General features: G+C 42.7%; 3 protein-coding genes across 9 annotated transcripts in view; all 3 read right to left on the reverse strand.

The window, feature by feature from the left end:
• Positions 1–25,537: 25,537 nt before the first annotated feature.
• morf4l1 (mortality factor 4 like 1) lies at positions 25,538–34,708 on the reverse strand. Its single transcript, XM_080736031.1, has 12 exons — positions 34,591–34,708; positions 32,916–32,962; positions 32,274–32,341; positions 32,070–32,156; positions 30,611–30,688; positions 30,466–30,491; positions 29,936–30,027; positions 29,534–29,635; positions 29,342–29,430; positions 28,673–28,845; positions 26,271–26,355; positions 25,538–26,179 (listed from the first exon to the last, which is right to left on the reverse strand). Exons 1-12 carry the CDS (start codon positions 34,628–34,630, stop codon positions 26,095–26,097), a joined length of 972 nt encoding a protein of 323 aa, XP_080592157.1. The 5' UTR covers positions 34,631–34,708; the 3' UTR covers positions 25,538–26,094.
• Positions 34,709–38,111: 3,403 nt separating this feature from the next.
• pias1b (protein inhibitor of activated STAT, 1b) lies at positions 38,112–53,769 on the reverse strand. 7 transcript variants are annotated; one of them, XM_080736029.1, is made up of 15 exons: positions 53,734–53,769; positions 51,093–51,525; positions 50,717–50,801; positions 50,545–50,592; positions 47,684–47,774; positions 47,459–47,593; positions 47,203–47,308; positions 46,472–46,545; positions 44,163–44,323; positions 43,657–43,787; positions 43,388–43,565; positions 42,786–42,925; positions 42,624–42,661; positions 42,286–42,330; positions 38,112–40,121 (listed from the first exon to the last, which is right to left on the reverse strand). In XM_080736029.1, exons 1-15 carry the CDS (start codon positions 53,755–53,757, stop codon positions 39,774–39,776), a joined length of 2,037 nt encoding a protein of 678 aa, XP_080592155.1. In that variant the 5' UTR covers positions 53,758–53,769; the 3' UTR covers positions 38,112–39,773. The 7 variants fall into 7 exon arrangements, with proteins under 7 accessions (XP_080592155.1, XP_080592154.1, XP_080592151.1 ...); XM_080736028.1 differs by having other exon boundaries at positions 42,786–42,949; positions 53,734–53,760; XM_080736025.1 differs by lacking the exon at positions 53,734–53,769 and adding an exon at positions 53,351–53,389.
• A 13,608-nt stretch (positions 53,770–67,377) lies between these two features.
• The window catches only part of skor1b (SKI family transcriptional corepressor 1b), a gene marked incomplete at both ends in the record, with an annotated part of 6,411 nt that continues 1,699 nt past the window's right edge, over positions 67,378–72,089 (reverse strand). The window contains 7 exons of the mRNA XM_080736904.1: positions 67,378–67,514; positions 68,621–68,695; positions 70,560–70,634; positions 71,404–71,463; positions 71,571–71,672; positions 71,766–71,859; positions 72,058–72,089. The exon at positions 72,058–72,089 is cut by the window's right edge and continues 1,699 nt beyond it. Of these exons, the coding sequence (XP_080593030.1) occupies positions 67,378–67,514; positions 68,621–68,695; positions 70,560–70,634; positions 71,404–71,463; positions 71,571–71,672; positions 71,766–71,859; positions 72,058–72,089 (575 nt within the window). The remainder of the gene's footprint in view (positions 67,515–68,620; positions 68,696–70,559; positions 70,635–71,403; positions 71,464–71,570; positions 71,673–71,765; positions 71,860–72,057) is intronic.

Raw genomic sequence — 72,089 nt, forward strand, 5'->3', positions numbered from 1 at the left:
AATGCCTAAAATGTATAAATTGTTTACAAACAAGCTGCTGTAGCAGGCAAGCTTCGAGTGGCTGCATTTCTTTTGCCTTTGCGTGCTTTGCTCCCGGGTACAGCTGACCACTTTGAAGCGTTGAGCACCAGGGCTCACGCTGGCACTCGCTGCTAAATCGAGGTATTCGTATCTAGAGCCAACCTTCAGGAGGTACAAACACCTCTGTAATCCCCCTCTGAGTAACCATAAACACATCTTGTTTGTTGCAAGAAATAGTCCACTCAATGTGGTTTGTTTGACCCAAAAGAAATTGCAATAGTAATCATTTAGGGTTTTTTATGATCCTTTGGGTCATCCAAAAAACATATTAAAATTATATATTTTGTGGATCAAATTCAGGGGATTCAAGTTTGGGTCTCATTCACTTATGAAAATAAATCTTGTTTAAGTAGAATGTGTGCATGCAATGGATTCAGAATCATGAAAAACCCCTAGTTAGACCCCTCACATGCTACTTAAAGAAGATTTTTTTGCCCCCCTGAATTTACCTTGATCCACTAAATATATACCGGTAATTCACAACTTTTAATATATGATGCAGGAGGATATTTTTACCAATAAAAACTATGTCACATTACTATTAAATTTTCTTTTGGGTTGCGCCTTTTTTCTTTTGCTTAGATGGCCTAAAATGGCAAAACCTCTTTACCTCTGTGACAAATGTGCCACAGCGCATCAGAGATTGATTGATTGATTGGAGACACTATTAGCAGGTAATTCAGATGCTCAAGTGATAGAGTGAGCTGCAACGTTGCTAGGCAGAAGAACACAGGTCCAGTGGGCATCTGTTGGGGGCACCTCAACAATAAATTGGCAGTTTTTTCCCCAAATAGTTGGAAGTAATGTAAAGTATACATGAGTTTAACATGCACGCACGGTAGATCATCAGACCTAAATTTACCCATCAACTTCTTGTTTATTCCCAAAATGACTGGCCATTAACGGTTTTGTAGCAATAGCATTTGTAGAAATATTGGGCCTTCAATATAAGTAACAATTTTTCAACCACTGCAGATGTGCTATATTGTATTAACATACTCTACCATAGAGAAGATTCGTTAAAATAACAATTTATTCATTCAAATACATCCTGGATTTCAGCCATAAAGTTGCCCTGCAGACATGTTTTAAAATAGCCTACTGAGAAATTCTGGATCCATGAATATTCAAACATCTCAGCCCTCGGGCTTCGCCCCCGCCCACCACCACTGCCAAAAGCAAAGTGATTTCAGTTTTTATTCACAGGATTGGTGACTGTGATCATACAACCAGCTCAGATTTTGTGAAGTATCCACAAGTTTCCGCGGGAGTTTACTGGAGACTATCGGGACCAAACTTCCGGGTTTAACTGCAGACATACAAGCTCACGTCGCGTCGCAGATGCAACCCGTTGTGAGCTTGTAAATCGGCGCCGGAAGCTCGGTACAGACGTCTGCGCAATGCACTATAGGGCGTTGGAAACTCGTGGATAGAGAAGGAGGAGGGGCAGGGGCGTCAATTAGGTATGGCAGGGGTATGCAGCTGCCATACCCTGGGCCCAGGGGGGAAAATAAAAGTTACTTTTAAATATAAATCCATGAATGTCTCTTTTTCTATCTGTGCTGGTTATTATGTTGTTAAATTACAGTAAAATAACTACAAATGCAAAATTTAACAAAATGGTCACTTTAACAAGGTATTATAATTATATTCTCCACACTTGTATTCTCCCCATCTTGACAAGAATGTATATTCCCAGGTTCCGCAGGTCAGTTGCACAGGTGCAATTCATTATTGTTAATTGTGGCACGTTTACTAACATGCCAAGTTGAGCTGCCCTTGAACAACCGTTCCAGGCTGCCATATCCAGCCCAAGAAACCGTAGAAACCTGTGTAAAAAAACTGTCAAAACTCGTTTTTTTCAGACATTGTGAAAATAGCCGATCTACATGTAGATCTGCTATTTTCACAATAGAATCGTGTTATCCAAAATGTAATGCCTCTTTTCCATGAGGACTCCCATCTTTGCCATACCCTAGCTTTTGCTGAACTGACGCCACTGAGGAGGGGAGGAGGGGAGGGGGCGTTATACTGTCAGGCTAACCGGATTGAACGACCTGCAAGTGCTAACTAGTCGCTGGACAATCTTGCCAAAACAAACTATGTCTAAAAATACAACTGTTCAAAAGTCATCTAGTCAGAAAGCCTCCCCCCCTACTCCTGGAATGGATCCATCCATCTGTTCCCTCACAGCAGCAAGAACACCCTCCCTGAGAGCCCTCTACCTGGGAGTCTCAGCAGACCCCGATTATGATCACTGAAATAAAATCATAGCCGTGAAGCCTCAACAAACTCCTCGCTCGAATTGCTTGCCGGTGCAACAGATGAACAAAGGGCTTGAACAGAACCCCAATGTGTCATGCACTCTAGTAGATGTGCCATGGCGATGCTTACTATCCTTTGAACCAATAGAACTAGAACAACTAAATACAATATAGTGCATGGGTCTTCAACAGGGGGTCCGGGACCCCTAGGGGGTCCTCAGTGTTACTACAGGGGGTCCTTCAAATCTTTGAGTGATAGAACGTTTTTTTCTCCTTATTTATATTAACCACTTGAACCCTAGTGTCCATATTCTGAGAACTTTAGCCACAAATAGCAGATCTACAAGCTCGGCTATTTTCGGCAAAGAGCTTTGGTATAGAGGGGAAAAAGAGCAGACTAAGTACAGAGTGAAAGGTCAAGTGTTGACGGTTCAAGTGGTTAAATATCTGAAAACACAAATTGACATACACTGACGATTGTGCTGTCAAACAATGAAACTATATGGAATCTATGATAAGGTTGTAAGGTTGTGGGGGTCCCTGCTTCATCTCTCTCTCAACTAAGGGGTCCTTGGCCTGAAAACGTTGAAGACCCCTGATATAGTGTGTATAGAATATTATTAATTGGATTTTATTTGACATGTTTGAAAAAACCTGTCTTATAATATTAATAATACAGTATATATATATATATATATATACAACATCACGCCGCTTGGCACCGTTTCTCCAGCGTTGCTCATAGAGCTGTTTCTTCTGGGCAGAGGACCAACACTATCTATGGGCAAAGGGGGTAACATTTAAAGGTATGGCATAATTAGATGGACAAGTTTAACTTATATAGGCCTAATCTAAAATGAACATAAAATATGCATAGCTTTCAAGCTCAAGCAGATATACTCGAGGTCCACACGGATGCGCACCACTCGCTGCATTTAAAATGGCCTAATTGTGCTGAGGATGAATTTACGGAGCCTGAACACCAAGATCAATTTATAATAGTCACACTTGGTATTTATTACAAAATAGAAGAAAATGTTATATTAAAAATTCAGATTGCAATCATCTGTTTGAATTGGCATAATGTTCTTGCAGTTCCCACTGCAATACAGTTCATTTACATTGATTCGATTCAATTTGAGTCCGTTCAGTTCAGTCACAACCTAGAAATGTGTGACCCTCGGAGCACAGATCTCCGCAAGGCCAGGTAATAGAAGTCAATCTTAGCCAGTCAGGATGAAATATGAAAAATCGGACAGGTGCGTCTTGACGATATTACTATAGATGTAATAATGTAAAAATATGTAGATTTGTTGTGCAAGAATTGGCCTCCTGGTGGAGATTAGCTCTACATAGACGGATGGACTGACGGACCGATAGGAACAGAATCGAACCCAGCCAGTGACTATGGGTGAAGCAATTCCACCAAGTTACAGCGATCGGGTAGGTCCTACCCAGTAGGGAAACGCCACACGCTTCAGAAACCCGCCTACCAGTTACATCATCGGTAGGCGGGTCTTTAAAGATTTGTGTTAATTCTTTGGTACCATGATTATAATGAGCATTAATGAGGACCAATCATATGAAGATACGTTGAAAATGGATGAAGTGGTCCTTTAAAGTTCTTGAGCAAATGCCGTTTGTCTGATTTTGAATAGATGAGTTTCCATCAGTCATCTTGTTTTAGGCAACATGATTTTGAAGTTGGATTTGATTAACTATCATCGTATAACAATCTGTTCATTGCTTGTTTACAGTATGCTATCTGCTTAAAAGGCCAAATAAAACAAGCAGTGGTAACACAGCTGCACAACTAGGGCCCATTTGGACAGACGTGGAGGGGGGGGGGGTTGACTGGATGGAGCAGTGGTGCAGACAGGACCTCATGCAGTTCAGGGCAGACTCTCCTCGATTACATTCAGATCAAAACAAAACCAGTACTCGCAGGGGAGGATCCGGTTTCAGCCAAGTTAAAGTGCCGTCACAAGGACGATAAGCCCTATGTGTAAATCGAGTAAAGGCCCCAACATGCTCTGAAGCCTCCACAATTTCTCACTGTCCCGCAGCGTAAGACACCCATGTGCATGAAAAAAAAAGAGACACACAACACCGCATTGAAAACAGATGGTCAAAGCAACTCCCTTTTTTGGACTGCACACTGTTATTGGAAAGAATGTCAGTAAGGATTACCAAATGTGGCCGCCTTTCAGGAAAACAAATGGACACAGATGTAGTTTTCCATTTTACAGGCTGTTTATGTCTCGCAAATTCCTCCTCCAGAAGAGCGGGGGTATGTTCTTTCATGTTTTAATGGCTCGGAGTGACCGCAGCCCTTTGTGGCCAATGCATTTTCCAATACTAATGACATGCAGTCACACACTGCTCTGGCATCAGTGTGCTACTAAGGCCCTGCGCCCACTATGTAATTAGTCTACCACTAACTCCTACTCTGGGGAAACATTCACAACCACATTAAACCTTGACGGTTTTTCACCTCACAGAGCCCAAAGCAGATGGCCGTGCTCAAGAGGAATCATATAGAGGCTACAAATGGCTTTCGTCAGTCGGTTAAACTGATAATATTTGCTGCCTAATGGGAGGGGACGTTCAATGATCCCTGCAGGAGCTTGGCTCCGCTTCCCCTGGTCAATCGAAAAAGAAGCAGGAAGGCCAACAAGGATTAGATAACAACCTTTTCTCTTTTGGCGATACATCCCCACAGTAACGCAATCACTCCCTGGAGAGTCTGCAATCTGCTGCTGTAAAAAAAACAAAAAACACCAGAGGGGCCCGCTGTAGTCGGTGACAATCCTGAAGAATCAATCTTCCACGGCACCTAACAGAAATGCCTCCCTCGTCATCACACACCCTACAATTCTGTTGGACTAAAAAACGGCAATGGCAATGCCAGACTGATCCTTATCTGATGTGTGCAATGCTGCCATCGAGTGGGCACAAAATGGCATTACATCCATCATATTATAAATATACATAATACAGCTTTTACTGTTCTCTTTTGGAAGAGAGACATTTATACATGAAGAAAAACACATAGAAATGATGGAGATCACAGCAGTCTGTCTGTGATCGTCCTTGTGTCACAGACAGTGAACTCAGAACAATGGGGCACTCTCTGATCCCTTTGTCAAACGTCTGTTCCAGATCTGTCTCAAGTGTTCCTTTTAGATTTCCAGATCAGAAGGGGACACATCAAGAGAAAACCTGTTGAAGCAATCAATCAGACCTGAACCAGCCTCATTAGCCATGGCTAAATCGGTGTACGTGTCTTGTGCAGACGACAGTCTCTGTGTCACAGAGGTTACATGAAAGCCTTCCCAGTGAGAAAGAGTTCTGAGAGGGGGCCATTTCTGTGACCCGGCTTTGAACAAAGTGTTAATCCAGAAGAGGTGGGCTCACTCTTGTAAAGCAGGATGTGATCGGTGGGGGGGCTGGGGTAGCTTGCTGAACGAATCTCCAGAGAAGACTTGAGAAGGCTGTTGCATGTCATTCTTTCTGGTGTCATCATCCCAGTGCTGAGATCTTAAAAGCACAATAACCTGAGGCAAGTCACAGAATGGACATACGGTTCTGGTTACTGCTCTGGAAATGAGATTAAAGGATGTTCTTCTTCAAACATACTGAATTGTACTTGCCATAACTACTGAAAATGGTTGACACTGATGAAACCACAAATGATTAAGTAAGAAAGTAAGTTGCTCTCTCATTTTTCATGCACTCTTTCACAACAATGGTAAAAAAAAAAAAAAAAAAAGTGAGCGGTGGTGCGTGTGTGTGTGTGTGTGTGTGTGTGTGTGTGTGTGCGTGGCCATGTATGTGTGTAGCAGTCCAATTCAGGGTCATGCGTGTGTGGCACGACTTGGTCACCAGCGGTATTGCAGCTCATGCTCAGGCTACATACACGTACGCATAGTAACACACGCGCTCACGCTAAGGAGACGGTGTACCACCGCTCAAAAAGAAGAAAGAAAGAAAGGAAAAATCACATCCAATGTGAAGTGAGCGGTTGTCGTGCTTGCATAACATCTTCAGACTAGGATTGAAGTCTAGGATGTACAGGCTATGCTACACACACGTTTTGCTATGGCAAAACGCTGAGGAAAAAGGCTACAGACATACAACATATGACATCACTAGACAAACATGATGCTACGCACACACATTTTACTATGGCAAAACGCTGAGGAAAAAGGCTACGGACACACGCACAGCTACGGACACACACACATTTTGCTATGGCAAAACGCTGAGGAAAAAGGCTACAGACATACAACATATGACATCACTAGACAAACATGATGCTACGCACACACATTTTACTATGGCAAAACGCTGAGGAAAAAGGCTACGGACACACGCACAGCCACTTATAGGAGCGGTTTGCACGGCTCAAAAAAGCATTTGGGACCCTTCAACTCAACAGATGTAGACAGAGGTGACAGGAGGAAGGTTTTGCAGCCACTCTTCAGTTGCATATTAAGTTTCTTTCTTCTATAAAGTGGCCCAGGCTCAGCACTTGATTTCCATCAGGGGAATGACACATGGCCACCACGCCAGTAGACTGTGCTTTGGGTGAATCAAACCCACTCCAACCAGGAGAGGAGGAAAACAGAGAAATCATCCAGGACAATATAAGTCTCACAGGTGTCTATGTAATCCCTGTGCTTGGCCACGTCCAGCACATTGCTGGAAATAAATCGTATTAGCTGCATTAATAAAGACTTTGAGGGGACTGCATTGCCAGGCCACATTCCTCTTAAAAGTGTTTTAAAGCATTTAAATTAAGACCACATGTCCTCTTCATATGTAAGCAATATTTCATGAGTCAGTATGAATTACACTTGCACAACTGAATAGGACATTTACACTTAATAAACAGTTAGTGGGAGGGGGAGGGTAAACACTCAGGTACAAAACCAAAGACAGCTCTGCTCTGGAATGTCTAGGTTTTCAGGCAAAAACTAAATCTGTCATGGTGTGTTAATACTATTACCATTGTTAACACATTACCAGTATGTGAATTTTCTTTCATGAGAAAACATACAACGCATGACTTAATCGCATGACACTGATCTGAGTGAGACATTTTTCACTGGCATGGTCGTGAGCTGTGAAATCGAGGTACTAAATGCTGTTAAACAAGATTACCTGAAGCACTGCAGATAAACTCTATTCACAGTGAAATAAGAGACTGGTGCAAAAGCTAATATGATCAGCATGTCTGACATCAAAGCAATGAAGGATAAGCAAAGAATACAGAGAAACACTCTTGCGCTGAAAGAATCTTCAGTTTAGGCACATGCAAGCTAAAAGTAACTGTGAATGGAAAAATCACACCCGTGTGAACTGAGCGGTGGTTTACCCACCTCATAGATCATGTGTACCAATTTTTGTGACATTTGAAGAAAATATGTAGGAAAAGGAGCAAAAAGTGTGTTTTGGAGAAAATTCAAGATGGCGGAAAATCTATCCTGGCGCAAATGGGCGTGGCCTATATGGGGAGATGCGTCTTGACCCAAGGAATCCAGGGAAAAAGGAATTTTGTAATATGTAATTATTTTTCGATTCATTCTTAAAATCATTATGAATCTCCTCTCCGAGGTTTGAAACTGTAGCTCCTATGGTTTACGAGAGAAAAATACTTGAAAGTGATTTCTTGCATTGTCCCATTATAAGTCAATGGGGACAATTAAGCGTCGTTTTTTGCCGATTACGTCGGCATGGTAAGGCGGATCGGAACGAAAGGTAATAGAACACCATTCCCGGCCGAGCCGCACATTTTGATGTATATATTGCGCGAGTGGCGTAAATGGTGCGGCACTAGTTACGCGCCGAAGTTTAGGCTACATACAGACAGACAGACACGGACGGAGACCCACACACACGGCCACGTATAGGAGCGTTGTGACCACCGCTCAAAAAGTGCACCACCTACTGTTCTGTCATCAAGATTCAAGACATAGCAGAGGGTTTATTTGTCACACACACAGGTACAACAGTGAAATGTTGAAATAGCATGCTCGGTAAGAGATTAATGATAATAATGTCCATTATTATCATTAATATCTTGTTATATTGTAATTGTTATTGTTATTACAAAATAATAATACAATAAATAAAGCAAGGGCATCCTGAATTACGTAAATCCTGTGAAGATTTGTGAATTGTGAAAAGGGTGTAATTCATTCACATACAGAATACAGCCAAGAGTTCACGCACCAGAGACCATCTAAAGACAGAGCTGGAAAGGATTGACAACACTTGCTGGGTGTGGTTAAAAAAAAGAAAAAAAAAGATTGAGGAACCAACAGATTGGCTATCTAATATGTGTCTGAAAGAATTGAACGAGAAAATCTAACTTGAACACTACCAAATACCCAAGCGTGAAGAAATCACCATTGAGATGATCATGATGGGTGCCAGATACTTCACAAAGAAGAAATTAGATTAAAGAAGCACATAGAACTGCACCTTGAATACACCCTTTGGGTGACAGACCATCGTCCACTGGTCCCCATCATCAAAAAATAACTTGAATACATTGTCGCCAAGGATTTAGAGATTTTAGACCCTCATCTATCTATAAATGCGACAAATCTCTGTCTGTCTGTCTGTTTGTTTGTTTGTAATCCGCGTATCTCGAGAACCGTTCGTCCCACCGGCTTCAGATTCGGCACGCGCGTTCCCCGCTGCGGCGCGGAGTGCAGTGCCGGGCCTCGGCCCGACTCGGCATGCGGTTTTCCCGAAGCGGCGCGAAACGTTCGGAATCTCCTTACGCGGAGCTGATTGTTAACATCAGGCTGTTCCTGAGGAAATCGGCACAATCGCTGACTCATTGTGACATCACTTCATAAAAGGCTCTGACATCACGTACGCCAGGAGTCAACCAAAAATCTCTGTGAATGTGTATGTATGTGAATCTCGAGAACCGTTCTTCCCACCGGCACGCGCGTTCTCCAGATATGGGCATAAAATGAATCCCCGAATGCGGCGCTGATGTCTGACATCAGAGTTTTCCGCAACCGGTACTGTGTGTGCAGAGATCTCCATATATTGGGGTTTGCATTAAAGGGTGGGGACAAAGGCTAACAGAAGGCAAACAGATGGTCAAAACGGGTCCTATGACAACATGACAACAGGTATATTGGGGTTTGCATTAAAGGGTGGGGACAAAGGCTAACAGAAGGCAAACAGATGGTCAAAACGGGTCCTATGACAACAGGTATATTGGGGTTTGCGTTAAAGGGTGGGGACAAAGGCTAACAGATGGTCAAAACGGGTCCTATGACAACAGGTATATTGGGGTTTGCATTAAAGGGTGGGGCAGGCATAAAATGGACGCAAATAGACAGATATCTCCATATATGGGCATATGGGCATAAAATGGACCCAGAACTATATCTGCAGTGATCTCCATATATGGACATAAAATGGACGCCGACAGACAGACAGATACAGATATCTCCATATATGGGCATAAATGGACACAGGCAAACAGATGGTCAAAACGGGTCCTATGACAACAGGTATAATGGGGTTTGCATTAAAGGGCGGGGCATTCATTCTCTATTTACATCGTTCCCGAGTTGGCCAGGTCGCCGACTAGACGCTGGGCCGCCCTTCGGGCGGCCCAGCTTCTAGTCTATCTATAAATGCGACAAATCTCTGTCTGTTTGTTTGTTTGTAATCCGCGTATCTCGAGAACCGTTCGTCCCACCGGCTTCAGATTCGGCATGCGCGTTCCCCGCTGCGGCGCGGAGTGCAGTGCCGGGCCTCGGCCCGACTCGGCATGCGGTTTTCCCGAAGCGGCGCGAAACGTTCGGAATCTCCTTACGCGGAGCTGATTGTTAACATCAGGCTGTTCCTGAGGAAATCGGCACAATCGCTGACTCATTGTGACATCACTTCATAAAAGGCTCTGACATCACGTACGCCAGGAGTCAACAAAAAATCTCTGTGAATGTGTATGTATGTATGTGAATCTCGAGAACCGTTCTTCCCACCGGCACGCGCGTTCTCCAGATATGGGCATAAAATGAATCCCCGAATGCGGAGCTGATGTCTGACATCAGAGTTTTCCGCAACCGGTACTGTGTGTGCAGAGATCTCCATATATTGGGGTTTGCATTAAAGGGTGGGGACAAAGGCTAACAGAAGGCAAACAGATGGTCAAAACGGGTCCTATGACAACAGGTATATTGGGGTTTGCATTAAAGGGTGGGGACAAAGGCTAACAGAAGGCAAACAGATGGTCAAAACGGGTCCTATGACAACATGACAACAGGTATATTGGGGTTTGCATTAAAGGGTGGGGACAAAGGCTAACAGAAGGCAAACAGATGGTCAAAACGGGTCCTATGACAACAGGTATATTGGGGTTTGCATTAAAGGGTGGGGACAAAGGCTAACAGATGGTCAAAACGGGTCCTATGACAACAGGTATATTGGGGTTTGCATTAAAGGGTGGGGCAGGCATAAAATGGACGCAAATAGACAGATATCTCCATATATGGGCATATGGGCATAAAATGGACCCAGAACTATATCTGCAGTGATCTCCATATATGGACATAAAATGGACGCCGACAGACAGACAGATACAGATATCTCCATATATGGGCATAAATGGACACAGGCAAACAGATGGTCAAAACGGGTCCTATGACAACAGGTATAATGGGGTTTGCATTAAAGGGCGGGGCATTCATTCTCTATTTACATCGTTCCCGAGTTGGCCAGGTCGCCGACTAGACGCTGGGCCGCCCTTCGGGCGGCCCAGCTTCTAGTCTATCTATAAATGCGACAAATCTCTGTCTGTTTGTTTGTTTGTAATCCGCGTATCTCGAGAACCGTTCGTCCCACCGGCTTCAGATTCGGCATGCGCGTTCCCCGCTGCGGCGCGGAGTGCAGTGCCGGGCCTCGGCCCGACTCGGCATGCGGTTTTCCCGAAGCGGCGCGAAACGTTCGGAATCTCCTTACGCGGAGCTGATTGTTAACATCAGGCTGTTCCTGAGGAAATCGGCACAATCGCTGACTCATTGTGACATCACTTCATAAAAGGCTCTGACATCACGTACGCCAGGAGTCAACAAAAAATCTCTGTGAATGTGTATGTATGTATGTGAATCTCGAGAACCGTTCTTCCCACCGGCACGCGCGTTCTCCAGATATGGGCATAAAATGAATCCCCGAATGCGGAGCTGATGTCTGACATCAGAGTTTTCCGCAACCGGTACTGTGTGTGCAGAGATCTCCATATATTGGGGTTTGCATTAAAGGGTGGGGACAAAGGCTAACAGAAGGCAAACAGATGGTCAAAACGGGTCCTATGACAACAGGTATATTGGGGTTTGCATTAAAGGGTGGGGACAAAGGCTAACAGAAGGCAAACAGATGGTCAAAACGGGTCCTATGACAACAGGTATATTGGGGTTTGCATTAAAGGGTGGGGACAAAGGCTAACAGATGGTCAAAACGGGTCCTATGACAACAGGTATATTGGGGTTTGCATTAAAGGGTGGGGCAGGCATAAAATGGACGCAAATAGACAGATATCTCCATATATGGGCATATGGGCATAAAATGGACCCAGAACTATATCTGCAGTGATCTCCATATATGGACATAAAATGGACGCCGACAGACAGACAGATACAGATATCTCCATATATGGGCATAAATGGACACAGGCAAACAGATGGTCAAAACAGGTCCTATGACAACAGGTATAATGGGGTTTGCATTAAAGGGCGGGGCATTCATTCTCTATTTACATCGTTCCCGAGTTGGCCAGGTCGCCGACTAGACGCTGGGCCGCAGACACAAATCTTTGAGAAAATACAAAATCAATGGCCTGCAGGTTATTATTGGACTGTTACAGAAACAAAAAAGATATATAAATAGTAATTCCGTAAGACAGGGGTCTTCAACAGGGGGTCCGGGACCCCTAGGGCGTCCTCCAAATATTTGTGTGATAAGAACTTTTTTTTTCCTACACTACCATTTGAACCCTAGTATCCCTATTATGTGTGGAACATTAGCCAATAATAACTAGTAAGACACCTGAGGGTGGAATGCGACCTCAGGGTGACATGCGACCTCGCCCTAAAGGGCGAGGTCGCGCCAATTCTTGACTATCTGGCCAACCACAGCGTTTCTCTGACGATTCTAGTTGTTATCATTCTGGGGGGAGTTTGTTCATGTTTTTGTGAGGGTATCAACCCTAGGAGACACGGGGAGAACATGCAAACTCCACACAGAAAGGCCCTATCGCCAACCCCACCTAGGGTGTGAGTGATAGGGCCTAAACATGGAGATGTGGAGAACACTATATATGGAGATAGTCCAGTCCATCATGTCATATGGGACTACCGTCATAGACAGTAGCCATTGTTAGGCCGGAGTCAATGGCTGTCTGTCTGACTGTCTGTACAGGAAGTGATGTCACATGACATACTTTTTATGCCCATATATGAGTCATTCTGTACCACATCTCCATGTTTAGGCCAAACAGGTTCGCTCCATTTCTCCATGTATAGGTCCAAATGATCAACGTCGAGCTTGACAAGGAGGATACCGCACATTGTACCTCATCCACCATTTCTTCTCTCTCCTTTTGGTATCTTTATCCTCCTCCTCCTTTTTTTCTTTTTTATTCTTCTCTTTTTTTCACAGCCGCCCCCATATTTACTTTAGAAAATATATATTAAATTCTAAGAACGTTTCGAGTACCAGTTTGATACAAGAGCGAATAAGCGCTACACTTCTGGAATCCTGTGCGTCGACTTAAAGTCGGATCCAGGCCTAATAACTTTATCTAGCCGCCCCCGTTGCCACCTCCTTTTCTTTTCTGAGACACATTGTACCTCATCCACTCTTTCTTCTCTCTCCTTTTGGTATCTTTATCCTCCTCCTCCTTTTTTTGTCTTTCTTAGTCTTGTGTATCCTTCTCTTTTGGCTACTGTCTATGACGGTAGTCCCATATGACATGATGGACTGGACTATCTCCATATATAGTGTTATCCACATTTCGTGTAGCCGCCCCGTACAGGAAGTGATGTCACAACTCGCTGACATCACACTGACATTACAGGTGTACGGAAGGACACTCAAGCGACACGGTTCTTCAGAGTATATGCGACCTTCGGTCGCAAGATCTGCTATTCTTGGCAAAGACGTTTGGTGTAGAGGAAAAAAAGAGCAGTCATACTAAGTATTGAGTATTGACAAGTGGTTAAATGTCTAAAAATACACATTAGACCAACAACCTACACTGATGATAGTGCGGTCAAACAAGTCTACTCTGTCTAAGAAATCTATGAATATTTTTAATCTCCAACACAATTGTATAGACTATGTAGTGGGGGTCCCTGCTTTATCACTCTCTCAGCTAAGGGGTCTTTGGCCTGAAAACGTTGAAGACCCCCTGCCATAAGAATTAAGAGGGGATATGTTACAAACAAACCATGAAACCAAGGTGATCTCTCGGGTTGAGAAATTAAAAAGAAGGCTGAGAATCAGTCTTCCAGCCTGGAATCAACAAAAAGGAAACATTGAGACAATCAATAAGCAAATTTGCAAAACATGTCAGAAACACAGGAATAAGCAAACCAAAGAGCCTCTGCCAATAAGCTGATGCGCCAACAGCACCATGGCATAAAGTAGAAATGAACTTGTTTCAGTTCAAGCGTAAAGACTAGTATCTCATTGTCATGATCTACTTTTAAAACTTCTCTAAAATGGCATTACTGTAAAATACTATTCAAAGGAGCTGGTTGTCCAGGAGTTGCTACAACCAGTGGTGTCCGGTGAGAACTTAACCGAGATGTCAACCCTCATGCTTATGAGATATCTGGGTTGTAAGGCCAGATATCCCCACTCGTACGGAAGGCTATGGGCTCTCCCCCCATATTCAGCTCTCACGGTTCTCCCCGTGAGAGCTGAACTATAGGAGTCGTGACAGCTGGTGCTTCTGCTGACATCTAAACTCAGGGCGCGACAGCCACTCTTATATAGTGCCCATTTGTGTGTGACATCAGAACCCGTCATACTGATGTCAGCAGCTAGATGTCTTTGCCGGTTCCATATATGGGCTTTCTCCATATATGGAGTATATTTCATCCAGGTCCAAATATGGAGTTTGTAAGGTCAGACAGTGCTGCGTCGGGTATCTCCATATATGGGAATATCTCCAAAGGACATACCACGCAAGACAGGGCGCCATGTCGCCGGTACAAGTATGTACATCCAAATGGGGAACGCTGCTGACAGTGATTCAGATTGATACATTGCTCTACTCAGTTACAGAACATCGCTCCTTGAGTGTAGACTTAAGTACCATGCATAGTATACATAAGGATCTTAGGTCTATACTAGGACATGCAAGCATGGATGCGAGGTGCGGCCCCAACAGGAGCGGAATTGGAGCGGAGGGCGGGTCGGCCTGCGCATATACCTGCGGCCTAGCACCACAGTATTTAGTAGATCTGTTAGAACCGTATGTGCCTGCCCGCAGTTTGAGGTCCTCTGGTTTGGCTCTTCTGGAGGTTCCCAGCTCAAACCGGGTAACCAAGGGCGACAGGGCCTTTGCGGTCAGGGCCCCTACGCTCTGGAACAGCCTTCCAGTGGCCCTCGGATTTGCTAGCTCCATAACTGTTTTTAAATCTCAACTTAAGACCTATTTTTATAGAAAGGCCTTTTTAACCCCCTAACTGCTAAGTGCACCTTTTCTCACTGTTACCGTTGCTGTATGTTGTTTTTATACTTATTTTATTGTTACTGAAATTGTTATGATTATGATTCACTGTTGATGTTATTTTGTTGTTAAGCACTTTGTAACATTGTTTTAAAAGGTGCTATATAAATAAAGTTTTATTATTATTATTATTATTATTATTATACCGTACAGGAACTAAGCATGTCGACGCAATTACTGTGTATGCTCTCTCACCCGAAACATAGACATAGACAAACATTTATAGACAAAACATAAACATACGGAAGTATAAACGGCCCTTTAAACCTGCTGCGCTGCTGATGAATCAGAAGCTGCATACTACACTGCCAAGCTTCTCAAAGCAAAAGAAATCCAGTTTTTCTTTGTTATTCTTTGACAAAACAGAACTCGCGACACAGGAAAAACAAGATGGAGTTTGGAAATCACTTTGAAACATTAGGCTTCCAGCCTGCGATCTCAATTGCAAAACGTAAATAAATTAAGTAATGGCCATGCGCATAGATTAAGTTAGATGAACTAATTCTCAGCTATGGGACGAGTTTGACGAGTTAAGTTTTCTTTACACTGGCCTACTGGTCCAACCTATGTGCAGGTTGGTGCCTTGCATAGTTTCCTCCGCCATCGGTGTGTGAATGGTGAATGTAATTTACAATCTCTGCTGCGGCGTAGCCAGGATTTACCGCCTGGCACAATGTGGGTGGGCACAGATGTGAGCTTGTACATTGGCTATTTTAAAATAGCGACCAAATATTTACAGGGACATAATACAGTCATATGACATGGAAGTGGACTTCCCAAGCAATATGGAGATGTTTTAATTTTAAAAATCGCTTCATAATATTGACTAAACTATGATCAAATCAAACTGTGGTGTCTTTCTTTGCTTCCTAGATAGCCGCGCATCGTCGAGCCGCGCACCGCTCCGCAAATGTTTTAGTTATTTTTGGTTGGGCACAAAAACGAAATGGGTGGGCCTAGGCCTAGTCAGGCCCACTCGTGGCTACACCGCTGAATCTCTGTAATGCGCCCTAGATAAAGGCGCTATATAAATGCCCCATTTACCATTTATTTGCGACCATAGGCCGCAGTTAACTATGAAAACGGTTACATCTTTTCTGTCAGAGGGAGAGTGGGTGGGTGAGTCAGTGAGTAACGCCTCAACGTCTACAGTATAGCTGCTGACCTGTTGTGACATCACATTGTTGTGACATCAAATTGTTGACCCATATTTGGCAATGCCCATATATGGACGCTCCCAGATGATGCCGTTAGGGGAACCACTCAAACAGAATCCCTTTTTCTACTCCACTTCATCCATTGGGCGATGGCCTCGTGAAGCGTTTCATGCGGACCCAGAATTCCTAGTTGACTCTTACCATTGTCCCTGATCAGAGTTATAGAGCATCGCAGTAAGGTGCCGGAAGTAAACTGCCCATTCATTTACTACACCATAGGGGATTTCATTATCAGTCATGAAGTCATAACAATTCAATGTACACTTACCATTAGGATGCTGGTTGTAAAATGGTTGCTATGTGATCGAGAGAGTGTGGGAGATGGTGTAACATGAGAAGCCGGCTCCTAGGGGTCGCACAGTGGTCTTGCACTGCGACAAGATGGCACCGTATCGGGGGAATCAGCAGCCAGCCTTTCCAGTGACACCCACAAGTTAGGGAAAGTTAGCCTCTAGCTACATCAATCTGGGAACTAAATCTAAATGACTAGCTTTCTTCACAAATGTGTTCTACTAGGTGTCTACTATCACCTCTGAACTTTGTCAAACCCAACTCCCTTGACATACTTTGTGGGAGCCAATCAAAGTTGGGGGTATTCGGGATACCCAGGGCCTGGGATTAAAGGGGGAAAAATAATAAATGGCCAATATGAATGTATGAGGTGTGTAATTAGGGTATTGTTGGGCTGCTGAATCCATTCCAACTATTAGTTATCAGTAAAAATGACTCCTTGGCCATAAAAAATGCCTAATTGGCTAAGGCTTAGCCAATCATGTCATTCGAGTTCACCTGTGTCCTGTTAGTCCCTGTTTTAAACCCCGTTTGAGTGTTCCTTGTCAGATTGTATCATGTTATCCTGTGTGTCATGATGTGTGCTTACCCACCTAATCTTGAATAGTTTTCATGAATTCAAACCCTACTCCAATTTTTTTTTATTGCAAATATTTTATGTCTCATGGACAGACATAAGTAGCTGTGGCCTATGTTATGGCCAAGGAGTCATTTTTAACTGAAAACTAATGGTTGGAATGGATTCAGCAGCCCAGAAATACCCTAATTACACACCTCATATGTTCATATTGGCCATTTTTTATTTTTTCCCCTTTAATCCCAGGCACTCGGGATACCCAAAACTTTGATTGGCTCCCACAAAGTATGTCAAGGGAGTTGGGTTTGACAAAGTTCAGAGGTGATAGTAGACACCTAGTAGAACACATTTGTGAAGAAAGCTAGTCATTTAGATTTAGTTCCCAGATTGATGTAGCTAGAGGCTAACTTTTCTCATCACAGGGGAGGTATGCAGAGACGGCAGCCGATAGTTTCTCCTGGGGAAGTGGTAACTCTGCTTGGTTTGGTGGTCCCGGAATGTCACTCCCACACCTAGGGCTCCTGGTGAATCATGACCATGAAAGATTTATTCTGTGAAGGAAAAAAAAAAAAAACCGAATATCTAATTATATAATATACTATATATAATAAAAAGAAATTGCGTGCAGAGTTTCTGCTCTGGCATCCAGGGAGTGTGTATGCACAGTTTCGCAGCGGCCGGGCAAACGGTGACGGAGATTAGCTGCTTGCATACAGACGGATAGACGGACGGATGGACACGGTGCAAACATAAGTGGCGTTTCCATAAAGCCTCTTGATGTGCATTAAGGCTTTTGCTGTTAAATCTTTTTATGGAAACACTTCAAAATTCGAATAAACTTTAATCATCCGCAAACACTTTTATGCGCTTGGAGGAGGTGGATTTTGAGGCTTTATCGAAAAAACTAAATGCGCATTAGCGAATTGAAACGGGTCAGCCAATAAATGCGAATAAATTATGACGTTCTGGTCCATCGTCCTCCAAGTTAACACTTTCCCCTCCCGCTTAACGTCCATTGTATAGCGTTAGCCCACAAAACGGGTCCATATGGGTCTCAATCTCTCAAACAGAAACTCCCAGGAACTTGCATCTATCATCATGAGACTGCCACAGACACCTTATGTCTTTGTGCCCTTATAAAATAAAATATATCATATATAGGCCTACTGTATTTATTTATTTTTGAAAATTTTAGGGGCCCCATAATATATCTATTCGATGCCCCTTAATCACTCAAACAAACTTCCTGGGGGCCCCATGAGAGATTCTCAGTCACCAGTCCAGAACCGGACAGGTGTTTTCAATATATCCATCATGGTTAAAATGGAGTTTGAAGTTACAATGCAGCTGTATCATAGGATATGGGGCATGTCTGATAAAATTAATATCAAATATTTTAATACTGAATCATCAACTTAAAAACTGCTCTCAAACGCCTGAGTAGACACATGTTTGATAGTGAAATATTCCTTTAAAATGTTGACACTTTTGAAGAATATAGGCTACGTCATAATACTGTAGCGGCCCCTTTAAGAGTGGCCGGATGTCACGTGTTGTTGTTGTGGCTTTTCCCGGAACTTGGGGGGAAGTAGCGTCATTCCAGGGTGTTGTTGTGATATGGGATACAGTCTGTGCCACACTCTGCGAGGTTATATGTTTATTATTCATGCTGAACGAAGCCTTTAATAAACGTGACACTAAACTGTGGGACACGTCTCTGCCTCCGGTTCTTGGGATTGTTACACTGGTGTCAGAAGAAAAACAAACAAAGACTTTGTCGGTGAGGAGACGTGCCGTTGTGTGGTAGCTAGTTAGCTTCAGTGTGTTAGCTAGCTAGGCGAGCAGTATGGATGAGAAGAAGATAAAAGAAGAACAGCGGGACAGTGCGCGATACGGTATGTCGGAAGAAGTGAACGTGCCGCGGCTCGAGTTGACTCCAGGGCGGGTGGCCAACTACCCTGGCTTCCCCTCTCGTTTTCGCGGGTCGCCGCTCCGCGGGAACGGCGATGTGCGGCCGCCGGGTCCCGCCATTTTTACAGCGTCGGGCGGTTACCATGACGACGCCCATGCACCGCCGTCGGCTGGCTCTGTGAAGACACCCAAGTACACTGGTAACTCTGATTGGGAGGCTTTCCATGCTCAATTCGAACTGTTAGCAGATGCTAGAAGATGGACAATGAGTGACAAAGCTCTTCAGTTGGCTCTGTGTTTGGAGGGAGATGCCCTGTCTTGCCTCCTGCTTTTGGATGCTGATCAGCGGCGGTGCTACGACGCCCTGGTGGGGGCGCTGAAGAGGCGCTTTGGAACATGGTCCCAGCCAGCACTGGTGAAAAATGAACTGAGAGGGAAATGCAGGAAGCCTGGTGAGTCACTCCGGGGGCTGGCAAATGACATTGAGAGCCAGGTGCGGCGGGCTTACGGCCACCTATCCGCCGGCGCGCGGAGCGAGTTGGCTACCGACCTGTTTGTTGGGGCCATCTCTCCACCTGACCTGCGCATGCAGGTGCAACTTCAGCACCCGAAGTCACTGCAGGAGGCGTTGGAGGCAGCCATCGAGAGGGAGAGTCTGCAGAGCGCGGCCGCCAGCGGTGGACAGGAGGTGAGCCCCCATGCGGTGAGGTCAGCGTCGGGGTGCCCTGCCAGGGAGGAGGCGCCAGCGTGGGCGACGGAGATGACTGAGCTGCTGCGGGCGGTGACTCTACAGAGGCCAAGCGGACCACGTCCAGGTCCGCAGGTCTGCTGGGGGTGTGGCCAGCCCGGCCACATCAGGAGGAACTGCCCTGCCGCTCGCCAGGGGCAGGGAAACGCCTCGGGGTCCGCATAGACGGGGATATGCGGGCCCCGATTCCCACTGCTTCCCCAACGACGCCAGTCCGGGCGTGCCGTCCAGCGGGGGGAGCACAACAGCACAGCCAGGGGGAGGATGCTCCATTCCCCCCAGAAGAAGACGACAGCAGGCCGCCGCCTTCGCAGCCTCATCCGCCAGCGGAGGGAGCCCAGCAGTGCAGCGATGGAGGAGACGACAGCGGTACTCCACCTGTCGTGGTGGGGTGGATCCGTGGGAGTTCCAGTGGAGCGGGTTCCTGCCACGTCGCTGTCTCCGTCCAGGGGGTGCCTACTGCGGGCCTGGTGGACACCGGGTCGTCGGTGACGCTGGTGAGACCGGATGTTCTGCCCAGCGGGACACCCTTGCAGCCTACAGCGGTGCAGCTCCGCACGGCCACAGGGCAGCTGGCTCCCATGTTGGGGAAGGGGCTGCTGTGGCTGTGTGTGGGCGGCAGACGCGTTCGTCATCTAGTGTGGGTGGCAGATGTTCAAGACTACTGCATCCTGGGACTGGACTTTCTCCAGGACACGGGGTGCCTGTTGGATATGGGGAGGGGCACTCTTAGCTTCCCAGGGGGTCCTACCGTTGCCATGGGCCCTCTAGCTGCTGGCCTGCTGCCCCCTGCCCGGTCTGTCCAGGCACTGGAGGTGCCGTTCACTGTTCCTGTTTTCCCCTGCCCCGACCCCTGTGCTTTTGCCCCACGGTTCGCTGCCCCGTTGAGCCTTCCCTTCATGTGGCCAAGTTACCCCCCCTACCCTGCCCCCCCTCCCCCTGTGATGGAGACTATGATGTTTCCCGACGCCCCCTGCCAACAGCTGTCCCCTCTAGCCCCTGTGTTTTCCCCTGTCACTCCGGCCCCCTCTCTGCGGATAAGAGGGGGGGGTGGTGGAGGTGAGCTGTCCCTGGGGGGAGGGGTGTGGAGGGAGGAGTATGGAGACCTGGAGGAGCGGCAACAGGAGGAGCTGAGACAGCTGCTGTCGGAGTTCCAGGACAGCTTTACAGCGAGCGAGAGTGAGGTGGGGAGAACTCACATGGCGCAGCACGTGATTGACACTGGACTTGAGCGGCCCGTCAAGTGTCAGCCGCGCCGCCTCCCTCTCGCTCGTCAGGAGGCATGCGACCAGGCCGTGGACGACCTGCTGCAGTCAGACTTTATCGAGCCTTCCGACAGCCCCTGGGCGGCACCGGTGGTCATGGTCCCGAAAAAGAATGGAGACTGGCGGTTCTGTGTGGATTACAGGCGGCTGAATGACTTGACCACTAAGGACTCTTACCCCCTCCCCCGTATCGACGAGTCCTTGGATCTAGTGACGGGGTCCTCGTGGTTCACCACGTTGGACCTCAAAAGCGGTTACTACCAAGTCCCCCTCTCCCCTGAATCCCGCCCCAAGTCAGCCTTCTGCACCGGACGCGGCCTGTGGCAGTTTAAGGTGCTCAGCTTCGGACTTTGCAACGCCCCTGCCACCTTCTCCCGCCTTATGGACAAAGTGCTGGCTGGTATACCCCGCCAGGAGTGCCTGGTGTACCTGGACGACATTCTGGTGCACGGGCGCTCCTTCGAGGCGGCCCTGGGGTCCCTGAGGAGGGTTCTGGGGAAAATTAAGGAAGCGGGCCTGATGCTGCACCCAGAGAAATGCCGCTTTATGCGGAGGGAGGTGACATTCCTGGGGCACCAGTTGGGGGCAGCGGGCATCGGCCCCATGGACGAGAAGGTGCGGGCGGTGGAGCAGTGGCCCACCCCCCGCGACCAGAGCCAGTTGAAAAGCTTCATCGGGTTGGCCTCGTACTACAGACGGCATGTGCGGGGGTTTGCCACGATCGCATCGCCCCTGTACAGGCTGCTGGAGAAAGACAGAGACTATGTGTGGTCCGAGGCGTGCCAGGAGGCATTCCTCAGGCTGAAGCGAGCCCTGTGCGAGGCCCCGGTTCTCGCCCCACCTGACCCCACACTGCCTTTTGTACTGGACACTGACGCTAGCAGTGTGGGGGTGGGGGGTGTCCTGTCGCAGTCGTGGCCAGAGGGTGAGAGAGTGGTTGCGTACTTCAGCCAGAAGCTCAAGAAAAGCGAGCGGAACTACTGCGTCACCCGCCGGGAGCTCCTGGCAGTGGTGCTCTCTGTCAGGCACTTCAAGTACTACCTGTGCGGCCACCCCTTCACTGTAAGAACTGACCACTCAGCCCTCCAGTGGTTAATGACTTTCCGGGAGCCGGAGGGGCAGGTTGCCAGGTGGTTGGAGAAGCTGCAAGAGTTCGACTTCAAGATAGTGCACCGCCCTGGGGCTCGCCACGCCAACGCAGACGCTCTCTCACGTCGGCCCTGTGCAGCAGAAGGGTGCCGCTACTGCGAGCGGAGAGAGGCACGGGAGCTGGAGCGGCACATGGACGAGGAGGAGTGTGCAGCCGTCAGAGTCGGGGAGGTCGTCTGCAGGGAGCTGCAAGCGGTGTCGGATGCAGAATGGAGAGCCGAGCAAGAAAAAGATCCGGACCTGCAGCCTGCCTTGCAGTGGGTCGAGGCCCAGCAGCGTCCGCCTTGGGAGGAGGTGGCGCCCTTTTCCAAGGCGACTCAAGGACTATGGACTATGTTTGAATCGCTGCGGCTGTCCCAAGGTGTGCTGCAGCGGGCGTTCAAGACAGCAGCCACCGGGGAGGAGCAGTGGCAGGTGGTGGTCCCAAAGGGTCTGCAAGAGACAGTGCTGGAAGCCATGCACGGGGCGGGTGGGTCTGGACACTTTGGGGTCAACAAAACTCTCCGCCGCCTTCGTCAGAGCTTCTACTGGGGGCGGCAGAAGAGGGACGTTGTTGACTTCTGCCGTCGCTGTGACCCCTGTGTTGCTCGCAAAGGCCCCACCGGGCGCTCGCAAGCGCCACTCCAGCAGTTCCCGGTGGGGTCCCCTATGGAGAGAGTGGGGATAGACATTACGGGGCCGTACCCTCTCTCTGACGGGGGCAACCGCTACGTCCTCTCCGCCATGGATTACTTCACAAAGTGGCCGGAGGCGTATGCCATCCCAAACCAGGAGGCTGAAACGGTCGCTGATGCCCTGGTAGAGGGCATGATAAGTCGGCTCGGGGCGATGGAATCCATTCACAGTGATCGGGGGACTAATTTTGAATCCCGGGTGTTCGCTGCCATGTGCGAGCGCCTGGGCATACACAAGACACGCACCACCCCGCTGCACCCTCAGAGCGACGGTTTGGTTGAGAGATTCCACCGGAACATGGGAGACCAGCTGGCCATCGTCACCTCCCGGCACCAGAGGGACTGGGACAAACACCTGCCCCTGGTGCTCATGGCGTGCCGCTCCGCGGTGCAGGAGTCTACGGAGTGCACACCCGCTCTCCTCATGCTGGGAAGGGAGCTGCGCACCCCGGCTGAGCTGGCCTTCGGACGCCCACCTGACGCCCCGGCTGTCCCTGCAGGGCCGGAGTACGCCAGGAAGCTGCAGGACCGCCTGGATTCAGCGCACCGCTTCGCCAGGGAACAGCTGCAGGAGGCCGGCGTGAAGCAGAAGCGGTACTACGACGTGAAGTCTCGGGGACGGGACTTCAAGCCAGACGAGTTGGTCTGGGTCTACAACCCGATACGGAAGAAGGGACGCAGCCCCAAGCTTGACAGTAAGTGGGTGGGGCCCTGCAAGGTGCTGGAGAGACTGGGAGAGGTTGTGTACCGCGTGCAGATGCCTCCTCGGGGAAGGAGGGTGGCCCTCCACAGAGACAGACTGGCCCCTTACAGGGGGGGCTCTCCTTCCTCCGACACGAACTCTCAGGCAACCTCTCCCCCTTCCCCAGCTCCTCTGCCCCCTCACGGCCTCCCGCAGGAGGCCCCCACGCCCGTTTGCCCCACCCCGCTCCCCTTGTCCCTTGCCCCGGATGCCCTCTCCCCGGGGTCTGTCCCTCTGCCCCCTGCTCCCATGCCCCCACTCCCTACTAGGTCTCGGCCGAGGAGGCGGACAAGGCCTCCGGCCCACTTACGTGACTATGCGGTGTCCTTTGGGGCACTGGACTGATGTGGACTGGACAGGAAAAAAAAAAAAAGAAAAAAAAGATGTGATTGTGAACTTGAAATGTTGTTGGGATGTGGGGTTTGTGTTGGGTTGCACTGCACTTGTTGCCATGTTGCCTTAGGCTGTGTTATTTTCTTTACCTCCGGAGCGGTCCTCGGGGACGAGGACTTTTTGTAAGGGGGGGGTAGTGTAGCGGCCCCTTTAAGAGTGGCCGGATGTCACGTGTTGTTGTTGTGGCTTTTCCCGGAACTTGGGGGGAAGTAGCGTCATTCCAGGGTGTTGTTGTGATATGGGATACAGTCTGTGCCACACTCTGCGAGGTTATATGTTTATTATTCATGCTGAACGAAGCCTTTAATAAACGTGACACTAAACTGTGGGACACGTCTCTGCCTCCGGTTCTTGGGATTGTTACAATACATACAGTACAACAGATGCCAAAGACATAAAACGTTTTTTTTTGTGTGTAATTATTTCATTAAGTTCCTAAAAGGCTCATCATAGTACTTCCTGTAAACGAAAATGTGCGTGATGAATTATTATAGGCTACAAATGAATCTTGATTTGATTCACCTGTGTGATTCCCATACCTGCGCGTGGATCCAAAGTCAAACACAGCTGATTTTAATTACAGAACTCTCTCCGTTTTGATTCAAGATGATCCCAGACGGTGCATTAACTTCAGCATACTAAACTTTGGACTAACTAAACTTATGTATTTGAAAACATTACAGATTAGAAAGCAACTTCCTCTTCCTTGGGCAGCATCATCATTCAGCCCTTATTATTATAACTCTATGCATTCAGCACGCGCCTGTATGCTACATAGCATCAGCATCACATTGCTTTAGCGGATGGAACCTTCTGATTGGTTGTTGTGAGGCCGTTTCAGAAGTAAAAATAAAATGACCGAAAATGTAGTTTCACTTTCACTTCACTACGTCTTTTAAGACTTTTATTGTATTTTTCAAAATGCAACAATCTAAGTTGTTTATCAAATTGTGCTGCTAAAAAGCATTAATGCCAACAACATTGAATTTGGGGCATTCTTCTATTTTCCATAATAACCTACCTTTGATATCATGCCTCCTTTGGCGGTTAATTTGAACTTGAAGGTTTTTGTGAAAGTAACACAAGTCATTTAATGCTTATTTGGCACGGAAAGTAAAATTGTAGCATACATTACCTTTATAAGGAAAAATAAAAAGAGAAAAATGCATGATCCGGGGACTTAAAAGGTTAAATTGAAAGTATACACCTTCCATATAGGCCTACTCAAATAATGGCTCAACAGGATTTCACAGCAATGGCGAGGCTACTTATAATTTGCCCTAGCCTATCAGGCACTCAGAATTCCCATTTCATTTCATTTCATTGCAACATGGAGAATTAATTTTAATGTGATTCAGGAGCTGGAACCAGGCAAAGTTTGCCCCTTACAAACAGGTATATAATCAAATGTGATCTTAATCTGCTTCATAACAGAGCTACTGTATACAAAGTAAACTGAGAATGAAAAACTTTTATTATAAAATGACAACAGCCAACAAGACTAACTTAGCCAGCGTTAGAACAGAAACAAAACATGATGAAACGTTTCTTTTTGAAAGATCTCAGTAAACACCAGAAGAGAACAAGCATCATAATTAGAAACTAAAAAAAGTGGTACTCAAGAACATACCAAAAACACACACGTTCTCAGCAGCTTTCCACATGAAAGAAAATACGTTTTTATCCAGGGAGAAGTCTAAAATCTTGGACTGATTTTTATAAACTCTCAATAACAATCAATAAAGATCTGAGGCGATCTGTTCTGAAAACTCTCGTGACATCTTTAAGATCATTGTCTGTAAATCTACAGACAAGATCTTACTTTCTAACCATATCAACATTAAGTCTGCTTCATGTTCCTGTTCATTTAATGACAAAGTGTTGTGCGATGTCACTTGACATATTTTCAAGAGAAAAAAAGACAATGCATTAACATTTTATCAGTTAAAAACATTCTTTCTTTTTAGCAATACGTCACACAACACTGTCGTCGAAACATAATTCAGGGTTTTAAACTGCTTTGCGGTGGTACTCTGGAGGGGCCACTTCATAGTCACTTGCATTGAAGAGGGATGCAGAATTCTTAACAAGGTACCTAGAAAGGACACAAAACAGTTACTTCTATACTGTACAACAGACTAAAAATTATCTTTCATGTAAATTGTGAAACCAGGAGGAGTACTCACTTGAGGAAGTCCTGCAGATAACTGAGCAGCAGTGCAAGGCTCTTCTCGTCCAGGGGTGTGTAAGCCAGCATGGCTCCAATTCTTACTGTCAGAAACAAGAGTGGGGAAGTAGAAATCATTACACTTTCTTCTAAACCTTCGACATCACGTGCTGTAACCATGTGTAAAAACCTAGACTAGAGCTTCCAGTGAGTTCCCAGAAGTAACATTTCCATTAATATTCTGCATAGAGGATTTCTATTATTAGCCATATCCTAACCATTCAAGGTAGACTTACCAAGAGCCATTACTGTGTGAAACAATGATATATTCAACCTCACGCTGTGTCACGTTTACGCACTTTTTGTACACCATATATAGGACATCTTGTTTGACTGTACTGTATGTTGCAGTGTTTAAAGGCTGTAGCCTACTACAGCCTGTGGATTGAGGAAAGGCTCATAGCACACACTTTTCTGATGGGATGATGCTCTTCAAGTGTTTGTGTCTGCCTTGCTCATAGAGATCTCAGAATGGACCACACAATCACCCTCACGGCTTAATAACGGTTTTGTTATTGTTGTATAATTGTCTGCAATTAATAGTACGTATCAGAGTCAACATAGGTGGGTGTATGTAGCTATTTGCAGGTTTAAGTCTGTATTTTCTTTATATGAAAACAGAGACTTCAGTGGGCAAGATCCTTTCGCCCTAGGTTTTTGCTACTAGTAAGACGCCTCAGGTCGACATGCGACATCGCCCTAAAGGGCGAGGTTGCGCCAATTCTTGGCTATCTGGCCAGTGATGTATATCGGACCAGTTACCCAATCACAACAGTGCCTGTTGAGATTGGCAGAACATGTCCATATATGGGCATTCCCAGATATGCCCTTAATATTGATGACACTGGGACAGGGTTCTCCATATATGGGCATAAAACGGACAAGGATGTAATTAATTTGCAAGTGTGATCTGGGAATGCCCATACTGTATATGGGCATGTACTGACATCACATTGTCGACTATATATGGGCATAAAATATATGTGCATAGAAGGGACATCAAGCCAGAGCGTGAGGTCAGAGCAGCAAAACCATTCTGTTAAGAGTGGTTCCCCTGACATCACAGTGACATCAAAGCATGATGTCACAGTGACAAGGGAACCAATAGACTGTGAAAATGTGTACGGACTGACTGACTGACTAAACAGACAGACAGATGGAGACAAGCTGCGATATTTCTCATGGTATACTGCGACCAGATCCCATAGCCTGGAGGGCTGGCGTTTATAGTCGTCAGCCGGGCACCTCATCACAGATGGTGGGTTGAAAAAAGTCTAAGAGGCCCACACCACCTCCAGTTAATTCCGGCAGAAATATTTGTACGTTCTTTGCTTTTCATTAACCAACAGTTCTACAAATATTTCCACAGCGTTCATATTTACATAGTCAAGAAAGAAGCATCCTACCAAGGTAAAAAAATAAAATAATAATAAATAAATAAAAAAATAAAAAAAAAATAAAGGGTGCAAACAGAGTAATAGATTAACACCAGCATGTAAATAATTGAACTTCTGGTGATAGACAGACTGTGGATGAAATTAATTATGGGCATCTGGGCAGGATTCAAATTGGTTTTACCCACAATTTTGAGAGAGATTTGAAGATGTTTGATTGATTGATTTGATAAAAGGAACATACTAATAATAGCTCTAAACTAGATAGATACAACTGGATAGATAACAGCACTGGAGAGCTTATAACTTTTACTGAGTTTGATGGCAAAGTTTTGCCTATTCTTGCCAAAACAATGTTATTTGTAATTTGTCATGAACATGCCTTTTTCATACCTTTTGGGTGTTTTTTAAATGTATTTATTTAAACGTATTATGATTATTGTTGTTGTTTGACCCTTACACCAGGGGTCTTCAACGTTTTCAGGCCAAGGACCCCTTAGTTGAGAGAGATGAAGCAGGGACCCCCACAACCTTTTCATAGATTCCATAAATAGTTTCATTGTTTGACAGCACAGGCATCAGTGTATTTTGGATTCATGTCAATTTGTGTTTTCATATATTTAACCACTTGAACCTTCAATACTTAATAAACTTGACCTTTCCCTCTGTACTTAGTCTGCTCTTTTTACCCTCTACACACCAAACCTCTTTGCCGAAAATAGCCAATCTACAAGCTCACGCCTCACGCTTGTGAGCTTGTAGATCTGCTATTTTTGTCAACAGTTCTCAGCATATGGAAACTAGTCAAGTTGTTAATATAAAAAGGATTGGAAGATTTGGAGGACCCCCTGTAGTAACTCTGAGGACTCCCTAGGGGTCCCGGACCCCCCGTTGAAGACCCCTGCCATACACAATCAAAGCCCATCCCAGTAATAACAGACATGTAATTATATAGAAATATCTGTACCAAATAGTCGGAGTAAATGCGGAGCCCCGTAGATCTGAGACATAGATGTATCTGGCTGGTTGGCAAGGACGTCTGCATACTGTGGCCTCTCAAACTTGTACAGAAGTTGTGTTCCCAACATGACGTTGAAATACTCCCGTACACCAGCGACAACCTCATTCACAGCAAATTCCCTGCGCAATAAACAGAGGAGTCATTGTAGATGGTAAATCTAATTATTAATTGGGTATTATAATATTGGTATTGTTGTGGATAGTCTACTATGTCACAAGTCGATTACGAAGTAAACCAACAAGAATGGCTCATAATATGAGATAGAGCTGGGCAATATGTCGATATCATATGGATATTGTGATCTAAGAATAGATATCGCAATATAGTGACATGGCATACAAGTAAGTGTTCGTCATTTCCTGATTTTAAACATTTATGCTGTATTTAAAAAAATGTAATGGTCAAAAGTAACAGAAAAATCCTACAAATTCACAACGCAATGCTCAGAAACGTGTTGTGCGCCTTAGCTCAACTCATTTTGCCCTCTTTGAAATGTTTTAAATTATTTTCATCAAATTACATACAAAATAACGTGATATTTGATTTTGTCCACATCACCCAGCCCAAATATAGGCAACAAGATAAAAAACCATAAATATTGTGTGTGTATATTACTTGCTGTCAGAGTTTCCTCTAGATTTCTTGTAGCTTGCATAATCTTCAAGAACAGAATCCACATTCTTTTTGGCAGGCAGGTGGAAAAGCTGAAGAAGGTGAAGAAAGATTTCTTATAGATTTGACAGAAGGCAAATACTGGGGTGACGCAAGGGGGAAAACAATATGCTGTGTAATTAATTGGTCATGAACCTGCTTCTGCCGTGTGATTAGGTCCCAGTCATCCACAAGCCATGGTTTTAACTCCTCTGGAATCTTTACTTTAACCTCCACTCGATTTATGAAGGTCTCCTCCTAAACATACACAGGGACAGTGTGGTTATTTATTACCCACACAGCAGTCTATGTACTGAATAGATCATTTTGTTATTCTTTTAGCACCATCGTATAATTGTACCACTGTACCATGTGCAAACTGTTAAAAAAGCATTCAATCAATCAATCACTCAGTAACTGCTAGTTCAATACAGTATGCATCTCTGTGACAGAACACACAGCTTCCATTGTGTAGTTAAAAGCCACATAGTAAAAACACACTTTGTACTGGGTTTTGTGATATATGCAGTATATTAAAATAGCTTTTCATGTACATACACTTTCAACAGTTGGGTCAACACGTGCCCTCTTCTTCCTTGGTGGGTGGGCTGGGTCTCCCCCTGAACTCGTGCCTTCTCCTGCCCCTGGAGCTGGATGGATACAAGGGACAGGCAGATCCGCACAAACCCGTTAAATAGTACTTAAGACATTAATGATTATTGTGGTTCATCTTGACTGCATTTAAAACACCCAGGACCCTTAAGGGTCCGTTGATTTTTCCACTTCAAATTGAATTCAATGAACATGATAATTGTATGTTTATGCAGTTTTGGATCATTTCAGATAACTATTATTTTGAGCATAACATATTGTTATAGAATATATTTACCACCTACAGTTGTTAAGTCATATTCATATCAAAACACCATCACTATGTACCTATAATATACATGTATATATTCAAACAACATAGTATGCACACATATATATTCAAGCAATGTAGTGTATATTTCTTTGTGTCAATGAAGGATGTATATTATAGAGATTGTGATGATGGGGATAATACACAACACGTATATGATACTTACTCTTCTGTTTGTTCTTTTTGGTTTTCCTAAAGGGGTAAAACAATGTGGATATGTTAAAATTCCAGAAGGCAAAATCAATTTAAAAGGATGCAACTCACTGGCTGTGGAAATAGAAAGTTCAGAAAACGTAACAGTCTGTACTCACACATCATTTTTCTGCGGCACAGGAGGTATCTTCTTGTTCGGTGCTACACCCCTCATCCTTCCCTCAACATAATGGTCTCTGGGGGGGGGGGGAAATGTTTTAGTTAACTTGAGACATGAATATTGCTTATTGTGACAATAGGGCATTCGTATAAAATACAGTATTATACAAAGAACCTAACCTAATTTTTTAATGGTCTATCAAGTGTGCCAGCCCATTTTTCCTTTCTCCCCCCGCGAATCTTTTAGTTATATTGTTCTTGTGAAGTAGTTTTGTACATATAAATTGATTATTTATAAAGATTACGATTTCCATCTGACCAAAAGGAGACCGTCACCACACTAATTGACATGGCCACAAGCAGACAGTTCATCATTGCACACCTAGTAACTTGCTACCAATAGCTAAAGATTGGACAGGTTGGCCATGCCTTTATTAGACCACTCTTTATTTATTAGATGGGATCTGCAACAATAGTTACTACTTGCTGCCCTCTAGTGGTCAAACATCTTATTGCAGTCATAAGTGTTGAGGCTGCTTGTCTCCACAATGTGATGAATTTGTGACAGTTGATCTATAATATTCATCTATCCGAAATGTTACATTTTAAATAAATTAAACACAGAACATTTGTACATATCCTAAATGAGTTAACAGGGCAGCAGTGGCTGGGGAAATCTCGATATTTTTACATTTCATTAGTTCGACTAAGGGTTAGGGGTTAGGTTTAGGCATAGTTTTACTGAGGTTAGGGTTTGGGTTAGGTTTAGGCATAGTGGTTAACATTCACCAGGTTAGTGTTTACCACATGCTTAACCCATTTAGGACTGAGGCCAAAAAAAATCAAAAAGATGATGTCCCGTCTTGAAAAGTATAGTTACAAATAGGGGTTCCATTCCTAAATGGGTTAAAGCACCTCCTGAAAGAAAGAGAGTTTGCGGAATAACTCTATTATGCTGTCAGGACTTAAAGGACAACTTTAGTTTTTTACAACAAGGGTTCATATTTTAGATTGTAATTAAAGAATATAAAAGATGAGTGTTAAAATTATTTCATTTACTTCTTTCTATTGTTTTAGAGATTCTTATTTCAGTGGTTGGGGGCATGCGTACAAGTGGCTAAATATGTCATTTTACACAGAATAAGCCCATTCCCAAGATACAACGCAACCTTTCATGGTTGGATGTGACTTATGGGGGCTAGAAGTGTTACTATAAATAGCAATAAAGAAACTGCTGGCTTATTGTGTCTAAAAAGACATATTTAGCCACTTGTACACATGCCCCACATTTTTGCACGGTAAACGCGATAAAACAATAGAACGAAGCAAATGAAAACATTTTTCTAATTACAATCTAAATTATGAACCCTTGTTGTAAAAATCCAAAGTTGTCCTTTAAGTCTACTGTACATCATCATGACAGGTCTATCAATCAAACATTTAAGAAGACCAACTCACTGATTAGCCCTCTGAAGCTCTTTTTGTTTCTGCAGGTTACTGTCCACATACTTAAGCACTCTGCTTTCAGGAACCCATTCGTCCCAGCTGAAAAAATAAAGAAAAAGAATAGGGGGGTGAAAACAAATCAAGCACCTGTATAATCTTTACTGCTTTACAATATATATTATATATATATATTTTGAATGTTCAACAGAAACTTACTTTTTATTCCATCCACTATAATGAATGAAGTATTTGATTTGCTTTTCCTTGATATTTGTTTTAACACACTGTGGAGAGAGATAGGACTGTCAATTTATAAACAGATTCATAGATCAAGGGTCTTCAACAAGGGGTCCGGGAGAGTTACTACAGGGGGTCCTCCAAATCTTTGTGTGATAGAAACGTTTTTCTCCTTTTTTAAATTAACCACTTGAACCCTAGCGTCCAGCCGTCCATATTCCGAGAACTTTAGCCAAAAATAGCAGATCTACAAGCTGCGCTGCGAGGCGTTGTGAGCTTGTAGATCGGCTATTTTTGGCAAAGAGCTTCGGTGTAGAGGGGAAAAAGAGCACACTAAGTACAGAGTGAAAGGTCAAGTTTATTAAGCATTGACGGTTCAAGTGGTTAAATATCTGAAAACACAAACTGACATAAATCCAAAATACACTGACGATCGTGCTGTCAAATAATGAAACTATATGGAATCTATGAAAAGGTCCCTGCTTCATCTCTCTCTCTCTCTCTCTCTCTCAACTAAGGGGTCCTTGGCCTGAAAACGTTGAAGACCCTTGTCATAGATAATGGTTATGTTATGTCAACAGACATGGGAGATACAATGGGCAACCCTCCTAAAGGCCTCACCTTAGCTTCGTAGAGCAATGGCCCATGAAAACACAGCACTCGTTCACCTGAATCAGGAACAATTAAAACATGCAATGAGAACATGCTAACAAAGGAAGCTTTTGCTGCGGGTCATTTGTTTGCACATACTGTAGATGAGGATCATAAATGATGGTCATTACAGTTTATGGTTTCGAATCACACCTTTTTTATTTATTTAATTAAAGTACGAAACCTGCATTGCACTCAGAAGATCTGGGTGTAAATTGACAGGAAAGATACTGCACTCTGTTTGGAATTGGAACTCAGTGCACATTGTACCCGATATATACAGATAGCAATATATTTCCGTAACATAGTACCTGACACAACCTGTTACCTGACATTAGTGGCATATACATATAGATGGTATTACCATAGCATATACCGGTACCTACATTACACAATATATTACCATAACATAAAATATAGATATAGACTGTCATAGATTTTTTTTTAATAGTCTGACATTTGCTTATCAAAAAAAGCAATGTCAGAGTACAGACTTGATAGAAGAAATCTATATGACTGTCTTGATCCGAGGCTATAGATATAACACTAAAGTGTGTCAACCTCTATAACGATAAGAATGATAACTATGATAAAGTTCTGTAATACATGCTGAGCGTGACGCGTTGAATCTAAACATTTGGCTGGATTTTGATCGTCTGTCAGTGTTTTTTATCGATCATCAAATCAACGCTCTTACTGTTCGTCGTTATTGTAGTGAACACATATCTTTATAGTTAGTTATAGAGTTCTTTGTGTGGACAGCCCTAAAAGATACAGACAAAGAAGCACTTCGGTAGCAGTGTTGGGCAATATTACTAATATTAGTAATATGTTACTTATTACTCATTAAAAATGTAATAATATTATATTACTTATAACTTGGAATCAAGACTAATATATTACATATTACTGCTGCTCCCTGACTAGAAAAAAGAAAAGAAGAGATGTACTACAACAAAATCTGTTTAGACAGCTCCTTTCAGAACAGAATCATATTTTTTGCAATAAAAATCCTAAGATTCACCAATCAGCAAAAACAGCTATAAAATATAGCAGTAATCTCTCTTGACCTTTTAATCGAAATGTTTTCAAGATGTAGCCAACAACACCAGAGTAGTGAGTGTGTGTGTGTGTGTGTGTGTGTGTGTGTGTGTGTGTGTGTGTGTGTGTGTGTGTTACATAGTAATAGATGGTATAATATTACTGTTTTGGCAGAGTAATCCCTTATACTACTCGTTGCTGGGTAAAGTAATAACATTATAGTACAGTAATATATTACTAGTAACTAGTTACTGCCCAAAACTGTTCGGTAGGCAGTGGGCACCCTCCTAGCTTTGCTAGACCCAGCTAGTTCCTTCCTAGTACCATTAATGCAACAAAAGTGGGACAGCAGCATGCATATATTCTTTTAAGCGTATCGTGGGCCTATTTATACCAACATATCCAATAGAATAAAAATGCAAACGTGGCCAACCATTGTGATCCAGAGCCACAAAGCAGCAGTAGATACATTAACATGAACATTAGCTAGTGAGCGGCGGGAGGGAGGACCATGTTTGTATTGATGCTAACCGTGGCCATCGTCTCATCAAGCATACGCCCTTTAGCAAGATACACCTCGGATATGCGACGAACAGTTCCATACCTTCTTGAAATTTAGGCTTCGGGTCCTGTTTCGGCGCCATTCACAGATTAAACGATCAAAATATCTGAAAATCAAATCCAGGCATCGCCAGCTTCCATTCCATTCAGAAACGGCGCCGCTCTATTACGTAATTCTCGTCCGTGACGTAAAAACCGCGCGACCACTAGCCCAACAACATACGCCAGGAGCCTGATTATGGATCCCACTGGGAAAGATGGATGGAAACGGCATAGAGCGCTCGTTTTCACAGTTATTGTCCACGACATTGCAAGCGGCGCGAAGGCCAGCGGTCCTTGGTCCTGCTCTTCGCGCCCGAGCGCCGCAGGCGCGAGTGCCCGCGAAGAGCGGGCCAGGGCCGCGCGGCCGGCAGAGCGCCGCGCGAGTTACGAAGCTGTGGTGAATGCAATCGTTCTATAAGCGCACAATAAACGCAATGAGGGTTTTGGTGCACCTCGCGCGGTCCAAGTGACTACAACGGAGCGCTCCCTACGTCCGGTTCAGCCAATCACAAGCTTCAAAAATGAGTCCAGGGCGTGGTTATCCATCTTTCCCAGTGGGATCCATAATCACGCCTCACTGGAGGAAAAAGTACTCACATGTTTTACTAAAGTAAAAGTACTCTGTTATAAGTAAAAGTCTAGATTTCAAACGTTTTACTTGAGTAAAAGTACAAAAGTATTGGTATCAACATGTAGGTCTACTTGAAGTACCAAAATAAAAGTATACTCGTTATAGAATGTCTGTACTGAAAATTGGAAATACACAAGTAAATTACAAACACCTCAACGTAAATGTACTTTTACACCGCTGATGTTCCTCATAAAGAAACATGTACCTTTCAAACGTTAAAGACACAGGCACAACACCAGAGGGAGCTCCTCTGAGCTTGTTCAACCTAGATTCGGCACAACCATGGGGTTATTTAAAGGACAATTTTAGTTTTTTACAACAAGGGTGCATATTTTAGATTATAATTAAAGAATATAAAAGAGGAGTGTTAACATTTTTTAATTTACTTCTTTCTATTGTTTTAGAGATTCTTATTTCAGTGGTTGGGGCCTGGGGCATGCGTACATTAAAGTTGTACCATGTAACTTTTTTTATAAAACAAGTCTTAAAATGGTCCTAGCTGTTAAATCGCTAAAGTTTTAGAACCCCCACTCCGTTATTTTCAGCTTCTAAAGCCTTCTCTTTATGTTTTCTATGATCCCTGCCCGGGACCGGTTTTCGCGGAAAAATTGCGTCATCACACTACCGGCCAATCACAGCGAGGGTTATACACTGCCGGCCAATCACAGCGCAGAACATACACTGCCGGGCTCTCTGGTGGGTTTAGGAAACACGCCTTCAGGAAGTACACTGCAGTGTTTACACTGGAGGAGTCTAGCATGTAACTCTCCAACCGCTGCTCGTAGAAGGACACGGGAGACCTCATTGAAAGCGTCTCGGCGAGGCGAGGCGGACGCGGTGGTCTGACGGCCCGGTCCGCGAGCGAAAAACGGACGAAAAAAGCAAACGCGACCGCGGTTTGCTATACTGCTACAGACCACCAGTTGAGCAACTTACACAGTATAGCTTTAAGTGGCTAAATATGTAATTTTACACAGAATAAGTCCATTCCCAAGATACAACACAACCTTACATGGTTGGATGTGACTTATGGGGGCTAGTAGTGTTACTGTAAATAGCAATAAAGAAACGGCTGGCTTATTGGGTCTAAAAATACATATTTAGCCACTTGTACGCATGCCCCCATGCGTACACATAGCCTGGGGCCAGCCTAGATAATACATCTAGCTAACTATAAACTGCAGTATCTATTCCGAGGCTAGTGTACACATGCCCCACCTTTTAGCACGGTAAACGCGATAAAACAATAGAACGAAGCAAATGAAAACATTTTAACACTCACTTTTTCTTTTCTATAATTACAATCTAAAATATGAACCCTTGTAAAAAAACAAAGTTGTCCTTTAAATTCCTTCTATTGCTATGCTACCAAAACATGGAATGCCCTAGCAACAGACATCAAAGAGTGACCTTCTTCAAAACCGTCATAGAAGAGCACCTGTTTGCAATTTGTTTCACCACCCCCCAACTGTTTACTGTAAATAAATGTTTTTATTTCTGCTAAATGTTGCTGATGTCGTATTATTATTGTATGTCTCTAAATGTTTTGATGAATTGAATACACAGGACCAGGACCACACATGGAAACAAGCCCTTAGGGCTTTTTGTGTTATCCTTTTAGCACCATTGTATATTGTACCACTGCACTATTCGAAAACTGTTAATAAAGTATTCAATCAGTCAATATGTCACACCAACAACCAGTCAACTGCACAAGGTTCTTTCATGGAACAAACCTCCAAAGAATTGATCAAAATAAAGAAAGACCAACAGCTAGTCAAAATCCAATAGTCACAAGCTATTTTGGCCCTTCAAATAATATGGCTGTTGTGTTACTGTCACACTCCCATTTTAATATGCAAGAATAAGCCACTTATTCACCCCACCTATGACACTAGCCCTGATTCAGTCCCCAAGGCAATATACATTTTGCGAGTTACACAATTAAGTCACACCATGTTCCATATTTTACAATTGAAACATGTGGGCATCTTACTGGTTGCAGGCCAGGTGAATTTGGTTATGACCAGTAAGACTCCCTAATCGGGAGATAAGCGACCGTAGGTGGCTTATCTCCACAAATAGGGCAAAAAATAGTTTTTCCAAAATCTTCCTGATCCATGTTGATGACATGAGTGTAGACATGCTGTGTAGTGATGTTCGTGATTTTAGGGCAAAAACTGTAGGAGCAGTGTCCAAAAATGTGTTTTAAAAATCGGCCTGAAGGTGGCGCTAGAATAGGGCCATGTGAGAAATGAGGGGTGGGGTCTCCGCGTTGCCTTGGCGGACGAATAGGTACCGGCCCCGGCTCTCCCGGACGCTCCTAGCCCGAGTTACGGCATTTTATGTGCGCTGCAGTGGCAGGGGGTCCTCCACTGGGGGCGCCACCACTTTTGCATCCGTTCTGGAGCACCAGGAGTCGGTGGTCCCCGGGAATTCCCCGTGAGCAGCCCCGTTGGGGTGGTCATTTTTGCACATTTGGTCATTTTTTACATCTGGGGGTCCCTGGGGCTCCGGGGGTCCTTGGAGGTTGTAGTTTGGCAGGCAAGGAGTGTGTGTGTAAAATCTGGCATGGATCGGGTCAACGGGTGCGGAGATATAAGCAGGGAAAAAGTGTGACGTGTGACGGACTCACTGACTCACTCACAGACAGCCTGTGGAGGTTTTGGTAGTAAATGCGACCTACGGTCGCAATTACTACATTGGACAAAATTCAAAGTGGTTGTTTCATTTTATATTTCTGAAAGGAGACGTATATAGTATACCGTGCTGTATTTATTAAGAAAACATGGGGAGCTGCATCAGGACTAATCTCTGACCAACTACAAAGATGTGCTTTCTTATATTTGCTTTAATTCATACAAATATCAAACTGCACAGTAGACCTGGGGAGCCAGTCAAAATGATCAGTCCATTGTGTTACTGACATCTTGATAGTAAAACGGACAGAGGGAAATAGAACAAAAAATGTTACAATGCATGTCAAGCAACAGTATCTTTAAATAGCATTAATTATATAATTACAAAAAAAAATATCACATACAATGACAGCAATGTATATCCACAGATCAAACAAATGCAAAAAATATATGATAATAAATAATCCTAATTATATGCACAAGTCAGGAGGAGAATAAGCAAAGGGAGCAAAATAACTTGAATGATTATTTTCTCGGCCATCACAATTGTATTTTCAGTATTCGACTGCAGCAAACACACTGAACACAAAGTAGGCTGTGCGTGTGTTATGGTTTCACAAAGTAATAAGCAGGCGGTTTGCAGAGAGTACATCATCAGGCATGCAAAGCCGGGAACTATGCCATAACTGTATTCTATAATTGTGAACCCTTCACTGGTCAAAATTGACTTTATGTAAAAAGCAAGTACTAAAAATCTGACTGCACTCAACACCTGTATGCATTTTAAATAAGAAAAAAAAAATCAATGGACCAGAGGCTAGCCTTGTCGCAGATTTTGAAGTCATGTTTGGAGATAACGTCAACATCAAGTACCAATGGTACTTTACTAAATATGTGTACAACTCAATATCAGATAGTGGTCTCATGTTTTTGTGACAAAACAACTTGTCCTCATCCCTTATTTTACATTTAAATAAGTCCAAATTAATAATTTGGTGACAAAAGCAGGCAGAAGCACATTTCTTTTCTAAACAATACACTTCCTTCCCACAAATTAATATGCCTGGTCCAACAATATTGACCAATTTCCAATTAATATGTGTACATATTAATCACACTCTGAACTATAAAACAATCATGTTATTTCACTATAGAAGAGCACGGATAAATTGAGCAAGCAAATACGAGTGCAGATTTACGACAACAGAAGGATCTAGCATCTGTTTTTGCATTTCTAGTGGCAACAACTCCTAAAGGCGTTGGGAATGCTCTTAAAACACATAACCAACATAACTTACATCATAAATAATTCATGAAAAATGACAAAATAACAATAACAACCACAGCTTGAATGTCTGAAAGAAAAATAAACAGAAAATAAAATCTACCGGTGGTAAAAAATAAATCATAGATCTTTCTGCTGTTGAAAAATCTATATGTACGCACTTTAGAAAATAAAAATAATGTTACGCATTCTTCTGCATTTTCTTTATATTCTAAGTATTATGTTCCATAAGTTGTCACCTTGTACAGGTGTGTGTGCACTTTACATTATATAGAGATAATGCCATCGACATGGAATAGTGAAACAAATAAAACGTAGAAACCAAGTACAAAAGGTACAATCTAATCAAAGGACCACATGAAGGTGTGAAAAAAGTCTTCAGTATTCACAGAAAAATATCAACTGAAGTAACTCACTGGACAGGAAGCGTCCTAAGTCTTTATACATACGATAAGTAAAATTGAAAATAGATTTTTCTCTCTGTACATAGCATTGTATTCTTTCATCTTTTCCACTTCTTCTGTATTTACAAAAGGAACTCCTTGTTCTCAAGTTCTCCCACCAGTTTGTTCTCAGTTCTGTGTGTGTGTGTGTGTGTGTGTGTGTGAGCGTGAGACTGTGTGTGTGTTCTAATCGAGCGAGATAACGTCGGATAACGAGCCGTACATGGCCGCCGCTGCAGCCATGGCTGCCGCCTCCGCCGAAGACCTCGACACCGCTGAGATGCCGTGGCTGTCCCTGTCCCTCTCCCGATCCTTGTCACGGTCCCGCAGACTGCTGGAGGACACCAGGCTGCTGGTGCTGCCACTGTTGCTTCCCCCATTGGCACCGGTCAGAGTGCTGCCACCGGGTGTGCCAGGCTGCTCCAGGAACATCTGGGATGAGCCGTAGGGCAGGAAGCGGTTGAGGAGCAAGTCGTGGTCCTCCGAGGCCGAGGCGGACGCGGCCGCTGCCGCCGCCATCACCATGTTGTAATGCTGAAGGATCAGACAAAGACACAAAGAAAAGAGTGAGGATAGTGACATCGGCAGATACGTCTATGCAGTCATTGAATGGTGTGTACTCGTGATTACAACAATTAAAATGGTCTGGCACAGCCTTTGTCTTTGAATCGTTTCTGGGTGCGATGCCGGATACCGCCAACTCAGCGTATAAGAAGCCTTCTACCACTTTTTCTAGTCACGTGTTCAAATACTGGATTGTGATTGGCTTAAAACAGTAGTAAATGAGGCCACAATAGCCGGAATGTGTGAAATGTCCGGATGTACATGCAAATGAGGCACATTTCCGAGATCAATACGCGATGAACGCATCCGGGGACTTCAGGAGGGAGTCGGAACCTATGGTCGGAACACCTTTCCCCCCACCAACAAATGACGGTCGCAGCGGTTCTATGTTTACTAACGTGCGTACTATCGTCGCCGATTTATTTGGATCCAATGCAATCCGCCAACTTTAAAGCCCCTTTTCTCTGAACCTATGCCTTTCTGGAAGCGAACAGCCTCTATTTACGGCCGGAACGGTGCTTTTAACTGACGTTAGCTTAGCTGTAAGCTAGGCGACCGAGTATTTCCCGGTGAATCTGTGCGCAAAGGTGGGGGCTTGGGAGTGTGGGGGTCTGGGGGACACGCACCACCACTGACTATTGCTGATGATGGAGAGGTTCTATAGCTTAGCCTTTATGTATTGAAAATGAGAGGCACTCTTGCCGATTTAGTAAGAGACTCGTCTCCAATTGCAAGATATTTAAAAGTTATTTGGGGCCATGATGATGATGATATCCTTTTCTTCCCACAACTAGACTAAGGATTTTATATTGTCTGTGTTATTGTTTACAACCACTGAACCACAATTATTCACGTGTGGCAAGATTCACTCGTTTTTAGTAGGCTATATAGTGTAGGCTTAGAAGAAGCCTTTTCAGAAGTTAATTTAATGATTTCCATTTAATGATTTCATTTATCCTCATCTAATGCACCGTATGCACGCTGTTTAAAGGCCGTGTAGGCTTTTCAGAAGTTAATTGAATGTTTTCCATTTGCGCTAATGCACGCAACTGTTTTCGCCAGGTTTTAAGGTCTTATTTTAGTTGTTTCTCATAAGCTCGCAACCCTCCTTGCCCATCGGCCCCCACCTTTGCGCACAGATTCACCGGGAAATACTCGGTCGCGTAAGCTAGACATCTGTCTCAGCATGGAGTTGGCGCCATCTGGTGGTGAGTAGAAGATGTTGTTTGTGGCACTATTTGTTGTTATGGCGGAAGTTTTATAGGCAATAATGATTGTAACTTAAGATCCTTGCAAGTTACAACTATGTGTTTTCTTTCATGTATATGGGAAAAAGTGGTAGAAAAGCTATTTACCACTCGGGGTCGGACATTATGCTCTGATAATGTCCTGTGTTAGGGGGTTATCGGACTCGGCTTCGCCTCGTCCGATCACCCCCTAACACAGGACATTATCAGAGCATAATGTCCTCTCACTCGGGGTAAATTGCTTACTTCTTAGAAAACTAAGATGTGCACTAAGTACTGGAAGCTGACAGCAGGGGTGGCACTCCACCTCACCATCTCCCTGATAGCGCCTTACAAAGGGATATCGACTGATAAGAGACAATTAGCTCTTTTACTTACTTAGTTCAATAGCACCTTTATCGAAAGCAATTTGCAAAGAGTGTTACATTCAAACATTTGCATAATGTTTCATAACAATAAATACAAATTGTTAACAATATTATTTAGTTAAATAATGGGAGACATGGTTCATTATTTGAAATAAATTTGGGCAGACATAATAACAAATTATAATAAGAAATAGCATTAATTTTAGACTCTGGTGGTTGCCTTAAATTTCTGGAAGGTTAATATACACTTCCAGCTGATCAGAGCAAGCGAGGGTACACCAAGAGAATACCAAAACATCCAACAATAGCCAGAGGATTGAGATTGAGATTGCTCAGTTTAAGATCATTTCAGTAAGAAGGATGATGACAAAGTTGAGTGTAATGCTCTGATTCCATTCACTCCTCTCTGTCTTTCTTTCTCAGACTCTCACCCAATCCCGGTCAACAGATTATGCACTAAAATTGACACCAGAACACATTGAGGCGTTAATTGTCCTTAAAAAAAATATGTAGGCCAACCTCAAGCAGCCAGTAGCCTGGGTCGGTGTTGATCTGTTGACTCAGCTGGAAATGTGATTTTGTTTAGTTAGTGTCAATGTTGTATTTCTTTGCCCTGATATCCAACAATTTAGGCTATTATTATTTATTATGCCTTCATTTGTTTGTCATGTTTTAAGGTTGCATTTTGAAAAGAGCCTAAATAAATACCAATTATCATACCATGATAAACATTCACTCTGTGTAAACATATGTGGGTCATAGCTGTATTTCAACCTTACAAACGTTAATAAACTACATAATGATGTCAGCTAAATGTTTGTAAAAAATATTCGTTAACCACACACAAGTCTGTTTACCTGATTATCGCCTTGGAGGAAGGAGAAGAAGTTAAGATCTGCAAGAAATGAAAGAAGGTGCATTTAGTCCCTTTACTGCTTGTTCCATTCTTTGTTAAGATGTATTATATTAGCTGTGTTTACAAGATAGGGATCTGTTTAGGGTTAAGTGAAAGCTCCAACCTGGCAGGTCACTGGGTGTGTGATAGTAGTGGCGGTAGTCCTGGATGAGGGGTGGAGGCGGTGGAATGTAACTTGTATCCACAGCAGGCATACTGGGAGCCCTGGACACAGGGGAGGACTGGCCGTGTAGATTCAACACCCTAAGTGGAGAAAATTTCACATCACTACAGAAACACAGAAAGAAAGAAGGGTTAGAGAGAGGGGGGTGGACAAAACAGATATAAAAAACAAGGTTGCTTACAATTATATTCATATAACAAACTATTTTTAAGTCCATCTGTTGACGTTGCATTGGCCAAAGATCAGATGTGGTTGTAGAACACAGTATCAATGCAAGAGAAACTACCGGAATGCAAGAAACTACCGGAATGTTCATGGGTAACCTTCAATAAGACATAAGCCAAATAATTAAACAGCCGATAACATGTGAAGATAAGAAGTGCTGGTATAGATCAAGGGCATGAAATGTGACAAAGGCTTTGGGATTTTAGCCCATGATGTAATGGTTACGTTAGTGCCAATGTATATTAACTGTTTGAGTCCCGGTTGATGCCTTATCTAATGTAAGATCAAGTTTCTTAACTGCTGGTTGGGAAACTCACCCCTTGTTTACAGGTGGAGAGGAGGGTGACATGGAGGGACAGGCGCGTTTAGGAGGAGGCTCATCGTCCGCTTCCTCGTCCGAGGAGCTGTCCAATGTCAGGTCGATGACGTCCACTTTCTTGCCGTTGTCATTTGACGAGCTGTACTTCTGTTCATGTGCCGTCGTCCGACATGAATCTACAAAAATGAAAGTAAACATTTCTTCATCACTATGGACCAGACTCAGGGCACATTAAGGGTGTGAAAGATTTGCTTGCACGCTACGTACCGGAGTCTCCATTGTACGAAGCAGACACCTCCTGCACCTCCCTCTTTGACCTCATAGGGGACCAATTCCCATCCTCTTTGAACTGGATCTCATCGCAATCTGTACAGCTGTTCAAAATCTCCATGAACAACCTGTTGGCAATCAGACAAAATAAGACTCAAGTCAAACATATTTTTTATCTTTTGTTTTCAAAAAGATTCCTGTCTACATAATCAACCGAGCTGTATGGGCAATAGTGCTTTTTAGATACCTCACTAAAATTATACAATTTGCACACTGAAAAACAAGAGATCAGATAACAATGTGTGATATGTATTAAGTGGACAAATTTTGCAATTATTAAAATATAGTGAACATCCGATTTTATGTAATACTGATGTAAACAATGAATGGAGTTAACGGCGCTAGGAGATGACACCACAAGCAAAAACCTGAGGTGCATGTGGCAGTAGAAAACAGTTTTCTGCTGATCCATGCCTGTGGAGCAGGGTGTAACATTAGCTCACCCATCAATGATGAGGTGTTCATAGGGTGCCTTCTTGTCACACACCGGACAAACCCAGGTTGGCTTCTTCTCATTCATTTGGAGGTAAAGTGTGGCATCAAAGCACTGAAGGTGCGAGCACGTCATTGCTCTACTGGGGATTGTCAGTCTCATCTTCCCAAGCTGAAAAATACACATACACACAAATACAATTAGCTCAAAGTTAGTTAATCATAGCATGTTGCAGAACAAAGTGGGTTAATTCCTGATTGATTGATTTGGTTTTATTACTGTAGGGTTAGGGTTATAAGATAAGACAAGATACACCTTTATTATTCCCCTGGAGGGAAATTCAGGTATCATATCATATGTGAATGTATGTCATCATTAGTTAAAGGACAACTTTGTTTTTTTTACAACAAGGGTTCATATTTTAGATTGTAATTAGAGAAAAGAAAAAGTGAGTGTTAAAATGTTTTCATTTGCTTCGTTCTATTGTTTTATTGCGTTTACCGTGCTAAAATATGGGGCCTGCGTACGCATGGGGGCATGTGTACAAGTGGCAAAATATGTATTTTTAGACACAATAAGTCAGCAGTTTCTTTATTGCTATTTATAGTAACACTTCTAGCCCCCTTAAGTCACATCCAACCATGAAAGGTTGCGTTGTATCTTGGGAATGGGCTTATTCTGTGTAAAATTACATATTTAGCCACTTGTACGCATGCCCCCAACCACTGAAATAAGAATCTCTAAAACAATAGAAAGAAGTAAATGAAATAATTTTAACACTCATCTTTTATATTCTTTCATTACAATCTAAACTATGAACCCTTGTTGTAAAAAAACTAAAGTTGTCCTTTAAAGGTTCTACACCATGCATTTAAAAATAATGTATATAACATTGTGTCCAGTGGTGTGTTCTAGACATTTTTTGAGGGCATACTATAATCTATGATCCGCAGCTATTCGTGTGGCCATTGAGACAGTTTTGGCCCCACACTCCTCCCCACCTCCTGCTCAGCAGGCCTGCCCACCCCTTCCCAACCCTCTCCCAGCTCCTCCTGCCTCCTTCTCAGGCCTGCCCACCCCTCCCCAACCTCCACTCAGCACAGCAGTAGGTCCCGATTGTGATGTCACAATCAGACCTAAAATCAGACAGCCCGTTCTGAGACCTGCTTACATAGATCTGCCCATAAACTGAGAAAGACACAATGGTCAGAAATAGGACTTTGTGAGGATGATTTAGCTCAGCGGCTCATTTATTACTTGGGAATTATGTTCAATATAGAGCGGGTGTGTACGTGTGTTTTGTTATAATTACTCCGGGTCCGCATCCATGTGGTTAAATTTGTACCCTTGCGGAGTTGCATGGCGCATTTACCGTGATAACGTTGCGACAGACAGCAGAACCAGTCCAGACTGTTACCACGTAATCGTATTATACCAAACATCACGGCGGGTCAAAATAATCTGTGGTCCGTTCTACATATTTTGGCTAAATGCTACATGTGTGTGCAGATTCAGAACCACCTCCATGTGGCACGCGGCCCCAACGGGAGCAGAATTCACCCTTTGTTAGCCTTCTGGTTGGTCCCTGACTGACCAACCAGAAGGCCTTGTCGGGCCTTGTCCCGCCTTGGTTCTGCCTTTTTTATGTTGAATTTGCTAAAACATAATTTTTGGAGAAATAAAATTATTTAAAAACATTCTGAGTCACTATACTGCCACTGAGCAGCTCCATTTTACTGAAACCAAGTTTGAAATGAGAATTGAATACACAGAATAACAATACGAAGCAACTGAATTACAATGGTAGTGGATGGAGTGTCCCACCGAGACACAGCAACCAATGGGTGTGAAGAGGGGCGGGACAACGGGCAGGACTTGACAAAGGGTGAATTGCCCCAACAGGAGAAGAATTGCCCCAGCGGGAGCAGAATTGGAGCGTAAATAACGTAGAGGAACTATGCATGTAGACGGATTTACCGTACGTATTCTCTCACCCAAAACGTACACAAAATCAAGCATACGTAACTATAAATTGCCCTTAAGTGGAAGTTATCTGCAGCACAATTGCCCCTCAGGGACAGATGAAGATGGTACTACCTTTGCTAATGTAGTGTAGTAATACTGTATGTCTTGATAACTTGTTGAAACCAAGATCTAACTTGCATTGCTCTAGACCTAGAAGACATTGTTTCCCAAAAAGTAGTTTGGGGCATGCAAGTCCAACTTTGACAACGATCACACAGAACATGAGTATATCTATCTAGACAGTTAACTTTAGTATTAGTCTTCTTCTAAATATAAACAGTGTGCGGTATTTACTGGACAAAGGAGAGAGACTCGTAGACTGGTTGTGGCGATCTCACTCTCTGGATCAGCTGTTAGCTTCTCTTTGACTGTGAGATAAAACATAAGGAAAACAGACATTAGTACGTACAATTAATCTAATAATTTCTATATTACATGGATATGTCATTTTTACATACATACATTTTATACATCACGCCTCTTCTCATCTTTATCTTTACATGAGTGTACTTGGGTGTAAGTGTGTGCGTGTCTCTGGAACATGGATACACGCTTTTATACATTTATAATTGTTTTACAGTTGTTTTTAAATGTGACAACAGTGAGAATAAGCTTATTGCCCAGTCACTGTTAAATATACAAATCAACATCAAAACACTGTTGTCCATTGGCAGGTGTTAGGAACACTAATACAAACTCAAAGTTTTAAAAGAATGCTCCGGCTGTGACATTTGAGGAGGCTTTGTGACATAACAATAAAGAAAAGCACTTAACACACAAAAACACACCGGCCCCAATTCAAGTAGTTCGATGATCTGATTATACTCAAGTCAATGCTGGCAGAGACAACACTATTTTTCGTTCCCATTCTAAACCAGAGTTCACTGTTGTTACTAGTGCCCGTTAATGGCAGAGGGGAAATTGCTCTTTTTTTATGTCTCTGCAACTACGATATAACACCATGTGGATGTCGGTGTGACATCATCAGCAGGATGGCATTACATTAAAATCAAGAAACCACATACTCAGAGCCCTGGAGTGGTCAGGGTTCCGAATTCCTTTGGCCCGTAGCCTTTGCAGTAACACTGTAGATGACTGCTGTCTCACCAGATACACAGCCATGGAAAAACTCTGACAAAAGACCAAAAAGAAAAACAATGAGGTGAATGGTTAAGGTCATGCTTAAGTAATTAATATTATCACACATCACAATCTTACATTGTCCTTCAAAGCCGTTTCATAGAGACTAGAATGCAAACACAGTGGCACAAATCTCTTTACCCTGCCAATCTCTGAGGTCCATGACACCACAATCGTGTTGGGGACTGTGGTGGATAACCGCACCAGAGAAGTTATGTTGATGGGGCGACTTGGCCTTTTTGGTTCAACTCCATTTTTGGTGGGAGGAAGATATCCCTGAGGGGGTAGAGGCATACATTGCAAATTAGTAACAATCATTTGTGACTGGATGCAAAATGGGACACAAAATACACGGTCAGAACTCACCGGTAGGTTACAGGGTTTGCCATTCACTTTGACACACAGATTTGGGGGGAAATGATCCTCCTGGGGACAACTGGTCTCTGATAAACAAAATCTGGAACAAAAGAACAGTGACAGTGTGAGGAATAAACTCACATATCTCTCAGATATCTGTCAGAAACATTTCTAAATGAGAAATGTGTAGTTTCTCACCGTTAACCCAACAGTTGTAGAATGGGGTAGACGAGCATGTGTGGAAACATTCTACCAAGTTTGCGACAAAATATTCCTGTTATCTTACTACATTTTATTTCAGCTACTGCCAGATGTCCCTGCGGGACCACACTCTATTCAGTATAGACAATAAAGTAAACAAAATTCCAAATTCTGGAATGCGTGCCTGTTGGGGAAGTCAATTCGATGAACAGTTCTTGAGATATGCAAGGCATACAGACAGAGATTCCTGGAAAGTATAGATGCATGCTTTGAATTCTGAAATCCAGCCTATCTGGAAACTGAGATGCTGTTGCACGTGGATGCACAAGTGTCATTTTCATACCACACAACTAATGACCATTAATTTGGTTTTGAACTCTCCCTACAAATGGAGTTGGGCGATATGGCTTAAAAAGTATATACTGTACTGCAGACAGTATATATTACAACATTGATCATGGACCAGCCACCCAAACGACACAATATCAATACAATAGACATCATGATACAGTGCTAACGATTCAAAACACTGTGATACTATTAACATTGTTTTATATTGTGATCTTATGTCAAAAATGCAAAGAAAAGAAGAAAAGAAAAAGAAAAGTAAAGTACTGTATAAACAAATACCTCAGTAATAAAGTAAGTGAGTAAGAGACAGTTTTTTGTGCATTCTGTCATGGTTTCGGCATTATATTCCTACAAATAATGAAGACATGACTTTGTGAACACAGGTTTACAATTACATTCCCATGTGTCATTTATTCACTCTTGTAATACAAAACATGTCAAGAATCTATAGGGTTTGGAGCGATGGATTATGTGTAAACTAATGCCATGTTTAAGACAACATGTTAAATTATCTTATATTTATTTGACATAGCAACCTGTTGTAACATAGCACTTAGGTATTGTTTTAAAGGTTTTACTTTTAAATGTTTGGAGACTCATTTCAGTTAAATCTATACTCGCCTCACTAAAGGACTAGCTACATTGAAACCTTACAGTAATTACATACAAATGAAGAGTTGTGCTGCTATGAACTATTTATTCTACATAATTTAAAATGTTATCCACCGCACTCTTTCTCTGCCTTTCCTTCTGCGTAAACTTTTGAAGGATTGTTGAAGAAATGTTTCTGCTGCGATTATGGAGTTAAAATGCCACCGACTCCAGATGATCAAAGACAAAACTATACTAACTACTAAAGAACAAATAATTTAGGCATTTAACAGACACTCTTATACAGAGAGAGCGACTTAACAAAGCATCAACGAACAGGGTTTTCCTCGTGCCAGGAAAACCAGTAAGTGCTACAAAGCACATCAGCTAGACATGGAGGTAGATTTGCATAATGTTGTAGCCAAGCTTTCAGACTATATCTTAAAGTGATGAAATTGTGTTGAAACTCTCATCCAATTAAATACCACATGGCTTGGCTGGGTTGGTAAAGTATTGCCGGTTAGAAAAAAAGAATGGATGCATTAAACTCATGATGACAAAGAAAAAAACGGTGGTCCATTCGTTACAATAACTGGTCCCCCAGCAGCCAGCACATACAGTACACAGAAAACGTTTCTACCAATGTGGATGTATGATTTAGTGCAAGGTTCATTCTGAAGAGCACATGATGCAGCTCTGTATCAGTTATTGGGAATTTCCTAATCACAGGGCACATATCCATCCATATCCCATATTTCACTTTACGTTCTTTTTACATTAGTCTGTCACCAACATATTTCCTTATTTATGGGGCACAGTCCCCTTAAACGAGATGGGCCTGCCTGGCAGCAGAGGCCTGACCTGCCCACACTGAATCAGTGGCAGTAAGTAGCCTTCTAAATCAAAATCCCACAAGGTGGAGGAGGACCAAATAAATAAACACATAAGTAAACACACATGCAATGCATGTTTGTTTTGCAACCACTACATGCTCTTACACTTGCAACACACTCCACCTTTCCGTTCTCCACCCGTCATTTGACCGGGAGGGTACCAGGCATCCTTAGCCGTGTGCACTGTGCACCCATACATTATGTATCATTTTAATCCCTTGATGACGTCAATGGAGTGCATGCTTTGGTTGTGAAAATTCAGCAAGGATATGAAAAATAAATCAAACTCACTTTTACACATACCAGAAGTGAGGATGTATACAGTCACAACTATATCTATGTTGTTGGAATAAAATTGTATCTCATATCACATATGAAATAAATTGAATATCATCTTATACAGTACTTGGTGTTATTTTTTGATTTATTTTGTGTACTACTCATTTTGGTTAATCCCACAATCTGCATGTAATTTATCAATTAAAATGTATAAATGAAATGTACAATGTTAATGAATCAATTTTCCTTACACCGTTAAATATATAGCAAACATGGGGTTATTTTTTACATCTGTTTACAATTACATGTATATTTCATATTGGAGAATTTAATATACAATATATTGCTCAGTGCTACATTCAACACAATGAACAAAGTGGAAAGAACAGCCCTAAAATCGGTGTAGAAAGGCAGTACTGCTGAGATGCTTAGAAGACAAACTGCCAAGTTTGGAGAGGTACTAATATAATCAAGGGATATTTGGACAGTGTGAGCACTTCCATCACCACAAGAAAACCTTTTCTGAAGCTCAGCATGAGAACATGTTTATCTTACCTCAACTGTACTTGAACAGCAAAGTCACATTTGGTCCCGGAAATGTCCCTATGGGATTAACATACAAGATAGATGAATGTGATTATTCTGTATACAAAGAGAAGTGTTGATGGTCAAACATCTAAGCAACAAGTGATAAATCCTGATCATGATTATGCAATTCCACACTTACATTGAACTGCTGATCTGTTGAACTTGCTGTGGTGTTAATGCAAAAGCATAACATGTTTCCTGGAACCGTTGACTGTTGTCTGAGGCTAGAAAAGAAAGAAGATAAAAAGCAACACAAAATTAGTGTAAGAAAGTAGCTATCACTTTCAGTAAAAACAAAGATGCAATTTGGCCGTAACGTACTTAAATCTGACATTCAACAAATAATACCGTTTCTAAGAGCCTACTCTGTTCCACAACATGAGATCCACACATTCTAGATATCTGTTGTTACCATGCGCTTACTGTGGGTACTGGCCTACTGGATACATGAGTTGAGTAAAATAATTCCCATTATCAGATTGCTGTCAGTGGCGGTGGTGGTAGACTGGACTCACCCAGGCTGGTGGGCTTGATGAGCTCATCCAGCATGTCATAGAAGGGCAATCTCTGGAGCTTGACGTCTGGGTGTACGGGGTGCAGAGCCGAGGGGAGGTGAGGCAAACCCAACTCATGCTTAGGACCAAGTAAAGACACGGGCAGCAGGGGCGAGGGGGCGCCATGACTATCGAAGCCCAGTTGAGTAAGTCCTGCAGGTAGGCTGGAGGTGGAATGGACGTTGGGCAGGGCTAGGTCCACCGGAGACACCATTTTGGTGGGAAAGCGTCGTCTATATAGCTCCTTGATCTTCATCTGCACAGCGGGGCTGCAGCCAGCCTTCAACAGGTGTAGCGATTTGGTCAAAAGTTCGTGTTTCCGTCCGTGCTTATTCCGGCCTGCGTATCCCAGCAACACTTGGAGCTCCGAAACTCGAAGGCTCATAACCATTTGCTAGAGAAAATTAAAAAGAACAAAGTAAACATCCTATAACACAATAACATGGAAGTCTAGTTTCCCTTGTTGACATAAAGGAAGGAACAAGGCTGTGTTCTTCGACTTCAGCCTCCCACTCTTTTTTAGGCTTTAACATTTTGTCATCTTAAATATCAGACATTCTTTTCTATTTGTAATTTTTATCTTTGAACCAAGAAATGATCTTGTTCAAGCAACACTGAACCTCCTGAAGACTGTATGGTTGTTTAAGGCCACAGTGGGAAACTAGGGCTGCAATTACGGCTGATTACAGTTTTGATTAATCGAATAATCAAAAAGCATTTTTCTCATAGTAATAGTGTTCCAAAGCATTGAGAGGGTAATTCTAATTACACAGAGAGAATCATTAACTTTGAACTTAGAAAAGGGAAGGATTGGAATTGGAACATTGGAATTATGCATGCTTATTGCTTATGCTTTTTGTCAAAACTGTACTTCAAGAGTTTTTCTTTTTTTTTCTGCATATCAATAACCTTTGTATTATATTTCATACTAATGACATAATTGTAAGCAATATGGTGCAGCAGTTCTCCATCCGAAGGATGAAAACATGTTACAGTATGTCAACAAACTCCCTACAGTGGAAAGCATAGAAATAACACACTCCTTTTAAAATACATTTTGTAATAACCAAATTGATCTGACTCACTTGTAATTGAAAATTCCTAAAATAAATCTTATCATAATAACTACTTGTTATGGCAACAAGTTTTAAATCTTTAATATCATCTCGATGATATTGCAATAATCCAGTGAACATGGAATTATTGTTGCACAGAATGCACACAACAAATCAAGCTGGTGCTGAGCTGAATGTGAACAGTGCCTGGCCACACATACTGACACAATATATTCCAATTTCTAAAAGTTGATTAGGTCAATTAGAGACAATTACAATCAGTGACACGCTCCATCTCCCAGAGGTTCAGTGGTGTGGTTGGTTGGTGCAGTTTTATATAATCAGAAATATACCTCCGTTCTCAACTTCTCTTTCATCCTTAACTAATGAAGCTGCAGACAGCATCAAAGGTTTTGTTTTTACACCAGAAATATAGACCAGTGGAGCTTTCCCTGTACTGCTGCACTATCCTGCTCTGTCCTGAGAGGAACTGGTCTGGATTGTCAAATATACAGATGAAGCTTGTCAATTTCACATGAAAGGTGTGGAAATGCAACAGGTTAGATTTCACACACAATCATCATTCTCATAGCAAACAGCAGCACTATAGTTGAAAACGTGGTTGCATAAATACAAAATAAGAATCCTTGACACTGACAATCAAAGGATGATTCTTGGCCATTCAGATTAACCCTTTCAGGTTTGCAAAATGTTTTGATCCTATTGATCATGTAAAAAAAGAAACTAGGACGTGCAAGAGCAGAGACAAACAAGAGTGACAGGACAGGTGTGTGTTTGTGACAGGTGCTCTTGAGATCAGAATAAAGAAATTCAAATGTTGAAGTGAGCATAAGTCACTTTAGTAAGTCAAGACTAACAAAACCGTTTGTTGTGGAGTCGTGGACAGACCAAATGCATTACATTTCAGGTGACGGGGGGAGGGGCAAATCTGGAATTGAATGAATTAACTGGCAGATGCTGTTATACACATCTTTGACTAAATTAAACATAACTTATCTGCGATTTTAACCCAATCAAAACAACGTTGATCATCTCTGTAAATGAAACGCACGAAACAGGAACGAACAGTGAGGCTTTGATTAGATTCAGTGTTCTACTACTACGAGCTAATGTAGCTAATGTTCATAAACTGCGTTGATTTACCATGGAATAGACAGATTCCGTTGTAGCATACATGGCAGCACAGCTTACACTGTACTACTTGGGTTTGGTGGCTAATTTAACCAATAACTGATGTGGAACAGACAACAATATTGTAACTTCGAGTCTCGTAAAATGCAGGCTTGTCTGTGAGGCCTTGTCTGCAGGAGAGGAACCTTCCCATATCTAACGGAACCTCGGCAACAATAACAAAGCTAATGCTAACTAGGCAGAAAGCTAACAGTCCGGCTGGTCCGCAATTATTGTCACCGTGGACTTTAGAACAACGCGTGCATCAACAATTTACCGTGTTTTCATGATTGGTAAGACGCGCCTTTGAGAGTGTACGGGTTATTTGTCAAATGTAACGCTGTGTTTCGCTTTACCTTCAGTTCCGCACTCTCCGCCATCTTGTTACTCTGGATGCGCACGCGCAATATCCATCCTCAGGGGACACTGTGGGAGGACAGCAGAGCGAGGTGGTCGTCTCTGTGTCCTGTCGTTGTTTGGCATGATGATGCAACCGCTGAATATTGTTCTCTTTCTTTTGTAAAGAGAAAACATATAGCTAGCTCGAACTACTTTTGGTTGTAGTTTTAACTACTTTTAAGTGTAAGCTTGATTGATAAATTGATTGATTGATTGATTGAAGTATGTTAGAAGTTTGCATAGGAAAAGGTACAGTTTCATTGTGACCATAGAGTAGGCTATATATAAAGATTGTGACAGTAGCCTACAGTCTGCTGGTACAAGGTCAATTAAAAGGATAAGCTTAGGAAAGCTGCTGCTTATTTACATTGAGATCCTATTTTTTAAACTCATATAACATTGGCAGACAAATAGAACACAGAAGGCCTACTACTACAATGCAGAACATATCAGAAAAACGTCGTAAAAAACGATGCAAAATAGCCTAAATCAGGGGTCTTCAACGTTTTCAGGCCAAGGACCCCTTAGCTGAAAGAGAGATGAAGCAGGGACCCCCACTACATATTGTATAAAATTATGTTGCAGATTAAAAATGTTCATAGACAGCTTAGACTTGTTTGACAGCACTGTCATCATGTTGGAGTAATGGGTATTTTCAGACATTTAACCACTTGAACCATCAAATACTTTAGTCTGCTCTTCTTTTCCCTCTACAAACCACTTTGCCAAAAATAGCCGATCTACAAGCTTACAACGCCTTGCAGCGCAAGGTGTTGTAAGCTGGTAGATCTGCTATTTTTGGCTAATGTTCCACTCAGAATAGGGATGCGAGGGTTCAAATGGTTAATGTAAAAAACATGATCCTATCACACAAAGATTTGGTGGCCCCCCTGTAGTAACTCTGAGGACCCCCTAGGGGTCCCAGACCCCCTGTTGAAGACCCCTGGCCTAAATGGTAGGCTGTTTACAATATAATTAAGGGTCAGGGGGAGGGTAAGGTTAGGCTAGGTTGTTACCAGTTTCGAGTGGCAGCCGCATGTAGTGGTTTTTCAGAGCGGTTTTAAAGGAAGTTAGGGATTTTCACTCCTTTAAGGCCTTCGGTAGGGCGTTCCACATTTTAGTGGTATAGCAGGAGAACGAATTTGACCTTTTGATTGAGCCGAATCTGGGTTGAACATAATTTGCCTCTGGTGTTGTAAATTAATTGTGGACATCCTTGACGTTTTGGAAGTATTTTGTCAGGTACATGGGTATCTTAGTGGTGTATACACCAGGCCCATTGCAAGATGCTGTACTCTGTCATTTGAGCCACCCCACTGCGCTTGAATGGTGAATAGCGGTGAGGTGAGCCCAAGAAGGAAGGTTAAGCAGGATCCTAATTAGTTTGTTTTCGGCTGTTTGGAGCCTTGTTTTAGGGACTGTGAGGCGTCACAATACCATACGTGGCCTCCATAGTCATAGAGGGGCTGAATTATTGCACCCAGAGTCTATTGTTGTTATTGACCATCGGGGTGGTCCTCTATAAGAAACAAGTTTGTTTGTTAAGCCTCGATCAGAGTCTGCGGTGAAGAGCTATCCACCGCAAATTTGAGGTGGAAAGCTTTCCACCTCAAGTCAGAAAATAAGTGAAGGCCATCATAGTCCGTCACGGTGGAGTCCTATTCACCGTGACTGACTGGTCCAGTTCGACCAATCAGTGAACGGGGTGAAGAGCCTGTCTGTCTGATAGTAAAAACAGAGAGATGTGTCGGAACTTGCGAGGAATGACGTAACGTAGTAGTTTCATGACTCAAAAAGACTACTTCGCAGTGGATAGCCTCGAGCCGACTCTGATCGAGGCTTAAGTGGACACTTCTGGCCCGCAGCAAAGGAGCAACAAATCTAAATTTCAGGAATCTGTCTGTTTTAGATTTTTGGTTAAAGAAATACAAGTAATCACAATGTAACTTTAAACCCGGGATATACATGGTAACAGGTCAGGTGGGCACCTCGGACATCTCGGCACCTCAACGTAAAATTGGCTATTTTGTCAAAAATGTAAAAAAATTAACATTAAAGTAAAAGAAAGTATACATGATCATTACATGCTTAAACATTTTACAATTAAGGTCTAATATTTCTGCAATTGCTACAAATTGCACAATTTTGGGGTATAAACAAAAGGTTGAAGGATAAAATGTTCACATCACAATTTTTCAAACATTTAATTTTTTTACATTTTGGACAAAATAGCCAATTTTAAATCGAGGTGCCCAAATGTGTATGGATAAATGTGTATGGATAGTATTGGATACAGGTCAGGACCTGTATCCAATACTATCCATACATATACAGTACCTGCCGCTATGTAGGCCTACCAATGTGTGTGTTATACCACTTTTGCACCTCACCTTATACTGTATCTGCTAGTCATAGAGTCTAGACTGTGTTGTAGGCTATATTTGGATATCTTGATTCGCATGCATGCCATGTTCCCTTTGACATGCTATGCTTATTTAGAGAAACAAAAAAAGAAGAGGTGGGGGACAGGGAGAGCAGAGCACAAATCAAACACTAGAGAGAAAAGTAAAACATGCATGTGAGGAGAGTCAGAAATAGAGATACTACATTACACACATTACATAATCCAGCTAGTTATGGTGTAAAGAGAGTATGAGTGCTTTTTCAGGTTCAACCATAGTCCTGCCCTTGATACAACAGTAGGCCTCCTTACTGTTATTAACAGTTTGTGGCTGGGTTGTGCACCTGTCCTTGATGATATGCTGAGCTCTGACTACACACCATGAAGGTCCTGGAGGGTGGGAAGCTCACCTCCCTTTATGCGCTCGACTGACCACATTCTACACGTTGATTTTCTCTTGTTTGCAGACGGTGCAGTTTCCTTACCAGGTAGTAACACAGCCCGACAGAACACTTTCAATGGAGGTTTTGTTGTACTCCAGAATACTTCAGGTAATCTGGAATCTCTGAGTAGCCTACTCTGATACACCCATATATAGGCATGTCAGAATGATGTCACTACTCAGACATAACCATAAACAAACCCGAGGCGATAGATAACGCATTGGCATATGGAGATCCGGATCTCCAGAGTGAATGAAACATCAGGGATATCTCCTTCGTCGTTCATGAGTGATTTGTTCATTGAAATGAACCGTAGACAGACAGATGGGCACAAAAGGGACACAGACAGATGTGTACAACGGGTAGGCTACTCTGACAAAGGCCCTGACACTGACTCAGACATATTGGTCGGATTGGTGGTGCGACGTAGATGTTAGGGCTGCATAGTGGCCTGAACTCTGCAGTCTTGAACCTACCTATATCATCATCATCATACTATAATTAAGTAACCCTAAAATCTGTTGAGAGTCACTGTCCGGGGCGCTATTATTGTATCCGTAGGAGAGGTGCAATTGGAAATCACACCACAGCTCCAGGAGGCATTTAGGTCAGGTTTAGGCATAGTTTTACTGAGGTTAGGTTTAGGGTTGGGGTTAAGGTTAGGTTTAGGTGGTCGGACCACTCGGCACCTCCGCACGGTACAAAAGAAGCGCTCCCTAGCTCCGGTTCAGCCAATCAAAAGCTTCCATGAGCTGTGGTGTGATTTCAGTGGAGACGACGGAGGCACGCCGTCTTACGCGGACTTGATCCGCGTGAGACACCTCCGAGCGAGCTAAAGTGAGCGAGTCGCCGCGCCGAGAGTTGCGAAGTCCGCTTGAGCAGACTCAGCGCCCTCTGAATTATGACACGATAGGGACAGAATCGTAAATATTCGTCCCCCCCGACTTTCGGCACCGGTCACAGAACTCCTGGGGGTGCTGGGCCACCAAGGCATCTCCTAAGGACACTACAATCGCGTCTGGGGCATATCTTAGGAAGCAACCAAATGATCCCAGATTTGGGGAATGCGCCGCAGATGACCTTGATGGAACGTGCCAAGCGGCATTCAGGCGGGGCTTACGGATCCCAAGAACAATATTGGCTTCTCTGGTAGGTCTATCAGACTCCTTGAGTGATAGGCAGAGCATGGGAGAGGGAGGGGGCAGGGCGAAGAGGGAGACCCAAAGGTCGCCGTCCTAGTTGTGGCCTCGCTTTAGCAAGCACACACTAGTTGTCCCCAATTTATATTTTTTGGCATCCTACTACTTCCACATTCTTTGAGCTCGAAATTTCGTTCAAACTTCAATTTGTTCGGCTTTATGCACTTATTATTGCTTGTACTTTTCTCTTTACAAATTGAATACTTTTTGAGATTTAAAAAAAGAAGAAAAAATAAAGGAGAAGAAAAAAAAGGTTTCCTCTGGGAAATTAATTCTGTCTTACCATTTATATTACTTGTCTGTCTGAGGAGGGATGTTATAGTCTTGTTATGAGATATTGTTTTGCATGATAGGAGGCCTGTGTTTCATGAATTGAGAAAAAAGGGACCTATAAACAATCCTAAAAGCTTTCTTTTTTTTAAAGATTTGTTTTAGGGCTGTTTCTATGCCTTTATTTGATAGGATAGTAGACTGACAGGAAATGGGGAGAGAGATGGGGAATGCCATGTGGCAAAGGTCGTCCGAATCGGGAATCGAACCGGCGATGCCAGCAGGCATCATAGCCTAGTATGTGGTATGCACCTTGACCACTAGGCCGGCGGGCACTGATGAGAAAACAGCATTATATGAACTTAGATTTATAAGCTAAATTGAGTAAACCCTGTCCCCAAAAAGCCCCAAAAGTGCATCCAAGGTTTATGGAAAGTCAAGACAAATGTCACGAGTATTTTGCACAGGCAGGGGAATTTTAAAACATAAGTTAACGTAGATTCCAGTAATAAAAGGTGATTGCCGCAGCATAATGTAAACGAAACTGTTTTAAAAGAGTGATGTCAGGCACTTAAAATTTCCGTAAAATTTAAATATATCATTATGACAGTTGTTATTTTTAGTTCACTTCTACAGACAAAGAGAAATCAGAATATAACGGCGATGTATCATCAATTTGACTTAAGCTGTCAAAACGAAACTTAAGCTGTCAAAACGAAACTAGATCGAGGTCATGAACCCACCCACGAATCTCTAAAAAAACTGACAAAAGGTGTGGAAACATACACAGAATATTAGCGATATTTCTGCACTTTGTTCTGCTTGAGTTGTTTTAATTTCAGGAAACGTGAAAACAATCCATCACTTGCGGTAAATCAAAGTTGTCAACACCCTGTCATGGACCGTCCCAAATTACCAGAAGATCAACCCATGACGAGAATCGACTCATCAACCCCTTTGATCTAAATTGTATAAGAAGCTCTGTAGTTAGAAACTCGGCGTGCAGACTTCGTGAACTGACACACTGAGTTTACTCTATGTGCTAGTTAAGTTTGGACCCAGAGCTCTGTATTGCTGTATTGCTGTATTGCCATTGTTGTAAGGTTGTATCATTCTTTTCTTACATTCATTCATTTACATCTAGCATAGGTTCATCAATAATTGTACACTTAGAGAATAGGAAATAAATAATTTGGAATATTGGATTATAACTCTGCCTGGACATTGTTTTATTTGGGTCCCTCTGTGTTCCTCATAACAGGTTCAACGAACACTTGGGTTTTATATTGTATTAACAGTTGTTGTCTGATATCCATGACATAAGGTGTTCCTGACCCATTTCCTTACCAATTTGGTGACCCCCGACTCCCCTGTTGAGGACCTTCCTGAGGGACCCATTCCTGGGCCAGGTGACCGCCTGGACTTCGTTCCTGAGTGGTCCCAGTGAGGCTTTTTTTCGTGCGGACAAACCCGACTCCGGAGTATAAACATCTACTAACGGTAAGCAGAAACCTGTTATAACAAATTCTGCAATTGGCCACTCTAAAAAGGTTTTGTCCAAACGAACAAAGTGTTACTGTTGACTAAAAGCATAGTGTATTATTACCAAATTACAGACACATGGTGAATGAATGCTAAGATTTGATTGGTTTGCTTTTTAGCTGGGTCCGTTGGGATCCTTACTTTTTAGATTGTTATTGTTTAGTCTTTCTTGGTCGAGGACCAAATGAGTTTATCCTGATTTTTGTAATCAGAAGCGTTACCTGGTTTTAATGCCAGAGGGTTTAGTCTATCCTGATCTTAGTAATCAGATGGTGTACCTGGTTTTAGGACCAGCTGAGAGTCTAGCCTGGCCAGGGGCCAGATGAGTTAATTTTTGTTTGGTTAATCCTGATCTTAGTAATCAGACGGTGTACCTGGTTTTAGGACCAGCTGACAGTCTAGCCTGGCCAGGGGCCAGATGAGTTAATTTTTGTTTGGTTAATCCTGATCTTAGTAATCAGACGGTGTACCTGGTTTTAGGACCAGCTGACAGTCTAGCCTGGCCAGAGGCCAGATGAGTTAATTTTTGTTTGGTTGATCCTGATTTTTGTAATCAGAAGAGTTACCTGGTTTTAGGACCAGAGGGTCTAGCCTGGCCAGGGGCCAGATGAGTTTATTTTTGTTGAGTTTATCCTGATTTTTGTAATCAGAAGAGTTACCTGGTTTTAGGACCAGAGGGTCTAGCCTGGCCAGGGGCCAGATGAGTTTATTTTTGTTGAGTTTATCCTGATTTTTGTAATCAGAAGAGTTACCTGGTTTTAGGACCAGAGGGTCTAGCCTGGCCAGGGGCCAGATGAGTTTATTTTTGTTGAGTTTATCCTGATTTTTGTAATCAGAAGAGTTACCTGGTTTTAGGACCAGAGGGTCTAGCCTGGCCAGGGGCCAGATGAGTTTATTTTTGTTGAGTTTATCCTGATTTTTGTAATCAGAAGAGTTACCTGGTTTTAGGACCAGAGGGTCTAGCCTGGCCAGGGGCCAGATGAGTTTATTTTTGTTGAGTTTATCCTGATTTTTGTAATCAGAAGAGTTACCTGGTTTTAGGACCAGAGGGTCTAGCCTGGCCAGGGGCCAGATGAGTTTATTTTTGTTGAGTTTATCCTGATTTTTGTAATCAGAAGAGTTACCTGGTTTTAGGACCAGAGGGTCTAGCCTGGCCAGGGGCCAGATGAGTTTATTTTTGTTGAGTTTATCCTGATTTTTGTAATCAGAAGAGTTACCTGGTTTTAGGACCAGAGGGTCTAGCCTGGCCAGGGGCCAGATGAGTTTATTTTTGTTTAGTTAATCCTGATTTTTGTAATCAGAAGAGTTACCTGGTTTTAGGACCAGAGGGTCTAGCCTGGCCGGGGGCCAGATGAGTTTATAGTCCAGGGGACAAGTGTTAAAGATAAGTTGGCATTGTTGACACAGCACTTAGGTGGGTGTCGTACAAAGGCATTGACTTTTGAGTTAGGGACTCGTTGTGGGGACTGCGGGTGGCTTCCTTATACAGAGGATATTTAAAAGAAATAAATCTTTTATTCCCTGAATAAGCCTGTATTGGGGATTGTATTGCGGGTGGGAATGTACTCGTGGTCACGGATTTAAAGACCTGTCAGTTCATACTGGTAGTTCTTTTTCTCTGGAAGCCACATCTCCTCTGCCTATCTCTGTTTACGCTTGCATAGGAATATATTGCAAAAGCATTGAGCTGGTGTGGGTTTCTGAACCGTTAGTTGACACCCTCAATGTACCGCTCCTTCATGCTGTGTGTATTTACTTCTACTGTGTGTTTACTTGTATGTACCGATATATACTTATACTACATATTTACTTTTAGCATCGTATATAATTTTATACAACTAATACATTACATTGTTACCGGACTCCTCAATAAATTGAGCGTTCTGACTTTAGCCAAAATGTCCACAAGCCCGCCTCCTTAAAGCACAGGTTAGAAAAGTGGAGGAGGAACTTAGAAAAAGGCAGTGAAAGCACTTGCCATGCAGGCCCCTCAAGTTAATACTCAAACTATCACTCCGCCCCAGGGGACTGAGAGCGAGAATGGGGGGGACATGATGATTTATCAAGGGAACACTCAACAGTCTGTTCCTCAGCAGAATCAGGGGGGAGGGACACAGGGAGGCTCTGGGCCACCCAGGGGTCAACAAGGTGGCAATCCAAATGTCTTCAAATTCAATGGCGTTTGCTATAACTGTGGCAAATTCGGCCATATGTCCCGCAATTGCAGGGGCCCTAGGCATCCGCGTACTGATTTGGCCCCACAGGGTGTATCCCCATATCAGCTGCTGGGTCAGCAGTGGCCACAACCACAACAGCAGTACTACGGACCACCGCCTCAGTGGTCTCACTTCCAGCCGCCACTGCAGTACCAGCAGCAACCAACCCCTGCTGCATGGCCCGTCCAAGCTCAGCCCCCTCAGCCCCCTCCTCAGCAGACCCACCAGGCCCCTCATGGAGCTGCAACGCCACCGATGCAATCTCCGCTCGGGTGGTCCCCTTATCAAGCATAGGGAGGCCTAGGGAGTCCCATTCCAGAGGCTGTGATGGCTGAGCCTTTGCTGGACATACGGGTGGGGGGGAAAATGAGGAGATTCATGGCAGACTCTGGCGCACAATATTCAACATTAAACAATGGCGTATTATCTGAAGACCTGTCTTGCACCCACATAACTGTTATGGGATTATCAGGAAAAACACAAGTTATGCCATTAACCAAACCCCTCGTGACGGAAGTGGGCCAACAGAAACTGGCTCATTCATTCATGTACTCTCCTACTGCCCTGTCAACTTGATGGGGAGAGACTTGCTCATTGCTCTCGGAGCATCTATTCTATGCACAAGCGAGGGTATTGTTCTCTCGTTTCCCGATGGAACTGTCATCCGTTGCACTGATGGACAGTTGATTCATGGACAATTTCCATTGTTGTCTTCGCCTGGAGGCACTCACACCTATGCTGCTGAAGTACGTTGGGGCGCTTTGCGGCCGCAACCTTGTGGGTCAGATCTGTATTCAGACTATGTTTAATTCATGGAAGTCATGGATTGCCACCATTAGACCTTATATGGCGCCTCACGATCCTCCTCATGTCACCCTAAATTATCTTAGAGACCAAACTTAAGCTGGCGACTTGTACAGGGAGGAATTTGACACTAAGTTGCTAGGCACCACCAGTCAGGTTACTTCCTCTTTGAACTCTAGAGTTGAACTAAGTGTTTCTGACTATTCTCAGCTTTTTTTCCTGGATGTTTCTGTAAAAAATAACGTGACCAACGCTGTATTATTCCAGAAACAAAGGGGGGAGAGGTGTGTGTTAATTTATCACTCAAAAAACTTTTGTCCCCCGAGCAAGGTCACCCGCCGTGCTCTCGCGAATAGTACAACTGGCTATACTTCTTTTGAAATGACCAGGGGGTACCCGTTCCCCGGCCTGGCTACTACAGCTGTAAGGGGGACTGAAATAGACCGTTCAAAGATAAGTCACTCATCGTTCTATAATGCACTAACTACATTGGTAGCTTTCTCAACAGTCTCAACTCAGACGGGAAGCCATACACCAGAAGAGAGAGGAACAACAACAGGCAGGACCGCCTGTTAAAGTTTCGGATTGGGTTTTTCTTAAGGTGATAAAGAAAAAGTGGGGCTTTCCTAGATGGACAGGCCCGTACAAGGTTAACTTAAGGGTTCACATTCGGTCCAGTTAGAGGGAAAAGGGTCTACCTGGTTCCACTTAACCCAACTAGCCCCTGCAGCCACACCAGGAGACAGGTCCTTGGGACAGGTTCGAGAGGACCTCATCGTCAATTGGAAGGACGACCCAGATTTGATGATTAAGGCAACACTGTTCTCCTTTACTGTTGTTTTGCTTATGCTCATTTAACCAGTTGATTGCATTTGAACTCATATTAATCATTTTTTACAGGCATCTATGATCTAAGTCCTAACATGCATCCACAATGATCATATAAAAAATAAAAAAAGAGAGAAAAATAAATAAAAAGAGTGTAGTTGTTAGATGCCCATAAGAGCAGTAATACATAGTTATAGACATAGAGTTGTGAGATATGTGTACCAGTGTTCGCGCTGGATTGTAGACTTCTCTAATCATCTTACTGGGTTTGCAACACGTGAAGATCACGACGATTTTGATTCGTGGGAATTATCTCTAATTGATTACGCCGCCAAGGCACTAGAAACAGAAATAGAAACTTTACTAAACTAAATGTGCAGGTGGAGAAGATTCTACGAACAAGGGGAGAAACCAGGTCTAAGTAATAGAAGGTATCAAATATTCCTTTGTGTTTCCGCTTATCTAAGGGGGACACCATGTCCTCGCTGCCCGGAAAACACGGAGGGGGAGTAACCCCAAAAACTGCTCCTCCTCCAGAAATTGCTCCTTTCCCCGGGGATTGGGAGGATGCCCATCGCCGCACTGCTATAAGAATATCTAGAAGGAGCAGGAAACCTATATCTCCCTGGTATGTTTTAAGGGGCCTAATGCCCTTTACTACTTGCTCGGCTGTTGTTTTTGTTGTTCCCATGTTGGGGTATAAAGCAGGAAAAGAAGCAGCTAGGTCCCCATACAGGATTTCCTGCCCAACCTCACGACCATTGACTGGCCCACTCGACTCAGCCGACCCCACCGCAGACTGCCCAGCCCCACGGCCAATGACTGACCCACCTGACAAAACTGACACCCTCGCGGACCGTGAGGACCAACCTAAGACCACACTGGGAAAAGTATTTTCCCATCGCTCCAGCAGCAGCTGTACCACTAGTGTTTTCTCCCACAGCCTCCTCCAACCATTCCTGCATAACTAGGAAGGGGCCTAAGAACGGTGTAAGCATGGGAGACTTAGATATCGGCAAGTGTGTTGAAACCCTTGATGTTACAGGTCAAAGGGAATCTAACAGTTTCCCTGTAGCAAGAGCCGATGTCTGGTGGTACTGTGGAGGTAAGGCATTGCATAGTGTTCTGACCAACGGGTGGTTAGGTACTTGTGCTATGGTATCCCTCATTGCCCCTGTCTCATTCTCTAAGGTGAATATGAATGAGTTAATAAGTGTACTCCTCATTACGTCAACGCAGACTATACCCCAAGCTCCTCCCGCTATGTCATGGTACCAAGTGAAGCTTCATATTATGACTTGGAGCCAGACCACTCAGTTCCCTCTAGGCCCTATGAATACACCGAAATTAACATAACCATTATGTAAACAACATCTGTAGTCCACCTGGCCTGACCAGGTGGAAAGGGGGACTGATGAGAAAACAGCATTATATGAACTTAGATTTATAAGCTAAATTGAGTAAACCCTGTCCCCAAAAAGCCCCAAAAGTGCATCCAAGGTTTATGGAAAGTCAAGACAAATGTCACGAGTATTTTGCACAGGCAGGGGAATTTTAAAACATAAGTTAACGTAGATTCCAGTAATAAAAGGTGATTGCCGCAGCATAATGTAAACGAAACTGTTTTAAAAGAGTGATGTCAGGCACTTAAAATTTCCGTAAAATTTAAATATATCATTATGACAGTTGTTATTTTTAGTTCACTTCTACAGACAAAGAGAAATCAGAATATAACGGCGATGTATCATCAATTTGACTTAAGCTGTCAAAACGAAACTTAAGCTGTCAAAACGAAACTAGATCGAGGTCATGAACCCACCCACGAATCTCTAAAAAAACTGACAAAAGGTGTGGAAACATACACAGAATATTAGCGATATTTCTGCACTTTGTTCTGCTTGAGTTGTTTTAATTTCAGGAAACGTGAAAACAATCCATCACTTGCGGTAAATCAAAGTTGTCAACACCCTGTCATGGACCGTCCCAAATTACCAGAAGATCAACCCATGACGAGAATCGACTCATCAACCCCTTTGATCTAAATTGTATAAGAAGCTCTGTAGTTAGAAACTCGGCGTGCAGACTTCGTGAACTGACACACTGAGTTTACTCTATGTGCTAGTTAAGTTTGGACCCAGAGCTCTGTATTGCTGTATTGCTGTATTGCCATTGTTGTAAGGTTGTATCATTCTTTTCTTACATTCATTCATTTACATCTAGCATAGGTTCATCAATAATTGTACACTTAGAGAATAGGAAATAAATAATTTGGAATATTGGATTATAACTCTGCCTGGACATTGTTTTATTTGGGTCCCTCTGTGTTCCTCATAACAGGTTCAACGAACACTTGGGTTTTATATTGTATTAACAGTTGTTGTCTGATATCCATGACATAAGGTGTTCCTGACCCATTTCCTTACCAGCACCCACCTAAAAGCATTCTTGTGGTCTTTGTCTTTAGTTGACTTTGTATTAGTGAACTGTGTTGTCCTCTACCTTTTTCTATGCAAACTTCTAATAAAGTATTCAATCAATCAATCAAACCAGATTGGAAACAACAAGCCCTAGGGCTTTTGTGTCCTTTTTAACTCCATTGTATAGCCTAATGATGACTATGACTACTTTATTTGCAAACTGCTAATAAAGTATTCAATCAATCAAATATCTGCTCAATGATAGGCCTATAGTTGCCTAGCCTAGCTAGTACTAGTAGTCATAAACGTAATTAATATTTTCAAAGAACGCCATTTAGGCCCTGACTCTGACTGTGATGCTTCTCTTCAGCTGTTGCGTTGCCTAACAACCAACTAGCCAACCACAACGAGAACGTCCCATTAGGCTATGGGAACCTAAATAGGCTATTGCCTGACACTTCCAGTGGCCAACCAGTAGATGGAGATGTCGCGCTACAAAATGTAGCCTAAATATGAACTTTTTGTCACACTAAAACAGCTATGAAACGCGCTCACACACACACACACACACACACACACACACACACACACACACACACACACACACACACACACAGAGAGAGAGAGAGAGAGAGAGAGAGAGAGAGAGAGAGAGAGGGGGAGGGAGGGAGGGAGGGAGAGAGAGAGAGTAGTTTCTAATAAATAATAATATCAATAATATAGGCTACAATGTAGACTAGTTAAACTATGGCCTATGCCTACAGCAGTGATATTTTGCAAATCAATATAGTCTATAGGCTTATCAGATAGGCCTGTTAGTTATTAATTGAACACACATGGGAGGATTTCATATTTCATTTAATAAAATTATTCATTCATTAGCTGTCAAAACAGACTACATGGACAAATAGGCTACTCTTAGTAGGATATGTTGCTACTTACAAGTTAGCAGATGTAATTTAGCCTACTAACTTAAGTGTTTGCAAACCGTCAAAGCAAATTCCTTGGTGCATGTTGTGATAAAATCAGTACCCAAACACACATTATATTTCAATACACACAGGGTAAGTAATTTCCATCAAGTTTAAAGTGCATAACATCAAAAAAATATGTAGGCCTAAGCTAAAGCCCACAAAGTTGAACACAGCAAAAGTAGTAGGCTAATTCACAATACTAAGACGTACAAAGAGCAATGGGGTTGGCTGCTTGCATCTTCTAATGACAAAAGAATACTGAAATAACAATCTAACTATTACAATATACATACATTGTCATTGCACTTTGCCACTAAATAAATATTGATGGTATATTTTCAGTGAAACAAATGTCACCCTTATGCGAAATGATAGGCTACATTGAGCGTGGAAAGAGATACATAGTCCAGTATGTTACAGTTAATTACAAATAGGGCCAGTAACAACTTCAGGCTACAAGCTTCTTTTCTCAAAATCATCTTTTGTGTGGTCTTTTCATTCATTCATTCAGCAGAAGCAGTCGTTCTGTCCTTGACAATGTCCTTCCCTATGAGGAGTTTTCCTTTGAGGAGTTGCAGGGTTTAAGGTGGCAGCAGAGGAGACTTGAAGGTACAGCTTCCAGTGCAGTGGCGCGGAGTTAACATCTTACACGAGAAATGGTGTAATGCGTCGTGAGCTTCTAGGAGGAAACACAAAACACAATGAATAGACATTCATGTCCCCCTCCAATGCGTGTGTGTGTGCGTGCGTGCGCGCACGCTTGTATGCGTGTGTTTTGGAGGGGACAAATGAAACACGTGTTTGCAGACCAGGCAAAGGCATTGCATATCCGCATCGATAATGTTTCCCTTCAAAACATGCAACCCTTGAAAGAAACCCTAATTTTTCCCAGATTTCCTCGTCACTTCGACATTTGGGTTTCAAAGAAAACAACAATCAGTGAGCCTAAATCAGTTGATTCAAGGCTCGAAAAATGCAGTGAAACAAGATCGACTAATAAGCTAGGCTGCTCTAAAAAAAAAATAAAAAAAATGGGGGAAAAAAAAAGAATAGGTCTATTAGCTATTAAAATAGTACCATGCAGTGTCAAGACAGACACTGTAGCCCCAAGGGCAGAACAGCATGTCTTCGTCGGGATTCCAATTGCATTAGGTTACCTTTAAACTTCTACTGAATAGCGTTCTTTTCTCCTTTCTTTTCTTTTCGCTTTTCTGGTCCAACTCGCTGCATAATGTGTCCATTCATTGCAAGACAGCAATAATCAAGTAATAACGTTCATTGATTGATGCACAATGATACGGATTAATTCCGACAAATAAAGACGTATTTGTCTCGAATTAATTATTATATATGTTAATATTAGGCCTATATATACATATATTTTATTAAATGCATTTTTTTAAATCACAAAAAAACGTGTCTATTACAAGCCTATGACAATCCATGACTTGACCACTCAAAATACAATTTGAACAATTTATTTATTTCGTTTTTGAGTCTCTGATCTCAAAGGTATATACAGTTTAAACATCCTACTCTCATATAGCCTAAATATAATACAATTGGCGGTAGCCTATTAATAAAAGTCAAATCCATATGATCGCATATGGCGATTTTGGCCTATATAAAGGCAATATGCCGTTTTATTATGTCAAGCTCTAGTTGCTGGAATTGTGTGGCCATCGTGCATATTACAGCGCTTGTCGCTATCTCTTTTGTTTTTAGTTTTTAGTTTTGTTATTGTTCTCACCTCTGACAATATGAAGCTGTTGGACCATCTCTTCCCTGTAGGAAAGCTCCCTTTTCATTTGATCTTGAAAATTATCTATAAGACGCAAAGGGAAAATACACATTTTTAGTCAACAAACAGACTTCGGGCGGGTGACCCCCCAGTCTACGTTTGTTAGAATGTTCAATTTTAGATGTAAGCCTCTTGGCGTCGCGTGCATGCACGGAGGCAGGTGATGCTCAAATAGGCTACACGCGTCTGGTCTGTACTACATCAAGCAAGCTCTGCGAATTTATCCGCCTACAGATGGCGCTGTTTTAAAGTTATAGCGGCAAAACGAGGTACCGATTTCAAGGATTCCAATGGTGCCGTATATAGGCCTGTCATGGCATGATATATTATGGTTAAAATATTTCCGTTTTATTTGTATATTAATTAATATTTATGGAATATATTAATACAATATTTTGTCACAGTGCGAGCATTATAACAAATCAAAATTGCATTTATTAAATATAATATATATTATATTTGGTTAAACAAAATAAAAAATAAAATTAGGATGGCAATTGAGGTATGAGTTATGAGGTATGGACGTAATTTGAGTTATGAAGCTTCAAAGAGACAAAAACTAATTTCACAAGACTCAAATGGCAATTAATGAACGTTTAATATTCTAAGCAAAATCCATCAAAAGTATATCTGTTAACATGGAATTTGTATATGCAAAAAGACAATTTATTCAAAACATCCAAATGTAAAATATAAATCCAAATATAAAGATGATGTCTGAAGGGAGGGGGAAATATCCAGAATTATCTTTCAGGAAAAAGTAATTTTCGTTCATTTCAGATCAAATTTTTGGAAGCACATGCACATCTCAAGAGGATGATTTTATGCTTGTCAATTCAAACACTATCGCAGGACAAATTCAAACTTTTACAATGAAAATAACTAATTGCATTTAAAACATTTCCTGAAATTCAACTCCCAGATTTTAAGCACATATATTTGTGTTTGTAAGTATGTATATTTGCATTTGTACGTATGTGGGTGTGTGTATATAGGTATGTATATGGGTATATGTGCAATTGACTAATAATTATGTTTTTGTTTTTTTAATGCCAGTATGAGAGGGAAGGGGTATTGGGGGAAAAAAACCTATATGTTGATATGTTGAAATGATGTGATTATTTATTAATATTACACTGTCTCTCAGCTGTTCTGAAAAAAGAAAGGGGGGGGTTTGTTCAGTATAAGGATTCTCCCCATCTCTCCAGCGCATTATAACAGAGATTCATTTTCAGGAAAGACAGTCAGTTTGTCTTCCATTTCCAATTTTGTCAGCTACTTTATTATTAATATTAATAATAATAATTTATACTAATCATATCATAACAATAATTATTATGTATTATTATTTAATCACTTATGATTTCACTTGCCTATCGTTTTCTTTCTCCTGATTCGATCAAATTGGTTTTCCAAACTGATTCTATTTACTAGCTGACGAGCTGGAGAGACAGGTGGAACCCTGTCAAACACATAGGCCTACCATGCACTTATTGTGTGTGTGTGTGTGTGTGTGTGTGTGTGTGTGTGTGTGTGTGTGTGTGTGTGTGTGTGTGTGTGTGTGTGTACGCGCGTGCACGCACCACCTTTAAAAACCTTGATCCACAACGTATGAAAATGCTTATTTCAAAAGTAATTTATTACTTAATCATTTTTAAGTAAAGATATCCTTTTCAGAATGTGTTGAACCTGAGAAGGTCTGTGCTCATAACTGTGACAGCTACATATCTGTTAAGGGTCATGATCATCTTCACATTATAGAAGAAACAGAATTATTCTGTGAGATGTCCCCAACATGTAGTGTGAGAGTGCAAAATGTTCAACAATCAACAAACAAGTGAGATAAACAACAATTGACAGTAAAACAATGTAGGGTGGAAAAGCCTACCTTTTAAATTTTGAAACTCACGTTCCAACTTCTTCCTCAACTCAACTTGCTCCAACAGTTGTTTCTGTAGCTCTTCTGTTGATAATTGGAAAGAAAGAGTAATTTGAATTATTTGCTATTTATAGATAACTTAAGTTGACCGTTAATAATGTCATTTGTTTTATTGCAGGAACACTCCTCATATTTTTCTTGGTTTGAGGGCATAATCTTTGTCACTCCTCAAAGCAAGACCAAGAGTGAAACGAGAATGGGACCTCCAGCAATGGCATGAAAGCAGGGTCTGTATACCCCCATGGGATCTGGCCATAAGCACAAGGAATCATGCTTAAAGGAAAAGTAACAGAACGGCCTCTACTTTGTGTCAATATAGAACTGTGTAATAGTTGTATGAAAATATTTGCTAATGCAACTATATCCTGAAAGTGTTAATATTCCTTATGCTTATGCTGGTGCTGTAATGCATGATATGATGCAAACACGTTATATGTTTTTGAGGGGTATGAGTTGGTATATAGGCCTAATAACTGGGGCCTATACATTTCATGGCTTATTTTAATGCAGATCAAAGAGTAAGCAAAGAATCATCAAACATATTAGCATACCAATTGTAATAATTAGTAATGGTGTGTGTGTGTGTGTGTGTGTGTGTGTGTGTGTGTGTGTGTGTGTGTGTGTGTGTGTGTGTGTGTGTGTGTGTGTGTGTACACACACGCTATACTATTTATTTAATTGCTAAATCACGTGTCTGTCCATTTGCTGGCAATATTCCAAATAGTTATATTAACAATAATATTATTCTCAGTTAATGTCACATTTAGCAAACGGATATGCGCGACCGTCTTACCTTTTGCAAGAGTTTCGATATCTTTTTGTGTTGGTGGAGTTCTGACTGCTGTTTCCTCGCCTATAGGTACACAGAGAAAACGTATCTCTATAGGCTTTGCCTAAAATCATTTCATCAAAGGCAAAAATTACACTCTTGACAATGAAGTAGGCCTGCATTTAACTTACCCTCGTCCGGTTCTCGCTGGGCATCCTCGCTTTGTTCGCTAAATGATTTCGTTTCTATCTCTTCCACGGTGGAGGATGGTTCTTCTTTGCTTGCACTTTCATCTTAAGAGAACATAAATAAATGTATGTAAGTTTCCTCTCGATTTCAGATCTCAAATCATTTTGCGAATTAAGGTCAACAGCAAAATCGCTAACCATTTGATGTGATCAGTCCACTCTGGTAATTTGTAGGTCTGAAGTGATAAGGACTATTTCTTTGTTGCAGCTCTGCCCTTTCCGGTGTATATACCTAAAGGAACGAATAATTAACTCGTTGAGTTCTTAGAAATTATTATTGGAATGATTAAAGGGATTCAATTAACGTCAATATGTTATATAAAATATGCCAAGGACACAAACCCACTTGCAGAAAACTTCTGAAATTAAACCCTCCGTACATGTCACTGTATCTCAGTTTTGATGGGTCAAATCTGTACAAGTCACTCACTTCGGCAAATATAGACGTGGTTGCTTGGTTTT

Source organism: Nannobrachium achirus (assembly GCF_963921795.1).
Source record: "Nannobrachium achirus genome assembly, chromosome: 11".
NCBI classification, from domain to species: Eukaryota; Metazoa; Chordata; class Actinopteri; order Myctophiformes; family Myctophidae; genus Nannobrachium; species Nannobrachium achirus.

Coding starts and splice junctions, on each gene's coding strand:
- morf4l1 (XM_080736031.1), bottom strand. CDS start 34,630: ATGGCGCCGAAACAGGACCCGAAGCCTAAATTTCAAGAAG. Junction 30,492..30,610: donor GTGCCGCAGAAAAATGATGT/GTGAGTACAGAC, acceptor TTACCCCTTTAG/GAAAACCAAAAAGAACAAAC. Junction 29,431..29,533: donor TAATCACACGGCAGAAGCAG/GTTCATGACCAA, acceptor CACCTTCTTCAG/CTTTTCCACCTGCCTGCCAA.
- pias1b (XM_080736024.1), bottom strand. CDS start 53,383: ATGTATGCTACAACGGAATCTGTCTATTCCATG. Junction 47,775..50,544: donor GCTGTTCAAGTACAGTTGAG/GTAAGATAAACA, acceptor CTTTTGTTCCAG/ATTTTGTTTATCAGAGACCA. Junction 47,309..47,458: donor GGACCTCAGAGATTGGCAGG/GTAAAGAGATTT, acceptor GTCTTTTGTCAG/AGTTTTTCCATGGCTGTGTA.